At 49.2% G+C, this 68,791-nt stretch overlaps 4 protein-coding genes and 2 pseudogenes across 11 annotated transcripts; 4 read left to right on the plus strand and 2 right to left on the minus strand.

The window, feature by feature from the left end:
• Positions 1-24,532: 24,532 nt before the first annotated feature.
• On the minus strand, positions 24,533-25,619 carry LOC120647122 (annotated as a pseudogene).
• A 155-nt stretch (positions 25,620-25,774) lies between these two features.
• On the minus strand, positions 25,775-37,214 carry LOC120647120 (tubulin--tyrosine ligase-like protein 12). 6 transcript variants are annotated; one of them, XR_005664692.1, is made up of 17 exons: positions 36,807-37,214; positions 36,076-36,333; positions 35,615-35,739; positions 34,776-34,977; positions 34,540-34,665; positions 34,013-34,269; positions 33,670-33,777; positions 32,851-32,992; positions 32,574-32,745; positions 31,827-31,984; positions 31,353-31,676; positions 31,177-31,251; positions 30,910-30,979; positions 30,684-30,841; positions 30,414-30,491; positions 28,563-29,308; positions 27,921-28,361 (listed from the first exon to the last, which is right to left on the minus strand). XR_005664692.1 is itself a non-coding variant. In XM_039923751.1 (16 exons), exons 1-16 carry the CDS (start codon positions 37,098-37,100, stop codon positions 25,992-25,994), a joined length of 2,619 nt encoding a protein of 872 aa, XP_039779685.1. In that variant the 5' UTR covers positions 37,101-37,214; the 3' UTR covers positions 25,775-25,991. The 6 variants fall into 6 exon arrangements, 5 of the variants coding, with proteins under 5 accessions (XP_039779685.1, XP_039779688.1, XP_039779687.1 ...); XM_039923751.1 differs by lacking the exons at positions 27,921-28,361; positions 28,563-29,308 and adding an exon at positions 25,775-26,087 and having other exon boundaries at positions 30,438-30,491; XM_039923754.1 differs by lacking the exons at positions 27,921-28,361; positions 28,563-29,308 and adding an exon at positions 26,272-26,769.
• LOC120647121 (zinc finger BED domain-containing protein RICESLEEPER 2-like) lies at positions 26,652-29,989 on the plus strand. 2 transcript variants are annotated; one of them, XM_039923756.1, is made up of 4 exons: positions 26,652-26,782; positions 27,256-29,372; positions 29,446-29,535; positions 29,723-29,989. In XM_039923756.1, the coding sequence occupies exons 1-3, from the start codon at positions 26,745-26,747 to the stop codon at positions 29,532-29,534; spliced, it is 2,244 nt and encodes a 747-aa protein (XP_039779690.1). In that variant the 5' UTR covers positions 26,652-26,744; the 3' UTR covers position 29,535; positions 29,723-29,989. The 2 variants fall into 2 exon arrangements, with proteins under 2 accessions (XP_039779690.1, XP_039779691.1); XM_039923757.1 differs by having other exon boundaries at positions 29,729-29,989.
• A 927-nt stretch (positions 37,215-38,141) lies between the features above and the next one.
• On the plus strand, positions 38,142-41,924 carry LOC120647124 (4,5:9,10-diseco-3-hydroxy-5,9,17-trioxoandrosta-1(10),2-diene-4-oate hydrolase-like). Its single transcript, XM_039923758.1, has 4 exons — positions 38,142-39,008; positions 40,987-41,082; positions 41,202-41,269; positions 41,357-41,924. The coding sequence occupies exons 1-4, from the start codon at positions 38,292-38,294 to the stop codon at positions 41,505-41,507; spliced, it is 1,032 nt and encodes a 343-aa protein (XP_039779692.1). The 5' UTR covers positions 38,142-38,291; the 3' UTR covers positions 41,508-41,924.
• A 3,101-nt stretch (positions 41,925-45,025) lies between these two features.
• Positions 45,026-47,152, plus strand: LOC120647125 (2-hydroxymuconate semialdehyde hydrolase-like). Of its 2 annotated transcripts, XM_039923759.1 has the most exons (4): positions 45,038-45,833; positions 46,425-46,517; positions 46,619-46,686; positions 46,813-47,152. In XM_039923759.1, the coding sequence occupies exons 1-4, from the start codon at positions 45,162-45,164 to the stop codon at positions 46,946-46,948; spliced, it is 969 nt and encodes a 322-aa protein (XP_039779693.1). In that variant the 5' UTR covers positions 45,038-45,161; the 3' UTR covers positions 46,949-47,152. The 2 variants fall into 2 exon arrangements, with proteins under 2 accessions (XP_039779694.1, XP_039779693.1); XM_039923760.1 differs by lacking the exons at positions 46,425-46,517; positions 46,619-46,686; positions 46,813-47,152 and adding an exon at positions 46,270-46,418 and having other exon boundaries at positions 45,026-45,833.
• An 18,413-nt stretch (positions 47,153-65,565) lies between these two features.
• Positions 65,566-68,791, plus strand: part of LOC120647126 — a 4,402-nt pseudogene continuing 1,176 nt past the window's right edge.

A 68,791-nucleotide genomic window follows, 5' to 3' on the forward strand; every position in this document is an offset into this window, starting at 1 on the left:
ACCGCAACCACAACAACTGACAAACAGCTAAGTTGAAATTTTTACTTTATTAAAATTTCAACTGGTACAATGTTTGTTACATAACGCAAAAAAGGGGTAAGCTCGAGTAAGCTTTGGATATCCTTTCGACATTTACGTCTTGGGAAACCCGACGGGGTTCGTACCTAACAGTTCTGTCTTAAGGATTACTCCAGTCCTTGGTTAAAGGACACCCTACTCGCTGGCTCGAGTAGGTCTTGGATACTGTTTCGGCATCTTCGCCTTGACAACTCGACGGGGTTAGTACCTAACAGACTTGCCTAAGAGTTACTCCAGTCCTCAGGTAGGACACCTTACTCGCTCTGCTCGAGTAAGTTTGGGATGTTTCTAGAATATTCACGTCTTGGTTAACTCGACGGAGTTCAATCCTAACAGTCCTATTTCAAAAACCAATCCAGTCCATTAAAGGACATACTACTCGATACGATCGAGTAGTTTGGGCCATTTTCGTAAACAGCTGCATACTATTTGGGTAACCAAACAAGGTCTATCCTAAATGGTCAACTACAAAAATCCCTTAAGGAGCACGGGTAAGTTCATGATACTCGAAAATAAGGTGACACAAGTTTCCCGCTTGCTTAGTTTACTATGGAAATCTCCGCTACGAAGTCTTTTTGCCTCGAGTACTTGACGGGTACTACTCGCTTGCTTGAGATACAAAAAGAACTCATGTTTTCCCTTAGTACTCTAAGTAGTTGTCGAGAGCTGACTATCTTATCTATCAAGAAACCCCTTATACCTCCTAGATACTCTAAATGAGATCTCCCCCCCCCCGATTTGGACAACAAAGTCCACAATAGCTATGCGCTAATAAAACCCATACTAAGCTACGGCTTTGAACACCCCCATAGTGCTACTCCCACTTGGTTAATCCCGAGGGATTCAATCCTAACCGGTTAGCACCATGGTTTCAGAACCATACAGATTCGATTCTATTCGAGAATGCCTCACGTGGCACTTACGGATACAATGCATCGTATCTACTGTTATAACTGATTGGGCACGATGTCGCCTACACTCAGGACCCTCGAGTGCAGCTACTCAACACAACAAAGGACTCCATAATCCTACCTCCAAGTACTTAACATTACACAAATATCCAACATTTGTTTAAAGTACTTCTGGCTCACAAGTCAATTCAATTACAAGACAAGCTTAAGGAGACTCTGCCCTACTCAAGGCTTCTACAATCTGATCAGCCACCCCGGAGGTTTCCGCCAAATACTCACGGAACTGGTCTTCCGTACAGTCAGCCTTGGCACCTTGTCCAAGGGCGTCCAGACGAGTGGTTGGCCAATAAGACTTCACCAGTCCAAGCATGTGACCTACGTACTGACGGGTGATGTCGGAGACAAACCTCTCGAAGGTTCCAGGCACCCTGCGAAGCCTCCTAGCCAGTGTGAGCGATTCGTCCCCATCTTCTTATGGGATATCCATGGCCTCCGTCACCTCCAGGGTGGCATCTCTGACTTCTCTCAGCTCCACGAGTTCTCGCTACATCAAGTCTCGAGACTCTGACAAAGTCTTGAGTTGTTGCAGCACCATCGCCGCCTCACGGTCAGAGTCCTCCTTGATCTTTTTAAGCCTCTCTATTTCATCTGTGTTGCGGTACATAAGAATCTGTAAATCCAGTACCAAGCTTTCCTGAATCTCTAAAGATTTGGCATATGCTGTGTACTCGATGGAAAGAAAATCTTATAAACACTAAGCAGATCTACTAGTCGAGTGCATATTAAATGCTAACGACTAACCTTTTTTAGATTAGGAAAGCTTCTTCAGCTTCCCCTCAGGAGCAGTCTTCTCAGACGAGAGTGTTTTAACCCTCTCTTTGAGAGCATTTAGCTCTGTCTCATCTGGAGACTGGACACTCATTCGTCCCAGTGCTTCCTGCAAAACAAAAAGATTAGAATACTACTCGATCTACTCCAAAAGTACTCGAAGTATTCGACTACTTACTTCTAGTAGCTTGACAGCTAGCTCCACATTCTCTCTTGGCAAATTGCTTCCCGATGTGACCTGGGAAGCACTTGCCACCACCTCTGTAACAGCCCTCTTGGGCACTTCTTCAATTTTTCCTACAGTATTCCCTATGACTTGGGAATCTAAAGGAAGAACATGCTACTTAAATTACAATAAGGGCAAATAAAAGGATACTTTTCCTACAAGGCACTATAAGCTTACTTGCAGGAGTCTCCGCAGGCTGTTTATTATCCCCTCCCTCAGGAAGCTTCTCGCCTTCTCCTTCTTCTGGAAGCTTGCCGCTTCCACCACCTTCCGGGATCTCCTCGTTGGCCATCTCAGAATGGGTTAAAGGAGAATCTAGAAGCATGGAGTCGACCATAGCCTCCGCATCACGAGCACTCATATCGGGAGTACTCGGTGGCTTCCCCAGGTCTAGCTGAGAATCCGAGTAGCTCTCAGCCCCCACGTCCTCATCAAGGACCGCATCACTGCAAAGATAAAGTAGTTACAAACTACTAGATTCAAAACAGATTCTACATATACAAGTTCTAAAAAACTTACACAGGAGCTCTTATGAGGGCAAACCCCTTGACGCCAAATTTGCGAGCAGGCTTCGTGATCATGGCCAGCTTACCCGCATCGACGGTCTTATTTATATCAGAACTACTCGCTGAAGGAGTATCCCCGATCCCACTTGACGGGTCCACTGTGGTGGAGGGGACATTTTGTACCACCGCAGTATCATCCCCAGATGATGAGGTCCGTGACATCTTAGCCGCCGGACTTAGAAAAGCAAAAACACAAATCAAAACTTGCAAATCAACAACTAGAAAGTACTCAATTGCAAATATAACTAGCTATTCACCTGTCGCTAGTAGTTTTGGAGGAGCTGCTACGCTTCCTCGTCACTAACCGAGTACTCCTCAGACGCTCGGTCTGGGCATCAGCACTTGGAGTGGGGCTGTGCTCCCCATCACTCCTTTCTCCAGACGCTGCCTCATTTGCACAATCAAGTCTGGACATCAGTACTGTTCATTTGAAATCTTATATGAGCATACTAAGATTTGATTAACAGATCGAGGAAATTGGAAGAACAAAAGGATGAATAAATGCCTGGTAGCGAAGGACTACTCTTAAAGCGATCCACGTCCTCCTACAGAGAGCAAATCCTATCAGATTTACAATATGATAAAGTACTCAATTTCTACGTATCGACTACTCTTACCAAGTACTTGCTTCGGCGGATTTGCAGCAGAAAATATACCAGGAACAACTGGGATTTTCTGTACATCCTTCAGAAGTCGTTTTACTCGACTAAAAACTACATCATCCGAGATCTCTTCCTCCGAGAATCTTGACGGATCAGTCGTTCCCTGATACTGGAATCCGAATGATTCCCGAGCTTGCAATGGCTGGATTCTTCGCTTCATCCAGTCACACATGACTGCCTCCCCAGTCAACATATTTTGTCTCAAAATGGCAATCCGATCGAGTAGTTCAGAGATTTGACTCTCATCGACTAGTTTTTTATTCCATTCGGGCCATTGGATTGGAGGACCGGGAGTAATGGGTGGAAAACTTCTCGACTAGTTCTTGACATAGAACCACTTGGGTTTCCATTCGATTAATTTATTACTAAGGTCATAAGGGATATATACTCTATCTCTTCTTTGCCTAAGTTGGAGACCTGCGCCCCCTACTACATCTAAGACGAATCTGTTGGGCTGCGGTTTCAAATGGAAAAGGTAGCAGAAGAGTTCAAAATGGGGCTCAATGCCCAGAAAAGCTTCGCATAAATGCACGAAGATGGAAATGTGAACAAAGGAATTTGGGGTCAGATGATGCAACTGGATCCTGTAGTAGCGCAGGAGTCCAGAAAAGAAAGAAGAACAAGGAAACCCCAATCCTCGTTCCAAGTATGAGGTGAAAGCAACAACTTCCCCCTATATTCTCATACGGATGATCCGAACCCAATGCAGGACGCCATTGGATAACATATTTGGGAACTAAAAGACCTTGCGACACTAGAGATTCCAAATCAGATTGGGAACACTTACTGGTGTTCCACTCCTCATCGCGGGTTGGCTCTGCAGCCGCACCCTTCCCCTTGGTTGATTTCTTGGGCGCCATCCGAAAATCCATAGATCGCTTCACGCGCATAAACTGGTGGAAACCCTAAGAGGAGGATGGAGAATGACAAGGAACAAGAACTTTGTATCTGGGAGCTTGAGAGAGAAAGATAGATCTAAAGCAGTAAAAACTAGTGGCGGCCGGTGGGGTAAAACCTAAGTCACCGTTTCATTTTATAATGACGGTGGCAAACATGGTAAAAACACCCAACAAGCCAACAGTCCGTTGTCACGGAAAAAACGGGATTTAAAAGAGACATCCCTTTTTCTGATATTACATTCTGGAAAAGAAAACACTCACATCCCTAGTCGACTACTCGACACTCATTTCCTTAATTGGGATTACATTCCAAAACAAGGATAAATACTCGACACAGTACAACTACTCGATATTACAACTCGTGTACTTTTTCCTAACTAAACTTTACAATGACTCGGACCTGCATGCCCATCGCCTGGATCTCTTGGAGCTTCTAGTCGACGTTTGCTGCAGCTAGATTGGCCCGAGGCCATGACAGAGTAAAAACTTGTTATTCCCATCAAGGGATTAACGATATTGTATTCAGGGAGATAAGTTACAAGAGGTTTGGAGGCAGATTATAGTAACTACCTCGCAAGTCCTCTTATAGCATCGTACGGAGAAACTCCTCTTTCTCCATGAACACATTGTGACAAGATTAAGTCTCCTCACCAGAGATGCAGTTCTTGGGGGTTCACACCATGGGAATCCCTAGGATGTGACACAACAAGACTACCCTCATCCCCTGAAAACCTGCCTCATTGGAATATGCAAGGTCATGATGTCCAGCATGAATTCGATGAGAACATTGGGGATGCAGGAGGAGGCATCAGAGACTTCTCTTGTCACTCGCAAGTTCTCTTCTAGAATCTTTTGCTGGGAAGAACTATACAAATCTCAGGAGAGCAAGAGCAAGAACACCAAGGAAAAGCCATGGCTGCTACACTTTGGTGCTTCTGCTAAAGGCCTCTCCCCTGCTTTTAAAGCCACAAGGGGGCTTACTAAGGAGAACCCGTGAATCAATAGTGCATGTTTCACAGATGCATTCATGGCAGCATTCACGGACACAGTCAAAGTTGCAATAATGCAGATTCTCCAAACAGTAATGTCCAAATGTGAGCACTGAATGAAGAGCCGTACATCCCGGGTTTTATTCTTGAAGTTATTTCAGGTGCAATCAATGTGGCGGATCCAATTGTATCATTTTTCTGGGATTTTACCCGAAAAAATGTCTTTTCGGATTCCGAATCTGATGAATCCTGCAAATAATCTGAAGGATAAAATCTGATGCCACGACTTAAATCCTTAATTCCAAATCTACGCTTGGGGGCTACTCGCAGCAAAAGGGATTTTGATTTAAGGCTCGGGGGCTGCTGGATATAGGCATCAGAGATTTATTTTTCAATTTTTTTGGAAAATAGAGAAGAAAACAGACTGAAATGACCCTCAGCCTGATTCTGCGATTCAACCTAAGGCTCGGGGGCTACTCCACATGGAGCGCGAGTACTTCACGCACCATATATGATCAAGATTTTAGGGCTTGAGCACCTCACAGCCTCGAAGCAAATAGAAGTACTTGAAGGACTACTCGACGTATCTGAAGGAAGGACCAGAAGCAACCAGGAGGAGGTTCTGATTACTTGAAGAACTCAAAGACGCCCTGCCAAGTACTCGACGCCTGCAGAACTCAGCTACGAAGAGCTCGGGGGCTTGTCAGACCCGGGGCAGCGGGACTGCTTATAGACATAGAATGTTCTAGAGTAAGGGATAGCTCCTGGATATACCTTACCTCTTTTGTAACTACTCGAATAGGCGTAGAACTAGCTGCAGTACAAACAAAACTACCCGATTGTGCTGTGGTAGGACTCCAACTTTACTCGACTAGGACTTTCCATGTAACCCTGTCCCCCCGGATATATAAGGGCGGGCAGGGACCCCCTCCAAACAATCATCAACACCTAAGGCAATACAAACCACACAGGACGTAGGGTATTACGCAAACTCGCAGCCCGAACCTGTCTAAATCTTTGTGTTCCTTGTACCATCGAGTTCTAGAGCTGTCGATCCCTACCTACAAACCCTACTGCAAAGGGTATCCCTGAGCAGGCTTGGCGGTAAACACCGACAGAATTCTCTCTCCATTTCCACCTTTTTCAACATTTCTTCTTCCTTGTTCCTGTTCCAAATGCCACCAATCCCACCGTCGTCGGGGGATGTGACTTGGTACTCCGCCCTGAGAACCGAGGCGAGTACTTGGCTTATGATCCGGTGAGTAAAGGAGCCAAATTGAAGAAGTTCTGGTTCCATGTTGGGAACTTTGAGTTCCTACTTCCAGGAAGGACCACTGGTGCCCCCCTGTTGGCGCTTCTTAAGTACCCCTTTTATCCCTTGTTTATCCTTGATAATGGTATGAATTTAATATCAAAATCACTAACCGTCCTAACCCTAGCCTAATTATTGGTCATTTTCACACTTGCACATATATTTTGGAGGAACTTCGTTTCTGCAGGTTTTTGACCTATTTTGGAGCATGAAATGACGAGGCCCGTGATTGAGCGCTAACACGGAGAAAGACGAAGGCCAAAGCCCAAAGGAAGGGCCAAAGCCCATGTTGATTCGAAGCCCATTCATGCACATCCATCCTCCAAGAGAGCCCAAAGTACCAAGCCCACGAAGATGAGATCAAGATACTTCAGGATTAAGCAAAGCAAATGAAGATTTAAGGAAGGATTCCCTATCCTATCCTTTCCTCGAAGATATCTCCAAGATAGCGACGTCCAAAGGGGTGCAATCGTGAAGGACATAAACTCTAGAAGATGCGAGGAGTCTGCACGCGAAAGATGAGACCGAGGCGAGCCCGAAAGGGGGTAGACCGGCCGGCCTAGGCCCATGGGTCCGGCCGGCCTAGCCCATTTCTGAGGCGGTTCGGCCTCCCCTTCGACCGATGGCTTCCTCGGCTTATAAATAGCTCGCACCTTATTCAACTTGGAGCATCCATCCACCCAGAACTCGACGAAAACCTAGGGCCAAGACCGGAGGGAGACGACGGCCGCCGCAAGTCTTCGAAGTTGTCTAGAAGATGGCTTAGGCCACCCCTAGCTGCCATGGCCTCCCTGCGTGGTTGTGCCATGGTGGAGTTCATGAGCTAATTGGAGTCGTCAATGGTATGTACTCGGTGGTGACGATCCAAACGAATATATTATGTGAGTAATGATAATCATGTCTTCCGAATCTATTAGAGATCATGTTCTCTCTTTTGATTTCGTTCTTTTCTTTGGGTTTGCTTCATCTTAGATCTATTATCGATATAGATCGCTTAGCATGATCTTGTAGTCATGGTGGCTAGAGGTTCATGGCGGAACTACCAAAGGGGGTTCGACTTGCTTCAGGGTACTTTCGTCAAAAGGGGGTGTCGTGACAAGGCGCTTCCACTGAGTAGGTGGGGTATCGAAGGATCGGATTGGAGATTTTGATTTAAAGATGCTTTTGATTGAGATGCATGATTTTTTTACTCGTTAGCTTGAACTATAACTAGATGACGATAGGCCTAGTCATGTCTTTGGTTTTGCTATGATTAAGCCTATGTTCATGGATGAGATCAACCTTTACACATCACTCATATCTGTCAAAGGTTTACCCTTTATATGCAATCAATGCTTCATGTTAGGATAGATCCGTTAGATTAGATGGAAAACCTTAGGTAGTTTTTTGTCGATCCACGGATTGATAAACCTTGGGGGAATACTCTAAGGGAAAAGCTACACGAACCGTGCGCTTGTGGTATACAAATCGGGGTGCTAAGGAGCGTCAACACCCCCAAGTCTAGGAGAACTGGTCAAGTAGAGGACCTGGTGGCAAGCAAGTTGAAGCCATTCTTCGTGCAATTGTCGTTGTTAAGAAAAAGGGAGTCACTGGAGATCATGTGGTCTTCTCGTTTATCGGTCGCCGGACGCAACCTCTTCAGCTACGACAACATCCTGCCTTTAGATATGAAGGCACGAAGGATCCCACTAGAATGTCACCAGAGCCAATGGCTCAGTCTGAAGTAATCAAGAGATGCTATAAAGTACTCGATAACTTCGACAAGTCTTTGGCACTTCCAACACTCTTCTCGGCACAGAATCCTCTCGAGAATACCTGGGTACGTGTTTTGAAGGCCATGTCGAGTACTTGTGGTTAACCATTTGTGATCTTCTGACTAATTCTTGGCCTTTTTACTGCAGAAAAATTATAAATCCTGGTATTGCATGCCGCCAACTTTTGTAGATGCTGATTCTAATGACAACAAGAAATGGAAAGCGACTCCCGGATCAATATTGCAGAGAAAAGTTCCTCGTCTCGATGCCGGCCAGTAAGTATATAATATTTTGTTGGTTTTATCCTCGTTGCCTCAGCTGTCTTATACAGAATCTTGCTTGGCTAGGGTCCAACATCTTCCGGCGCATGAGAAAATTCAGGTCCAAGACTTCCGCAACTGGATGTCGAGTATTTCAGAGGGAACTAGTCGATCAGCCCCCGAATTTTCTATAATTGGGTTGATCAAAACCCCAGCTGCCAGTTTGCCCAGTGCAGACACAGCTGAAAAGCCAAGCGAGCTAACCCTTGAAGCACCTGAACATACTACAGCTGCTGCTGAAGGAGCCTCCAATGCTGGTGGGTCTAGAAGTAATGGGGCTGAAGGGTCGAAAGGTCCTTCCGTTCGACTGGTACCTTTCCGGTCTATGTCTCAGTCAACCCAGGAAGAATTGGGAAAGGAACTATTTGATGATCCTTTGTTGACTATAGACAACATGAAGAAGCTCGCAGATTATATGCAATGGAGCTTTAAATTTACCAAGGTGAGTCTTCTGCCGCTACTTGTCTTTGTCGAGTAGTTGTTGATGGCTAACCAGACTTGCTTTGGATGTAACAGGATGTAGCCAATCGATCTTTCTTGAAGTCTCATGCTTTATACAAGACTGTAGACAATCGGAAGATCTTGGAGGAACAGAAAACCATAATTACCAAACAACTGGATGAGGCCCTTGCTGCTCGGAACAAGCTTTATGAATCTGGAGGTTTGTGGCATGAAGCGCCAGATTAAGTATCTTGAAGAAGAAAGATCAAAGCTTCAAGAGGAAAACTCCAGGCTGCAAAAGCAATTGCAGACTGCCCAAGCCTGTAAGCACTCGATCTTTTGTCTTGTTTTCTACCTTGCCAACAATTATTGAAATATCTTTCTTTCAGGTTCTCCAGAAGACCATACTCGACTAGTTGCAGCAGCTCAAGCTCTTGTGGATGTGGTTGATTGTGAAGAAGAGTCGTCGAGTAGCAAGTCCTTGGTGGAGCATTTGCAAGAAGCTCCCCAGAAGATATTTGACGTTATGACGGCTACTTCCAAGAATTATCTAACTCACATGATAGGAGTTGTCAAGTCGTACTTGCCTCAATTTGATTTAGCTCTGATAGCTAAAGAAATAGCTCCCAGTTTCTCTGATGAGAAATTTCGAGAGTATTGTAAGGAATCAGAAGTGATTGCAGAGGAAATCCTAAAGAACATGGCGGAGTAGACTGCTTGTAACAACTCTTGTAGTCTTCATTGGGTTCTTGTCGTTGTCCATAATTAGTATCCTATTGGTGTGTCTTCAGAAGCATGAACTGATACCGTAGGATAAATATGAACTTAATCGAGTAGAATACTTGAGTGGAGTTATCCTTAAAGTTAATCATTTAGGATAGGTCCCGTCAGACTACCCGATTTGAGAAACTTGTGAATGTATCCATAAACTACTCGAGCAAGCGAGTAGTGTGTCCTTATCAAGGATTGGAGTAATCCATAAGACAAAACTATTAGGTATGAATCCCGTCGGGTTGCCCAAGACGTAAATGTCATAGGGATATCCAAGGCTTACTCGAGCAAAGCGAGTAAGGTGTCCTTTAGCCAAGGACTGGAGTAATCCTTAAGGCAAAACTGTTAGGTACGAACCCGTCGGGTTGTCCAAGATGTAAATGCCAAAAAGATATCCGAAACTTACTCGAGCGAGGCGAGTAAGGTGTCTAACTTGTAGACTGGAGTAACTACTATGATTGACCTATTAGGGCGAACCCCGTCGGGTTGCCCAAGATGGACAAAATGTAGTAGTATCCATAATGTACTCGAGCGAGAGTAGTTTTGCCTTTTCAACAAGGCTGGAGTTCCTCATAGTTGACATGTTAGGATGAACTCCGTCGAGTTACCCAAGATGGACAATTAGTAAAGGTATCCAGAATGTACTCGAGCGAGCGAGTAGTTTTGCCTTTTCAACAAGGCTAGAGTTCCTCATAGTTGACCTGTTAGGATAAACTCCGTCGAGTTACCCAAGATGGACAACTAGTAAAGGTATCCATTAACCTTCTCGAGCTAGGCGAGTAGGTTGTGCCCTTATATTAAGGGAAAGGATGCGGCTTGTATAGTTGTTCTGATGGAGAACTGTATAAGCTTATCCCGAACTGGTGATGCTGTCAGATTGCCTTTAATGTAGTCGATATGCCAACAAGGATCCTCGCTTTATTAAAGAAATCCACTAACACCATTAAACTGCTTGGATCAAGGATAAAACTTGGGCAAGTGCTCAATGTTCCAGGAATTCGGTACCTCATTGCCGTCTGCATCAGTGATTCTGTATGATCCTGGTCTTGTAACCTTGGTTACGATGAATGGGCCCTCCCATCTGGAATTTAACTTGTGTAGTCCTGTCTCATCCTAAATCCTGCGTAGTATTAGATCTCAAAACGACTGAGGCGTAATTGACCTCGATGCAAGAGTTGTCGCAGAAATCCCAAAACGACTGAGACGTAAAGTTAGAGCCAAGATCTGTGATGATGGTATGAGGGAAACCGAACCGGTGGATGATGTCATATATGAAATCCACTGCTCGATCTGATGAAATCTTGACAATAGGCATGTACTCGATCCACTTGGTGAATTTGTCGACTGCTACCAGCACATAATTGAATCCTCCTGGAGCTACGGTTAATGGTCCGATCATGTCCCAACTCCAACAGGCAAACGGCCATGATGGAGGGATTGTTATCAGGTTGTGTGCTGGAACGTGAGTCCTTTTGCCAAAGAATTGGCAGCCTGGGCATCGTCTGACAAGGTCTTCTGCATCTAAAACAGCTGTTGGCCAAAAGAATCATGACCTGTAAGCCTTACCGACTAGTGTCCTTGATGCGGCGTGATTGACGCAAACTCCTTCATATATCTCCCTAAGGATGTCTTTGCCTTCTTCAAGGATAACACATTTCATGAGGATGCCAGAAGTAGAGCGCTTGTATAGGTTGTCGCCGACGAGAACGAAACCCTTGCTACCCCTGATGATGCGGGCAGCTTCAGCGCTTTTGTGATCGACATGTGGTGGAACCTTGAATTCCTTGATGAAGTCGATAAACTGAGTCAGCCAATCTGCTTTAATCATCAGCACTTCTCTGACTGTGGCCGGGGCCTTCGTGTCAGTAGCTTGTTGGCTTTGTTCCTTGACTGATGGGTGGTGAAGTTCATGGACGAAGACTCCTGGTGGAACAGCTGCTCGAGTGGACCCAAGTTTGGAGAGGACATCGGCTCCCACATTGTTGTTGCGATCGACGTGGTGGATCTCCAATCCTGAGAACTTATTTTCGAGATTTCTGATTTCTGCAACGTATGCGTCCATTTTATCCTTGTTGATGTCCCATTCTTTATTGACTTGTTGAACGACGAGTAGTGAATCGCCATAAACAAGTAGCCGCTTGATGCCGAGAGATACTGCTAGTCGGAGGCCGTGTAGCAATGCCTCGTATTCAGCTTCATTGTTGGAGACCTTGAACAGAATTTGGAACACATACTTCAATTGTTCTCCCTTGGGGGAGATGAACAAAACTCCTGCACCGCCTCCGTCAATCTTGAGTGAGCCGTCGAAGTACATCACCCAATGCTCTGGAACGTTCTGGGGTGCTGGAATTTGATTTTCCCGCCATTCAGCCAAGAAGTCGACTAGTGCCTGTGTCTTGATTGTTGTTCTTGGCTTGAAGTGGATTTCCAAGGCTCCCAGTTCAACTGCCCACTTTGAAATTCGTCTAGTGGCATCCTGATTGTGGAGTATATCCCCCCAATGGGAAGTCAGTTATGACTGAGATCTTGTATTCATCGAAGTAATGCCGGAGTTTCCTGGAGGTGATTAGAATTCCATACAGAAGTTTTTGAATTGATGGGTATCTAACCTTTGATTCAGAGAGTACTTCGCTGATGAAGTAGACTGGTCTCTGAACACCGTAAGCGTGGCCTTCCTTCGGGCGTTCGACTACTATCGCCGTACTGACTATGTGGGTAGTCGCAGCGATGTAGAGGAGTAATTCCTCACCAGGTAGTGGAGCTGTTAGAATCGGCGGTGATTGGAGATGATGCTTAAGATTCTCGAGTGCTTCCGCGGCTTTTGTAGTCCACTCGAATTTATCTTGTCGCTTCATGAGTTTGAAGAAGGGTAATCCCCGTTCACTAAGCCTGGACAAGAATCGATTCAAGGCTGTCATGCAGCCTGTAAGCTTCTAGACGTCCTTGATAGTGGCTGGAGCGTCTATGGCCATGATGGCATTGATCTTCTCTGGGTTAGCCTCAATTCCTTGGTTGTTGACGATGAATCCGAGTAGTTTTCCAGAGGGACACCAAAGACGCACTTGGTTGGGTTGAGCTTCCAGCGGAATTTTCGGAGGCTGTTGAAGGTCTCTTCCAGGTCAGTAATGAATTGATCCTGGGTCTTCGTTTTAACAACGATGTCGTCAACATAGGCTTCAACATTGCGATGTAGCTGATCGGAGAAGCATAGCTGTATCGCACACTGGTAGGTAGCACCAGCGTTCTTCAACCCAAAGGACATGGTCTTGTAGGCGTATGCCCCGTAAGGGGTGATGAAGGCCGTCTTGATTTGGTCTTCTTCTTTTAGGGCAATCTGATGATACCCTGAGTAACAGTCGAGGAAAGATAACAGGACACATCCTGCTGTCGAGTCGATTACTTGATCGATGCGTGGTAGCCCGAAAGGATCCTTTGGGTAGTGCTTGTTTAGATCAGTGTAGTCGACGCATATCCTCCACTCGTTATTGTTTTTCTTCTGGACGAGCACAGGGTTGGCCAACCAATCAGGATGGTAGACTTCCTTGATGAACCCTGCTGTGAGTAGTTTTGCCAGCTCTTTCTTGATGGCTTCGCACTTGTCCGGTGAGAACCGCCGCAACCGTTGCTTCTTCGGTATGGCTTTAGAGACGACTTTTAAGGCATGCTCGATCAACTCCTTGGGCACCCCTGGCATATCCGCTGGTTTCCACGCGAATACGTCTCGGTTGGCCCTAAGGAAGTTGACGAGCTCGAGTTCCTATTTGTCACTCGGTCCTGTTCCGATGATAGCTGTTTCGGAGTCGTCTCCCTCTTGTAACTGAATAGTCTTGGTGCCTACATCACCGGTTGGTTTAACTGATGAATGACTTGGCTTCTTGGAAGGTATCGAGTCCTTGAGTGAGAGTTCCTTGGCAGCGGCAAGTATTTCACTGACAGAGCTAGGAACCCGGATAGTGGAGGCATAATCTATTGCTTCCTTGTCGCACTCAAAAGACTTGAGGAGGTCTCCACATAGTGAAAGGACTCCTGTGTTGCCTGGCATCTTGAGGAGCAGGTATACATAGTGTGGTACCACCATGAACTTGGCTAGTGCAGGTCTCCCCAAGATAGCGTGGTAGAAATATTCGAAGTCGGCTACTTCAAACTTGATGTACTCTGTCCGGAAGTTCTGTTCTGTACCAAATGTGACTGGGAGAGTAACCGAGTCGATTGGTGTAGCAGAGTTCCCAGGGACAATTCCGTAAAATGGAGCCTTGCTTGGAGTGAGCAGACTCATATAGTTGAGGCCCATCTTTACCAATGCGCTTGCAAAGATCAGGTTGAGCCCACTTCCGCCGTCGACGAGTACTCGAGTAAGCTTGGAGCCTTGAACAACTGGATCGAGTACTAGCGGGAATTTTCTAGGTTCAGAGAAGCTGGTCCACTGGTCCTCCCTGGAGAAGGTAATGGGGACCTTGCTATATTTGAGTGGCCTCTGAATTGTTGGCTCGACTGAGAGGATCTCTCTGAGTAGGAGCTTCTGAGCTCGCTTGGAGAAGCAAGGATCTCCTCCAAATATGACGTTGACGACGTTTTGATGTTGTTGGAAACCGTCACGGTCTTTCTTGTCGTCTTCATCATCTTTATCTTGTTCTTTCTTTGGAACAGCTGCAGGTGCCGACTGGAAGGATTTGTGCAGGATCGTGCACTCCCACATCGAGTGGTTGCTCTTGGGACGGATTGGACATCTTTTGGTGTGGAGGATCTTGTCGAACTGATCATGCGGTTTGTTGCCCTTCTTACCACGCAGGGTGCGATCCATAGTTCCGACTGTATCATCGGGCTTGCGCTTGCGCGCGGGATCCCGCTGGTTGCTGGGGCCTCTACGGTCCTTGAAGCGCTTCCCATTGTTGTCGTTGTTGCGGCGGGGAAGCGACTGTGTTCTTGCTCCTCTTCATCTGCCCAGCGCTGCATCATGTCACGTAGATCTACCACCGTTTTGGGCCGATTACGCCCAAAGTCGCGGTATAGTGACTGGACGGTGATGCCGCTCTGGAAGTAGTCAATGACATCGTTGTCGGCGACATTGTGGATGGTGGCTCTTGTGTCGAAGAAGCGCTTGACGTAGGATCTGATCGACTCGCCTTGCTCCTGCTTGCACATGGACAGGGCGTGTCGAGTAGCTACTCGGTGTAGCGACCCTTGGAAGTTGTCGATGAAGGCGAACTGATCCTGCGGTTTGTCGCCCTTCTTACCACGCAGGGTGCGATCCATAGTTCCGACTGTATCATCGGGCTTGCGCTTGCGCGCGGGATCCCGCTGGTTGCTGGGGCCTCTACGGTCCTTGAAGCGCTTCCCATTGTTGTCGTTGTTGCGGCGGGGAAGCGATTGTGTTCTTGCTCCTCTTCATCTGCCCAGCGCTGCATCATGTCACGTAGATCTACCACCGTTTTGGGCCGATTACGCCCAAAGTCGCGGTATAGTGACTGGACGGTGATGCCGCTCTGGAAGTAGTCAATGACATCGTTGTCGGCGACATTGTGGATGGTGGCTCTTGTGTCGAAGAAGCGCTTGACGTAGGATCTGATCGACTCGCCTTGCTCCTGCTTGCACATGGACAGGGCGTGTCGAGTAGCTACTCGGTGTAGCGACCCTTGGAAGTTGTCGATGAAGGCCTTCTTGAGCTCATCCCACGAGTGTATGGACTCGCGCGCCAGGCTTTCGAGCCACGTGAGGGGTGCGGGCTCCAGGGCCATCGGGAAGTAGAGGACCTTGGTGTTGGTGTCTCCCCCTGCAACACTAACAGCGGTCGAGTATAAACGTAACCATTGAGCAGGGTCTTGCTTACCATCGTACTTTTGGACGTTTGTTGGCTTGAAATCCTTTGGGTACTCAATGTTGTCGAAGACTCTGTGGAGGGCGGGGAAGCGATCGGAGTTGACCGCAAGCTGTGCTCTGCGTCTTGCGTTGATGATATCCCGTGCGTCCATGATGGAATCGGCTACCTCTTCCCTGTTGTGCCCACGGTTGTTGTTGCGGTGCGGCTGAGGCCCAGGGGCTTGGATTACTGGTGGTTGGCCACCCCTGGGGCGGTGGCTGCTCGCAACTTCTTGATCTTCTTGATTTCTTTGGTTCTGGTGCTCTTGTTGCTGTTGATGCTGGTGGCCTCCGGGGGTACGGCTTGCTTGAGGTATTGCTGTTGCAGTAGCTCTTGACCGCGTACAGTGAAGCGAGGACAGGGGGTTCTGTCTCTCGAGTTGTTCAACAACGTTTCTAGTGAGATTTATGACTCGTTCCAGCTCGGGATTCTAGGGCATCGTCATGAGTCATAGGGTTGCTTCTGTCATTGCGGCGAATGGTGTTCTGAAGATAGGATCCGCAGCATTGTTGAATTCATTGTTGAGGTTGCGTGGCGGAAGATTGGCACGTTCGGCCGCACGAGTCCTGCGCACTTCTTTGCGTTGATTCCTTTCCCTGTAGGCTGTACGAGTAACTTTGTCTTCATCAGCTGGGGCGTCTTGGGTCAGGTTGTCTGCTGAGATCTGATCCAAGGCTTCGTTTAGATCATGGTGGCTTGGAGCTTCCCTGTGCTGGATGATTACCGGAACCAAACGTTCGCGAGAGAAGCTTTCCAAGTCTGATCCGTAATCAGCTAGGACAGTTCCACCGGTGCCAGTTTCCCTCTCGGTTACGAGGGGAGCACCATGTTGGAACGGGAGATCGTCAATGCTGGCGACTTCTCACAGGTTGTCGAGTAGTTCTGCGAGAGTGTGGCCTCGGCAAGATTTGAGTTGCATCTTGGCCAGCGCATTGGTGATGAAATCCAGACTGTCTTGAGGCGACTCGACTGGATCTGGGTAAACGTCAAAAACGGGTGCCTCCAGCTAGCGGTGGCTAATTGGTTTTCGACGTGAAGTGGGCGATCCAAGCTACTTTCGTAGATTGATTTAATCATCTATTTGTAAGCAGATGATGAATTGCGCAGACCAAAGATAGGTTGCGCAAGAAGAGTCCCAATCCGAGTAGATTTCGGTTTGAGATCGATTTGAGTCCGAGTAGAACTCGAGTTGTCTTCGAGTTTCGACTCAATCTCCTTGGCGAGGTCGGGAAGCAACGTAACGCCACGATCATGAGATCTGGCGAACTTGTTGGAATCTTCCGACGTTGGATTCTTCAGCGTGGGAGAGTTGGTTAAGTGGCTATCGAAGCCGCCTGAACCATTGGCGACGCAGATCCACGAACCGAAGATGAAGGTGGCGCCTCTAGGAGGCGTCGTGGTGCTGAAAGCGAAAGTGGCCATCGAACTCGCTGAGTCCCCTATCTAGCGCACCAGCTGTCGGTGTTTACCGCCAAGCCTGCTCAGGGATGCCCTTAGTAGTAGGGTTTGTAGGTAGGGATCGATGGCTCTGGAACTCGATGGTGCAAGGAACACAAAGATTTAGACAGGTTCGGGCCGCGAGTTGCGTAATACCCTACGTCATGTGTGGTAGTTTGTATTTCCTTAGGTGTTGATGCGTTTCTAGGGGGTCCCTGCCCGCCCTTATATATCCGGGGAGACAGTGTTACATGGAAAGTCCTAGCTGAGTACAGTTGGAGTCCTTCTACAACACGATCGAGTAGTTTCCTTTGTACTGCAACTAGTTTTACGCATATTCGGGTAGTTTACAACAGAGTTAAGATACATCCATGAGCTATCTCTTACTCTAGAACATTCTACTCCTGTGAGCAGTCCCGCTGCCCCGGGTCTGACAGCTAGGCTTGTGGCATGTGGCTCAACAAGCCCATCATACCAGTCAGCGCTAAGTCTTCCTCACTTACTTCTCCTTTCTCCTACCCGAGCCCCACAGCTTGCAGCGCCTTTCGCTGGTGCCGTTCACGGATCCGCCCCAAATCGGCCAATTTGGGCCTGGTAAAGTAGGGAAATCGATTCCCTCCGTTCAAGAAAGGTATTCCTCTTAAAAAAATCATCCTTTTACTCGTTGGTTTGCTTGATTTGAGGACGTGTATGTGATCTAGCGTTGGCGCGACAAGCCCGGCCCCGGTCCGAGCCAAGCTGGCCAAACTTGCCAGGGTCACTCGGCGAGGTGTGCCCAAAAGGGTCACGCCATGCAAATAAAAGTTGGAAATTTTTATTTTAAAATAATACTAAAAATGGTTAAATTAAAAAATTCTTTCTTTGAAGTGTAGCCTCATTTTCTCTTATAAACTGCACAGTAAAGTTCAGCTATATGGTGGGAGGAACTATATATGGACTCTGTGATCTTAAGAGTCATCGTTTTTATGAATTTGACTCGCAGTCAAGGTTAATCTAGCAATGCAATAGAGATGAAATTAAAGAAATTCAAATACTACTCTAAGACAATTCAAATACGCTGTCCGTGCCATATAAAGATGCACACAAGTACGTAGGAGTACTTTTTAAAATATTCCGTCACATCAGAGCGAATAGATTATCTAAAAGAAAGATACTCTCTCTGTCTAGCTACATACAACCCCCCCCCCCCCCCAAATGAACCATGTGATGCTGGGTTCAGGATGCATGCTTGTCCAACTCAAGAACAGTACAGATAGCACACCAAATTTCAGAAAGTTTCATCCAAGCTGGCCTGGAAACACACAGATGGAAGATGGGAGATAGCCTCTGCTTAGGAAAGCAACCCTCACTCCCTCGTCAGATAACAATGATGATAAGAGTATTAAATTATTAATCAGATATGAAACACCTTCTGGTGTCTCTTTCTCAAAAGAAAATTATTAATCAGATGGTTTACGAGAGCCGGCGGTTAGGTGCGCTGCTATATACAAAAGCACGCACAGGGCAGAGGATATACTACTCAACTCGACGATGATGCGGATTAGTAATTAATTAATAAACAAGGTAGTAAAAAGCTATCGTATCAGCAGATTAATTATCTTGTGTGGTGTTACGTCGTCGTGGCGCTTGGCACGGGCGACGTGGCTGCAGGCTTCTAGAAACTCGGTGGCCCTGTGGCTGCCTGCAGGTGTGGCCGTAGCGAGAGCGAGCTGGAGGAGGGCGTGTGTGGGCCGTCTCGCACGGTCAACGCGTTGCAGGTAGGGAGGGTGAATGGTGATGGAGCTCCGCGCCTACGTACGCGTGAAGACGACGATGGGGGCATGAAGCAAGAAGGTTCGTTCCTCTGTCCTCTTTTCTTGCATGACGATGGATCGAGGCTGGCGCATTGTACGGGGAATTTCTTTACAGGGGTTAAGAGGACACAGGAGGCAGGAAACAGACCGGGCCAGATGGATCAGATTCGTGCCTTTCATGTTGTTTATTTTCAGTTTAATCTCGTGTTTCTTGTTTTTTGGAAAAAAAAAAAGGCCGGCCGCCATGGATCAGATTCATGCCTTGCTAATTCCTTTGTAGTATGCAGATGTGGGTGGCGGGGTCGAGACAGACAAGGTAGCCGAGCCTGGCCGGTGGAGTACGAGCAAGCCAAACCAAGCCACCGTCATCCCAGCTGCAGGACGATCGCCGGACGCCTACGTGCCTACCGTGCATGCGCGCGACAGCCTCCTCTGCAATTCTAAGCACGGACCGTGCCGTGGACCGGACGAGACGACTACTCTCCGATGTGATCCATCCATCCATAGTCGCGCGCTACACACACGGACACACGTGGTGACGCGGACACGCGCGCGGTTTCGCCGCTCGTCCCGTGCGTCGAGCTCGAGGACACGACGATCTCCCGGCCCGGGCGGACCCCCGGCCGCCGCAACCCAAGCCAAGTCATATGTGCTCTCACTGCCTGTGCGTGTGCTCTTACCTTGCCAAGCCGACCAATAACCAACCAATTCGATGAGTACTACGTACTGGAGCTGGAGTGCTAGACTCGACACTCGACAGGTACTGAATTACCATAACCCAAGGGTAGGTTCAAGATCTTAAACGGGGGTTGGTGAGCTGATCCATGTGAAAATCAACTGATGTTCCTTTTTTTTCCCTTTGGAAAAATATCCATCATGACGTGGATCCATGCAAACTCGATCTCCGTCGATCCATGCAAATGGACTCTTATCCGTTTATTATCCCTAGTTTCGCCTAACAGCTACTACTAGCAGTAAATCAGCTGTCTACAGTAGCTTCCACGTGCTTCACCTTCATTAACATTAACGATCGGATTAAACTGCCCAGTACATCCACGAAACTAGCGATTTTTACGTCTCCTCCTGCTTGTCGTCTGTCGTCATCCTCGTGTCGTGCGACCAGCTGCTTAACTTGTCGATACGGAGTCTATCGACCGTCCGATTCCTGATCAAAAGCAAGTCTTGCAGTGGCTTTTGACCTGAACACAACGGACAGATCGGTCCTGTTTCTCTAGTGGGGTATGCAAGCGCGTCTTAATCAAACTAGTCAGGTTGGCGCGCTACGCGCGCCTATAAAAAAAACGTGGACCTAAAATATTAATAGAAAGATATTATCCGTTATTATGTTCGAAGCAACATCGTATCGATGTATTGAGTTAGATCTAAAAATTACAGTAAAGCGGCATAGTAGTTTTGTGTCTGAGAGCGCGCCAATCTCAAGCATTGTAGTATAGAGGTACAGGTAATTTTTCCTTAGGAATTTTTTTGTGTCAGTAGGTATAGTTTAATTATTTTAGTAGGGAAAAAAGTAAGATTAGAAATGAATAAACTGTTTAATTATATTTTGTGGATTTACGGAGGGAAATCAAAATCCAAGAAGTAGTACAACTACCACATGTAAATGTAGTATATAAAGTTTAGTCATTATTTTTGTATATAGGAAGTAGTTAAATATATTTTGTATTGTCAAATAATGGAAGAAAAATATTTTTTAAAATAAAGAGACTAACTTAATAGAATCGTGGGCCTCATGTGGGTCCCGCCTGAATAGTATGTGGGCCCACGTGGGTCCCGCCTGAATAGTACGTGGGCCCACGTGGGTCCTGCCTAAATAGTATGTGAGACCCGCATGAACAGTGCACGGGCCCCACGTGGAGCCGTGACTCATGAGGAGGCCCCAAATCTTGGCCCTTTAGTATATGAGACTAACTTAATAGAATCGTTGGCCTCATGTGGGTCCCGCCTGAATAGTACGTGGGCCCCACGTGGGTCCCGCCTGAATAGTACGTGGGCCCACGTGGGTCCTGCCTAAATAGTATGTGAGACCCGCATGAACAGTGCACGGGCCCCACGTGGGGCCGTGACTCATGAGGAGGCCCCAAATCTTGGCCCCTTAGTATATGTACTTAATGTATCAACATCAGTGATCCCGACACACACTTGGACGCAGGTGTTGTCCTGATCTGATCCACACGGACACGATTTTATAAAAGAGCTAGGAACCATCTGAAAGCATCAGAGTATTTTACACGCATTGGAAGTGCGTACAGGATCAAGTTGAGATGAACAAATTGCATAGTGCAGCAAGTCAAGAAGCGACATGAACATCTTGATCGAGATGGACAAGACGTCAAGACCACCTAGGGTGTCTATGAGCGATTCCCCAATTAACTCAGAGTTGGGTGCAACCACAGCTAATACTTCAGGTTTACTTTACCTCTAAGAGATGACTAGCATGATTGATACTTCCTCCGTCCATAAAAGAATACAACTCTCCCTTACCGAGGAGTTAAACAATTTCAAGTTTGGTCAAATTTATATGCAATAAATTACGAGCATTTATGTTTTTAAATAGATTTAGTATAAAAACATATTACATAGTTTATCTAATGATAGTTATTTTGTATTATAAATGTTTGTGTAAATTTAGTCAAAATTGAAATTGTTTGACTCCTTGAGATGCGAGAGTTGCATTCTTTTGTAGACGAAGGGAGTATATGAGAAAAAAAGGATGCCGGCTGTCAGGGTGTTTCAAAGAGAGAAAAAAGGATGGGTAGGCTGCCGACTTATATAATCTTTCTATATAGAAATATATAGTTAATTTCGAGATGGAAATGCATGTATCATATATGCTGGCCTTAGATTTAGATTTGATCGTGTAAACCTTGTCCATCCATCTCAATCATGAACACGCCATTTTTTTTGCCACCGCGTAATTCAAAGAAATGCTGAATTTGCTATCAAGATTCCATCATTTAAACCCTGCCCATCCATTCAGTCATGGACGTCACCATTTTTTCCATGGCGCAATTATATTCAAAGAGATGCTGAATTTTGGTGATCTACTATAGCTGAATCTTTCGAATTTCAACGAGACATGATTTAGCCTGATTGAAATTCGAAACACACTGACTTTGAGCAAAATATTTGTCAACAACAATCGACAATGAAAACTAGCCACCAAGTTAACGATTCCAAGTTAACCTAGCGGCCCTTTAACCAGCTTACTGTCAACGCCGGAAGAAGCAAGCAAAGCTAAACCACGCCGCCTTTAGAAATTGTTCACGTACAGAATGGTAAAGTCTACTGTCTTTCCAATTTTCTTAAGGAAGAAAAACTTTCAATTCAGAAACAGCCACCCCTTTTTTAAACGACCCTTTTGATTCCATCTCTGTCAGACGACCTATCAGTGTATAGTATGCCATGTCCATGTCAGGGATTAGGTGCAGGATTGAACACTTCGTATCAGCAAACTAGATTGCGTCTGCACAATAGTTTTGAGAACACATATCTGAACTTCACCAGGAGAACACATCTCCAGTCCCACATGACTTGAGACGAAGACAGGCTCTGGGCTGGGAGGCAGACGAATCGGTCCTTACCTAGAACAACCGAAAACGATCGATGGGACCCTTGGAATGGCCTGTAATTGGAGCGTGCGCGGCACATGTTTGAAGCAGTGCCTGTACGCCTTGTCTGCTCTTACAAAATATGAAGCCATGACGGATACACATACAAGAATCAGGATTATTCTAGTTTGAAGTTGCAATCCGTTTCAGATCCAGATGAATTGTATGCTGTCAGTCTGATCTCCTTTCAAGATCAGTTGTACACGACTCGTGCCTTCTGAATTCTGATTTGAACCACTGTGATTCATGCAGCCATTCAGCATGTTCAGGTTTTGTTTCTCTACTAGCTGTCGCTGCAGAATAGAGAATATCATGCCGTGCCGTTTGAAGTTTGAACTCCGCAACTGCTGCGGCATGCTAGGCTAATAGGCAGCCTCCTGCCAAATTTCATGGATGTCTTGGATCATGTATTCTTCTCAAGTTTAGCACATAAGGGATGCAGAAACTAAATGAGAGAGAAAATCTTGCGTTCATGACCTCGCGCGTCTTGTAAGAAAATCACGTAAGCCGCTTGTCTATCTGACGGGTTTTCACCTGCCGCGAGCAAAGTGGATCGCGTTCGGAATTTCAGATTGTCCTGTTTGACGGTTCATTCATACTTTCTGAATTCAGGCAGCCGCGTCGAAAATCACACGAGCCCTAGTCGTGTTCCAGAAACGAGCAGAACATCTGGACAGGAAACGAGATGCTGGGCATGACGGCCTCATTCGCCATGTCCTTCGCCTTTACCGATCGATGTCGATGCTATCCAAAAGAGGGGATCTGAAAAGGCTCGACCGGGGGCGTAGAAAGCAGAGGCGCCTTGCCTCTGCTTTCAGATCGCGTCCCGGAGGTCGTCGGCGACGGAGGAAGAGGTCGCGCCAACCACCACGGATTCACGTCAGGAGTAGACCGTAGACGTACGAGACGCAGAAGAGTACAATGTTACTGCTCTACAAGGACAAACGATGGCCACACAAGAGAGAGAGAGAGAGAGAGAGAGAGAGAGAGAGAGAGAGAGAGAGAGAGAGAGAGAGAGAGAGAGAGAGAGAGAGAGAGAGGAGAGAGAGAGAGAGAGAGAGAGAGAGAGAGAGAGAGGAAAATTGGGTCATGCTTGCTTGCTTGTCAATGGAAGATTCACGTAGAAGAAGACGACGAACAAGATAAAGATTGATACCCATGGATCGGAGCTTGGCCATGGCCGTGGGAATTCAGCGGTGCCCCTAAAAGGAGAGTAAAAAGTGGTATCTGAGAGATCGATCTCTTCTTCCTTTACAAAGGAAGGAGAAAAAATAGAAAAGGAGGCCGATCTCAAACTATCATAAAATTTTGATTTTCAACCTTCAATTATAAAATCAGATAACAAATGCCATCCAGTTGAAACCGGACAAATTTGACCCCTTAGATGGTTTTTTATTTTGTGAGAATTAAAAATATTTAAATTTAAATTTAAAAAATCATAAGTAATTCGTTTTAAGTCAAAAAATATGAAATGGGTATCAAAAGTTTTTTTTAAAATATAACATGTCTATTGGCATGATACTTTTTAGTTATTTAGATCCAATTTTTTATTTTTATAATATTTAGTTGCATGTAATTATGTCTATTATTTTTTAATAACTAAGGTTCAAATAAAGCAATAGTAGATAGGTTACATTTTTAGAAAAAAGTTTGGTACTAGTTTCATATTTATAATTTAAAATGAATTAGTTTTGATTTTTTAGATCTAACTAGAATTTTTATCTTTTTACAAAACCATCTTGGAAACCACTCAGGGACCAAATTTGCTTGGTTTCGACAGTTGGATGGCCTATGATATCTGATTTCGTAGTTGATGGTTGAAAATCGAATTTCTACAATAGTTAGATAGTGTAATTCGGACTTTTTCTACTGAGATTGCCCGTGTTCTTTCTTCATGCCTGCTGCCCGGCTCCCCCCCCCCCCCCCCCCCCCCCCACCCACACGTGCAGCAGGTCTCGCCGGGTTTTTTTTTCCAACGCATCATACGCACGCAAATTAACTGATGAGCGAAAACTTGCGCCTGAATACCGTCCAGAAACCTTCACAAGTCAGATGCACAGATCATCAATCTTTAAGTACTTAGCCTTTGTGTGCATCAGCGTGACATAAACATGATTCCTGTGTCACTCTTCGTATTTCTCTCTGGGCCATGGTGAAAAGAAGCCCAAACTTTTAGTTTCGGCCCTTTTTATTTTTTTTCTAGATGTCCCATGTTTAAACTTGTTATAATCCAAAGATATTTATGCAAAATCTGAGAAAGCAGAGTAGAATTTCTTTTGTCTCTATGATGACTATCCGCCAAGGTTTTTTTGGATCCTGTGCACGTCCTGGCCGTTGATCTTGAAGGCCTTCTTGAGGATCTCCTCCGGCATCGGGGGCTCCGTCCGGAACGCCGAGAGCGGCACGAGCTGCGCGCCGGGGCTCTGGCTGTCGAGCCCCGACAGCACCACGGCCGGCGCCGCCACGTCCATGTTGTACAGGAAGTGCACCATCGCCCTCGGGAACACGAACGCCTCCCCGGCGCGCAGCAGCTGCGTGTACAGCCGGTACGACGTGTCCGCGAACCCGACGAGGACGCTGCCGGCGAGCACCAGCGCCACCTCCGACGCGCGCGGGTGGGAGTGCGGCGGCGCCACGCCGCCCGGGGCCAGGTCGATGCGCGCCATGGCGAGCCCCTGCGCGTTCGCGCCGGGGAGGGACGTGGCGGCGCTCGTCAGCGTCACGTTGAACCCGAACAGCGTGGCGGACGGGTTCGTCGCGCGGGAGAGCGCCGACGTGGCGAAGTGCTCCGCGCGCGCCGCCGCCGGGTCGATGCAGGGCAGGCCGTTGAGGTGGAAGGACGCGGCCGCCGCCGGGTCGGCGACGCAGTAGTCGAAGAGGAGGTCGGGGTCGGACTCGCAGAGGGCGGCGAGGAGGGAGAGAGGAGGATTCGATGGATGATGCTGGCAGCACGACCAGCTGCTGCTCTCATGGTAGCTCTTGGATTGGTTTTCTCCGACTTTTGGCCGGTATAGAGCTAGCTAGCATGTCTTTGTTCAGGTTCAGTGATCTCAGTGATCAGTGTAGCTGCGTATAAATAGCAGTATTGATGAATCGAGTTCCTGACACGCGAGCATGCAAAATCGTACGATGACGATGCTTTCAAGTTACTGTGAGTATGAGTATCAGAGGGGTAAGGGCTAGCTTGCCTTCAGGACGTGCTTTTCCTAAACCTGAGCTTGCGCTATGTGTCTTTTGATCGAAGTATGCAGCGTTTTTATCAAGCAAATAGAACCTGCCAGGAAGGCCTGAGAGCATAAGCAGCAGCAAAATCTCATCAGCAACGATGCTGAAGACCAAGTACTAGTACAGAAGCACAATTAGTCTCACGAAAACCAGCACAAGAGCGCAATTAGTTTCACGGAAAGTTTCGGCAAACAAAGATCAGAAACAGGGCAAAAAAAACTGACAGCTTATAAATGCCATGTGATAAATTCGATGTTGCGACTTACGAGTCACAACAGCCTTTCGGGTGATGGTTACAATGGCGATACATTTGTTTGCTCGTCGAGAAAGAGGCAGCCAAACACCGTGTTGAAAAAATCACTGCCTCTGATGGTATTCTTGATTCCTACCAGATCAAGTTGCCAATGGATATCTGAACCCGTTGCCCAAACCCACATCCATAACAAACGGGTAGGGTACGGATGTACCCGTCTCTAACGGGCAGGGGATGGATATATCCATATGTGAGACGGGTATGGGGAGGGTATTACTGTAGTTATCCGTCCTTCCCCGTTACCCAAATTCTAGGCTGAAGGGGATCTCGGCCGCGCCGCCGCCGCCGCGGGCAACCTCGCGGGGCTTCTCCCGTCGCCGCCAGGGGCGAGTCCGCGACGCCGTCGTCCGGTCGCTGCCAGGGCGAGTCCGCAACGCCATCGTCCGATCAGTACAGACTCTTCATCTTCTTCCTCGTGTTTTTGTTTGCATCCATCTTCTTTAGATCCTGATTTGCCACCCTCCCATCCCTGTAGGCGACTAGGATCGGAGTGACCGCGCGTGGGGCAGAGAGCTCCGCCGCCGCGGGCCCTCCCCCGCGCTGCAGATCCCACCCTCCAGCGCGTGTGAGGTCGACGACGACCGGAGTGAGGAGAGAGCTCCGCCGGCGCGCCGGCCGAGTCCGAGCTCTGCCGTCGCTGGGTGGATCTTTCGCAGCTGGCTGACGACCTCGACCTTCAATTGTGGGATTGAAGCCGTCTGCACCTACCTGCTCGTGACATCTCTCTTGACGCATGCTTACCTTCCAAGGCACTCGATCTGCATCAATCAGGTAGGAACTCACAAATTTGACTCTATTGTGACAGCTGATAGTGTAGTGCAGTAGTGCTATGCACTGTGTTAAAGCAGCTGTTACCTTACTCTATGCACTATGGTAGTGCAGTAGTGCACTAGTGCTATGCACTGTGCAGTAGTGCTATGCACTGTGGTAGTGCAGTAGTGCTATGCAGGAGTGCAAGATGCATGCAAGAGAGTCCAAGAGATCGCAGAAACTAGGAAACCACACCCACTGTTGAACTAATGTGCATGAAAGCTACACATGATCGATCCCTCACTGAGAGAAGCCATCAAACAACTCAATTCAGTGATGCCTCTAGCAATCACTCAATTCAGACTAATATATTGCTTTATTCACTGATGTGAAATTTGCCATTCCATATCACAATCATGCCCCTAGCAACTCCCTCCTTGAATATGTTAGCTTATGAACTAGATATGCAATGGCTAATTAAATTTTGTATGCAGTACCAAAATGGAAGCTCATGCGATGGGCTCTCATGGGATTGTTGGAAGCTCAGATGGCACAGAAGAGAGGGAAAACAGCTCAATTAACATGTTCTCTGAAGGTGTCAACCTCAAGGATTCCTTTTCACACAGCTGCTTTTCTTATATTTTAAATGCAATCACTTCAATTTCAGTTACTTGTGTATTATTATTTTCTTGTCCACTGCTGAATATGTCTTTCTTTTACTTCTCTAGTTTGATACAACCAAGTTTAGAGGAAGATGTTAGTACAGAAATTTTGCTTGCTAATAAAAAACTGAGGTCAACTGTTTGGAAAGAATTTGAGTTGACTATGCTAGATGATGGCACTTATAAAGCAATATGCAAGCATTGTAAAAAAGATTTTGTGGCTGGTAATAGAGCTGGAACAAGTCATTTGAAGTACCACATTGGAGTCTGTTCTAAGCTTCAGTCAAAGAGAAGAAAATTCGGTAGTCCAAAGTTAGATATTCCTATCTTTGATCAGCAACGCAGCCGCGGTGATTTTTCTAGAATGGTTCTTGCTCATGGTTACTCTTTCAACATGTCTGAACACTACTATACTAGAATATTCCTCTACAATCTGCAACCTTCATTCAAACTGGTACATAGAACTACTCTAAAGGATGACTGTATGAGGATTTATGAGGAGGAGAAGTTGAAAGTGTACCAACTCTTTGAGAAACAATCATGTCGCTTCAGTTTAACATCTGACATGTGGACTCACACTGAAATGAGTGGCTATATGAGTCTAACAGCACACTACATTGATGATGAGTGGAATTTGCACAATAAGCTCGTCGGATTTGCACATGTAGAGGTACCCCACACGGGTGAGCATATTGCCAAAGAAATCATCAGTAGGCTATATCCTTGGAATTTAGATAGAAAAATATTTTGCTTTACACTAGACAATTGCACTATGAACAATGTTGTGGTCCGAGAGTTGAAGAAATTTCTCTTGTCAAAGAAAGCCTTGCACTTGGATGGAAATCTCTTTCATATTCGGTGTGCTGCTCATGTGCTGAATTTAATTGTCCAAGATGGTTTGAGTGTCATTTCTTCAGCAATAGGGAATATCCGAGAAACTGTCAAGTATGTGAATGGATCCACATCAAGAAAGGAAAAATTCAAGCTTATTGCACAGCAAGTCAACGCTCCTAATTTATCTCTCAAAGCTGATGTCCCAACTAGATGGAATTCTACTTTTCTTATGCTTGAAAGAGCAATGAAATTCCGTGATGCTTTTGATAGATTGCATGAATGTGATAGCTCATACAAGTTCTTACCTTCCAAGGAGGACTGGCAGAATATTAAATGTGTAGCAGATTGCCTGAAGGTCTTTTATGAGGTTACAAAAAGAGTTTCAGGTACAAAATATCCCACTTTAAGTTTGTACTTCAATGATTTCTGTGGAATTTATCTTCTTCTCCGTGAGTGGCAGTTCGGTGTTGATGCATTTGTTGCATCTATGGCTGTACCGATGGTGGATAAGTTTGAAAAATATTGGGACATTGCAAATAAATTATTAGAGATTGCAACAATTCTTGACCCTCGCTACAAAATGAAATCCATCGAGTACTACTATAAATTGCTTTATGATCCATTTGTGGCTGAACTAAGAATTGAATCCGCAAGAAAATCATTTCTTGAGTTGTTTAGTGAATATGCAAGTCAACCCTCCCAAACATCATCAGATGCTAACTCATCAAGGAATTTTGAGGCAGCAGTACCTAGTTCATCAACACAATCATCTAGTCTGTTTGCAACTAGACTGGGGCTAGAGAAGTTTATATATGAGAGCAATTCAAGTCTTCATAGTAAATCAGAGTTGGAGATCTATCTTGAAGACCCATCTTCTCCTGGAATTGGCAACATTTCTTTTGATATTCTGGCCTGGTGGAGGGTTAATGGCCCAAAATATCCAATCATTTCTCGGATGGCTCGTGATATATTGAGTGTTCCACTTTCAACCGTGGCCTCTGAGTCAATTTTCAGTTCCGCTAAGAGGATCCTTGATGATTATCGCTGTAACCTGCTCCCAGAAACAATTGAGGCTATAATGTGCTCACATGATTGGCTCAAGGGTCGCATACCAGGTGCATATTTCTACTCTAAAAATATTTTTGATACTTATATATAGGCTTTCTAACATTATTTTCTTTGAAATAGTTGAGCCTAGGGGTGTTGAAGGTAATGTACCTACTTCTGAACCATCTCTACCAACTAAAAGTCAAGAAGATCAAACTGACGATGATTAAGGTAGGCTTTCCTGTTTTACCCTACTTCTTGCAGAATTGCATGACATCACTTAGCTTTTGTTATTTGCTTGATATGATTGCTGCTATACTGTTAAGTAGCTATACATGTTATTGTATAGCTATAGGCTCGGCTAGAAAGGCAATTTTGTTGGAGCTATATCATTTTAACTCCATCTATTTTGTTGCAGGAGCAGGATCAGACCAGGTTTCCATACAGATTAGCAGTCCCTGGGTGCTTTTGTTTCGATATATGAGATGTGAAGGCCTTTTCTTTCGCACTTTTACAATATTTCTGGTTATCTTGTACTCTACAGATAGGGATGAGAGGATTTGTTAGTGCTCATGCTACGATTATTGTACATCTCCAGTTATCTGGACATGTGACTTAGGTTCTAAAATTCACATGTGGCCTTCGTAGTACTCATTGAACAATTCACCCTCTTCAGCTTCTTGCAGAAGTTATCTTTGCCTCTTAGCCTCTGAAAGAATAGACATTATATACGAGGCACTCATCTTGTTCCTACTACAAGGCCTAGCATCTGAATCCCTGCAAACTCTTGTACAATCATATTTTTATTGTTTGGTTTGTCTAGCATATCCATACCGATACTGCTATCCGTCGTTGGTGCATATCCTGCTTGCTACTACAGATTTATTGTATTATAAGATCAAGCAACAATCTCTCACTGTTGGAATGCTGTGACCGGGCTTTGTTTGGTTATTCATATCCTGTATTATATGCATTTACCCATATCCATCCTATATTTCCCCGTTACCCAATGGGTATGGACAAATTAAAGCGGGCAAGTTACGGGGAGGGCATTGATTGGATAATTAACTCATGGGTATGGGTAGGGGAAGGTGCGGATATATCCAAACCTTGGCCAACGGCAACGTGACTACCAGAGCTTGTGTGTCATACTTGCACGCTCTCCCGCAGTCTGGACAGTAAGTCACCTGCATATATGTATTTTCGTACTGAGCCGGGCATAAAATGGTGAAACAAAAAGCTTTTTCTAGCTCTTGTGTGGAGCAAGCACTTATCACTATAGTTGGTGTTCATGAAGACAAGCTCAAAGCAGGTTTTCCAACATCTCAAAGAGAAATCCAGGGTACCAATTGTCAGACAGGAAAGGATTTGAGACGTACCTCTAAAATCTTTGGCTTGAATCTGCTATCAAGCATAACGTCTACCCCATAGATGGCCCTGGAGAAAGGGTTCTGCATCTCAGGATGAACAGCAGCAGCCGACTCAAAAACACACCGTATCATAGAACGTATGCTTTCATGGATCTCCAGCCATTTAACTGAAAGTTTAATTGCGTGTCAACAATGTCAGAAGTTACATAAGAGGATAGAATTCAGGATGTTTTACCTTGGTGCTCCCTCTCAAACTCCTTGACAAACTCTGGCGTGTTCATATGGTTCATCCTTCCAATATAATTCTGGATTGAGGACAGTTAGGTAACTGGTTACTTATCATGACAACTGATTACAGTATAAGCATAAAGCTAGAAGATATAACCTGACTTGGTACTTGATATAATAGAACAGTGCATACAACATTAATAAATCTTCAACAGCAAGTCAGCAACTAGTTCATGATGCAACCCCATAGAAGTGGCGATGAGTTGGATCTTACCATCACAGTGAAATGGGTCTCATACTCGAAAAAGCTAGTCTTTTCCAAAGTGTACTGATTGTTTGCTAACCTAACCTGCGATAAAATAAACATAAACAGTACAGGCATCTACATCAGACAGGGAACCATATTGGACACATGGATTTATCAAGTATCAAAAGACTTTCAGGCCATACCCAGAAAACATCAGAAAGAAATATCTCCAAAGGGCGTATACTGCGGACCAAAATAATGTACCGAAGATCGAACTTCCTTCCTTGGAAAAGGGCAGGGCGTTCTATATATTTTTGGCATATCTTGGGACCTGTCTCCATAAGTCTGATGATAGCAGATAAATCACCAGTAACTGTGGTGTCAATAGTTCTTGCCATGTTCCAAGGCTTCATGATCCATAAGTTGTCCAGGCCATCTTGTTTCCTCATGCAATAGTCACCAATCAGTTGAGACAGATGGGTCTCCAGGTTATATGTAGGTTGAAGCCATTCAGGTGAGCCCCATGCCTGCATGAGTTGATCTTAGTTTCAGATCCCACTAATGGAGTAATGGCTATGCTGCTGAACTCAAACCAGTTCTATATTTATATTGTAAGCTGTAAAAGGTCCCCTGCCCACGAGAAGGAGAGGCACACACTGAACATGCTGGTAGCTCACCTTGTGGATGGTCTCCGCTAGGTGGTGCTTCATGACCAGCCAAGCTTCAAAAGGAAATTGATTTGTGTATTGTTTGTCCGTAAGCCCTATTGCCTTCTTTACTTCCGAATCCACTTGCATACTTACCCAGATGATGTCCGCCTCCTTTGGATCAGTTGCTGCAGTTAAACAGAATATATGTCAAAAGCTGCCTTTGAAGCATACATTTGCAGAAATACAGGGAGACGCCCAAGTTTCATTAATCGTCATGACTCTAAAAGTGTATTAAAGGAAACGTTATGAATATGACCAAATTAGCTCACATTAATTTTGGTTTGGTTCCTCAAAATTTTAAATGATAGGTTGACAACACATGTTACAAACTATCACAAATTATATGGTGCGTGAAATATATCATGGAGTATTATAACCGGGTACAAGAAAAATAACATAATATTTATTAGAGTTATTGGATAAAACAATTGAAAAAATGCGAAGAATTTTGAGTGAAATGAATAGCTACAGAAAGGCTAAAATTCTCCATATAAAAGAATACTCCTGTAGTTGACAAGCTAATCATTCCTTTTCAAGTTAACATAAGTTCTGATGGGGAGGAGAAAAGGCGCTGAAAGAAGAGGGAAAATGACCACAAGGATTGGTTAACAACTTCCGCGAATGATAGCTAGAACACATTTCCATCTTGAAAAGCAGCCAATCCGTGAAAGAAAAGGAGAGACAAATGATAAGACAGGAATGAATGTTGCTTACTGAAAACAAACTCTGGACGTGTTAAAAACTCCTCTACATGAGGTATGTCAGTATATACTCGTAGTGCATGGCCATCATTTGGACGTACACTTTTGGTTGAGGGTGCCTCTTTAATTTTTGTCGAAGAACAAATGCTATTTGATTGTAGTTGTTCCTGGTACCTCCTGAATTCCTATAAAGTTTTTTAATATATATATATATATATATGGAGTTAGCATAAGGCGCCAGCCTCCACTCCCCAAAAGAAGTATCTTCGTGTAAAAAAGAATAAAATTGCCTGAATAAAGTAGTTCTCTGGTGTGTGAAACCAAGCTGTAAGCCTAGCTGAACGTTGTTTCTCCTCGCCAATACCGAACAAGAAATCCCGGGTACACTCTTCTCCAGTATGAACATCATGGGTGGGCCACAGAACTGTGTAACTGAAAATATTGAATATTAGCTAACTATATAGTGTTAGTTAGGTTACAGAAACAGGGCGTGTTTTGACAAAAAAAATGATAAAAAAAAAACCTGCTGAAATCATATTACATGCTTGCGCGTTTATGAATTATTGGGCAGGACTCTACAATGCGGAGCTCCAAGGGATGCTGGAAGACGGTGTGAAGGTTCTGCTCTCCTACGCGTACAGAGCTCTGTCGCAGCAAGGACAGGCGAGGCCGCTGCCCCAACTGACTGCTCCACCGGACGTCCGCGACGACAGTGACAATGACGAGGAATGATTGAAGATGGAGAACATCGGCTGGAAGAAGTCTGAAGAGTTTCAGTTATCTTTTGTTAGCATGTCCCGAAAAGTTTGCATGCACTTCTGTGTTGCCTTCCCTAGTTTCTAGAAGTCTGTAATACTCTAAACCGTGGTAACTCTGTCTGCAGTATGGGGGCCTGGGAATCCTGGGTTCTATATCTGCCGCCCCCTTCCTGTGCTTGAATCAAGTCAGGACAGTGGGAGCGTTCCGTGGACTTTTCCCCTCACCCCTTCTTCATCCCCCGCTGAGGGGTTCGAACGCTTGTATTTCCGTTCTTGTTAATGGAAATGGGGTAAAGGCCTCGGTTCGAAAAAAGTTCAGTTACAGAAAAACTGATTTTCAAAGTGCAGTACCTTATAGCAGAGGCTAGTTTCCCTTCTGGCATGAACAAGAATGGAGCTATTCTGAAGTTTGGAATATCACTGTGGCGCATGGCTGAGCCCAACTCGTCCATGACGTACCTGCATAAATAACCAACCATCAAATGATAATATGGTTGATCAACAAAATATCCTCTGCTGGCAGTCCACATTTTCTGTTTACAATCATGCAGAGGTAGATCTCTGAGATAAGCCTCTAGTCTAATTCTAGGCACGATTATCTTCTGGCCAAACTTTTGAGAGACCACCATTAAGTTACTAAAAGTGAGGCAGTAATGCTTCAGAAAAGATGATGAAGAAAGATGGGAAATCATACCAGACAGGTGTTTCATCAATCTTTTCTTCATCAGCAAGCCGGTATGTCATAAGATACAACCACATTGCACCAATAACTCTTTCAGTGAGGGATTCTTCTGGTGACCATTCTGGAAGCCGCGGTTGAAGTGCAGAGTCAACTATATGCTTCCCACTCTCTATTATACTTGAAGAATTCACACCATTTAGAAACGATAAATTAGGAAGAGACTCAATAATGGAAATTGCACTGTTTCCCAGAGGACCAGGAATGTCAACCTGTGAAATGAGTTTGTCATGTAAAACTTTATTTTAGTGACCCAATTCAAGAATATAGGGGGCAAAAGAAAACAAGAGAATCCACCATATGCTACTGAATAAGTGAATGTTCCGCAATATGCCACTCATTCAGAAGCTGACATCGTCTTGGGCATGTCAGTGGAACAGTGGTGACATAATGTAGGCAAAGGAACCTATTCAGTGCAATATAGAGAATTACTCGAAAAAGGACACATCACACAGGAAGATATGTAGGCTGGTGCATAATACCTCCAACTCTTGTAACTGAGTAAATCCACTAAGTAGCTTAAGGAGATCGTCAGCAGAAATTTGATCCAGAGGATTACCACGAATGTTCAATTTTGACAGAGATGGCAATTTACTAGGAGAGAAAGCCTGGGAAGTTAAACGCCGCAGAGAGGGAAATTGTCAGCAAAAGGGGTCCAAGAGTTGTGTTAGTTATTTATAAAAGATCAGTCGAGGACACTGATACCAATATACCATACCTCTGGTAGCTTGTGAATGCACCTATCGGAAAGATCGATAGTGGCAATACTATCCAACAATGTGCTTTCCACAAAGGAACAGGGATTATCTGCTCCAACAATGTCAGCACAGAAACTTAATGCCCACTCTCCAGCTTTACTCGTAAAACGTGAATTGTATATTTCCAATCCAGAGAGACTATCTAGAACCGATTTGTCAATACTAGCAACACCAAAAGGACAACACAATGTCAGAACATGATAGCATAGGCTATTACAAGACTACTGCATGAAATTGTAGAAGAAACCAATAATCCAGGAAGTAATGATTCCTTAATTCTTAGCAGTCAGGGAGATACACACTTCCCTTCCATGGCGTTGCTGTTTATTACCAAAAACATGTACTGTGACCAAATGTAAAGCAGTAGACCATCTGAGATATTTAGGTTACGTGCCCCAAACACTGTGCATATATTTGTTAGCCCTTGTGAGAAGAGAAGAGCCAAAACCACTCTTATGATATATTGAGGACCACATGATAATATAATAGCTCAGAATGCATGGATGACAAACGGGTTTACTTCCCAAACCCACTTTTGGCATTTGAAATCCATCCATATTTAAATCAATCATTTGAACAACCACAAAACACAAATGTTGGGCCTAGGATTTGCAGGAATGCTATGATTAGTGCACGTTAAAGTATTTTGCAAAGACAAATCGCTTCCAACTTCCGTCAGTGTAATTATTAGCAATTTTCCTCAAATTGTTTTCTGTTTGACCCTTGAATTGCCATGAACGTATGCACAGAAGAACTAGATAAGAAGGCAACAGAAGGAGAAGACAAGTTCAGTTCTGACCCTTTGCCAAGAACAGGAGTTTCATTCAACCAAAGTGCCTTTAGCTTTGGACACTTCCTGATTTCTTGCATGACTTTCTCTGTATCCTGCAGCCTGTTTCCCCAAAGGTTGAGAGCTACCAGATTCTAGTGACATACAAAAGGAAATAGTTCAGACAAACTGAATATCAAGTGATAAAAACAGTTCTTGAAGTCACCAGTTGAATACAGACAGTTCTTCAGACAACTAACATAGAAAGTGTTAAAAAAGATTCTTGAAGTCACCACTATAAATATTCAAGTATTAGACAAACACCAAAAGTCACAGATAAATCTATCATAAAAACATTTCCATTTCATTTTTATGGGGAATTTGACATCAAGCACATAACCATTTTTTTCCAAAGAGTATTAAAAATGAGCAAATGAGAACATGTACATGAAAAAGAATTAGATCGGTTTTCTTAGAAAATAGAATCAGACCGGAAATTTCGCAGATAGATCCAAGGTTACTAGCATGTCATCGTCAATTCCAAGTTCCTCAAGTTCCAGCCATGCTGCAGAATCAGTTCCCCTTTCCTGTACTCTAGCCATTTCTGTCTCCACTACTTGTAAGACATGTTCCAAGCTCCCACTCTTCTCACCGTCCTGCTCATCTGACTCTTCAGTTTCGATGTTCCGGTCCAAATCCACACACATCAATGCCGCCATCCTTTCAGCCAATCCTGGTACTTCCCGCAACTGCAAAATCATCAAAACCCAAGCATGATATCACCTATATTAACATGAAAAAACCTGCAAGTGGACACTACGTTGAACCCTTGAAAACTCGACGCTGAGATCACTTCACTAGTTGCTTTTAAGGTATCTGAAATTCCAGCTGCCACTTCAGGAATCACATTATAGCATGAGTGAATGATCAATTGTCCAACTGTGCACACTTTCAGCACATACGTTTTCTAATCATTCCAATTAGCCAAAAAAATGAAATGGGACTTACGAAATGACTCATACTCCGCTGGAAGCAGATAATTTAACTGAACGGATTCATGGCAATCTTCCAATTCGTTATTCGTAGGAGCAGTGATTATTGAGGAGCGCGTCGCAACTCACAAAAACGCTAAGCTACGCTGAACCCTTCAAAAACCCAAACACTTCGCTCCTCAACAAGCTAACTGAACTCACTCCGCGCATCACTAGCGCACGCCACTTGCCTGCTTGAGCGCATCGGCGAGGCGGAAGGACCACGCGTGGTCGACGAGGAAGACATCGGACTCCTTCCCAAGCGGTTCCTCGGAGGCGAGCACGAGGCGCCTCTGCCTCCCTCCCTCGCAGGGATCGACGGCGAAGACCTCCCCGCCGTCGAAGACCTCGTCCGCGAGCTTGCGGTACAGCCGCTCGTGCAGCGACGGCGGGATGCCGGCCGCGGCCAGCAGGTACGCGTGCACCCGCGCAAAGTCCTCGTATCTCCGGATGCGGCCGTCGGTTGCAGCGGCCGCCCGCGACATGGCGATGGCCTCCGGCAAGCGGAAGCGGCGGCGGCGGCGGCGTGGAGGGGTCGGGGGAGAAGAAGGGTTTAGAAGCCTCCGGAAACGGCGCCTGCCCGAGCGGAGTGGAGAGGGCGAGTAACTGCGACTGCGAGTTTTGCTTTAACGCTTTAAGATTCGCGATGGATATGCCCCCAAAGGTTCGCCGTGGATGCCTGCTGGTGCTGGCTGTCTGGTCGCTGTCAGTTTTGCCCCCGATGGAAATTGGAAATCGACTCTAACTAATAAAAAAACAACTCATTAGTGGCTCACAACACTAATAATCTGATGTCACCTCACAACACTAATTATAAACCAATTTATTTAATTTACCAACCCTTGTCACTTCACTAGTGGTTTTTTTAGTTTCTTGTGAACATTTTTTTTCTAAAGGAAATCACGCGTCTTGGTTGTTTCTGGTTCTGGACTTGACGGCAGAAATTGAGAACCAAGACCGAGTGGTTCGCAATACGCGACAACCAATGCGTCGTGTGTAGGGAGTGACGAGAGCTAGTGGTTCAGTTCAGACTTGAGAGGCAAGAGCATGCTCCCCCAAGCATCAGGCGCCACATGGTGCCGGGCATCCGTCGCAAATGGCCGTGACGCCGATGCTCGCGGCTCGCCGGCCAACCGGCACATCGGACTTCCCAAGTTTATCTGGCTGCCGAGATTTGCAGGCCACACGCGACTCGAGCGGCTGCATCTTGCTCAAGCGACACTGTAGCCACGCCAGTTCGCCATGGTCCCCGACACAGATGCCGGGATGAGGCAAGAACGTGCAGCCAGGGCCAGGAATGGCGGCGTGCGTGGTTGCTCGGACGGAGCATGGCATGGGCGATCAATTGATTCCCTGCGAATCCATCCGTGTACTGTAGCGTACACTGACACTATACCTTACACGCGCAGTGAGCCAGTGACTCATCAGTTTGTCTCGGCCACACTCTCGGCATAGCACCGGTCCATGGCCATGCATTTGCCCGTGCCGGCAAATTGAAGCGGTGAGCTAGCATTGCTCAAGCCTCTAGGTAATTTGACTCGGTAATTACGACTGGGGCAGGGGCAGCCTCCTATTTATACACACGCTGCGCCTCTGCTGATCTGCTCCGGTCGGTCCCCCGATCTGGGAAGGAAGGCATCTCGTCGCCCTTGTTGTCGCGCCGCGCGGCGGCCCCGATGAACATGAAGCCGCCGCCGCCGCACGGGCACGGCACGTCGACCCTGCTCGCGCTGCTCTCCCTCTCGCTGCTCCTGCTGCGCCTGCTCCTCCGCCTCCGCTTCGCCGCCTTCCGCGACGCCGCGCTCTCGCTCCACCTCGTGGCCCGGCTCCGCCTCCGCCCCGTCGTGCTCCGCCTCCCCGCGGGCGCCGGCGCCACCACGCTCCGCGTCTGGTGCCCGTCCTCGCCGTCCCGCAAGCCGCCGCTGCTCCTGCTGCACGGCTTCGGCGGGGATGCCAAGTGGACGTGGGCGCGCAACCTCCCGCGCCTGTGCCGCCACTTCCACGTGTACGCCCCGGACCTCGTCTTCTTCGGCGCGCACTCCCGCTCCGCCTCGCCGCTCCGCTCCGTGGCGTTCCAGGCGCGCTGCGCCGCCAACGCCATGCGCCTCCTCGGCGTGCCCCGCTACGACGTCGCCGGGATCAGCTACGGCGGCTTCGTCGCGTACCGGATGGCCGCCGCCGAGGCCAGGGGCGCCGTCGGCAGGGTCGTGGTCATGACCAGCGGCGTCGCGGCCACGCCCGGGGAGATGCGGGAGATGGCCGCGCGGGAGGAGCGGACCGTCGAGGAGGCGCTGCTCCCGGAGACCGCCGAGGGGCTGCGCTTCCTCGTGCGCCGCTCCATGCACCGCCCGCCGCCGTGGATGCCGGACTTCGTCCTTGACGACTTCATCAAGGTTAGCCCAGCAGTTTATCTGTCTTCTTCTTAATATTTTTCCCGAACTTTTATTGTTTTTGCAGGTGTATACTATATTAATTAGTAGTAGCTTTCTATGCCTGTGTGGTGTAGTTTTTGATGTGCATGCGTGCTGCAGCATGCTTGTCTGCTTCATGTTATGTTTTGTCCATCTCGATCTAGTCCGCTAGTGGGCGCATTGCCCAACATTATTGGTATTATTAGCATATCTATCGAGACGCGATCGCTGGCCAGAACTGAGATTATGGTTAGCTAGGCTAGATAAGGGTTAGCGATCGATACACGTCTATACTACGAAACTAGGTGGCGTACCAGCACGTGCATGCAATAATTAACTAACCCTTTAGCCACGTCTTGCCAACAACAGCAACACCGTCTCGAAAATGAACAAGTTGAAGACAAATTTTGGCCGAACTAACCACAAAAGTTTCATACTGGCACAGGCGCACGCACATCAGCACTTGCTACCTGCGAATCAATTGTGTGCGCTATGTTGGTGCTTTTACCAGTTTGCCGTGTTTGTTATAATTAATAACTAGTGCAGCGTGTACGTCAATTATGCATTCGCTCAAACTCGCCTAATAAATTAGGATGGCGAGGTCAATATTTCCAGAATTGTAGCTGTTACGAATGCTATTGTTTTTTTTTTTTTCCTTTGGAAATCTCCACGTAATAATATGTCCAGTCCAGTGGGGGTCAAAAGAGCATCCGGCATCTCCCCATTTTGAGAGCGATTTCTCTACCGTTCTCGTACGGGCATACTAACCTCGTTTGTGATTAATTAGGACCTGGAGTTACTTACTTATGATCGAGTGGGGGTCAAAAGGTATAGCTGCCGCTTTGGTTTTATGATGAACTTCTTGCGGTTAACCGTTGTACGCGCACAACTGAATCAGACAACTCGTGTGCAATTCAATTCGATTCAACGTCCTAGGACCCTGCTAGTATAGTAGGCGCTCGAGCAACGTGGCAGTGGTGTCTTCCAGGTCCGGGCGGACGTGTGTCGTGGGTGCGGTCGGATCTCGTCGGTTCCTTTGGCCGCTGGCTCCCTACGTGGCCCACCCGGCCCTAGTAATTAGGAGTAGTTTATATATTTAAAAAAGAGAAACACCGCAAAGATTCCCCGATCCAAAAACACTGTCAGGACTGCACTGCCACGCCCGCCCCCCGTGCCCCACGATAATCCTACTGAATGCTGGCAGCCGCCGCCACTCGACACGTTCCTGGTGGAGCCCTCCGCCGATCCAGCAGCACGTACACTCACTCCAACTTTGTTGGCTCCATCGGAGGCGCTAGAGTGAACAACATCCAGTTGTGCTGTACTGGTACGATTACCAAACTCTCAGAGAAGCTATCTCTGCAGTCGAGAGACGACCACCAACGGTGCGTCACACATGTACGCGCGCGCGCGCGAGTGGCTTGTGGCTGCCACAGTAACGGTAGGTGCTGGTTTCTTTTTTTTCTTTTCTTCTTCTTTTTCTTGCTTCTTGGATTCGTCTTTGTTTCTCTCTTTTTTTTTGTTATAGTTTGGTTTTCCGCTATCTAGGTGCGATGAACCAACCCTACGATGTGGCGCGGAAGGATTTCCGACCACGTAATCTCGGCGAGGATTAGGATGCCGCACGCGGAACGTGCTACTGCTACCTAGCCGTAGCGAGACCCCAAAAAATTTTCTTGATGATGGATGGGATCAACTCTCGCCTGTCCCCGGCCATTTCAGGCTGTGCCGCGAAACAAGCTAGTAGTCCGGTGCGGCGGTGCCCATCTCCATCAAGCGGGATCCGTGTGTTAACAGAGGCCGCTCGGTTTCGTGCAGACTTTGCTTGTCAGTTTATGCCGTCCTGTCCCTGCCCGATCGCTATGCTTACATCCAAGTGTCGAGCACGTTTTGCACGCGGCTGACAGTGATAGTGAAGCCTTTCTCTTTTGTTGTTTTGTTTTGTCTCTCTCGGCCGCAGCTCATGTGCGTGGATCAGAGGAAGGAGCGGGCGGAGTTGCTGCAGGAACTGCTCAAGAACGGAGCTGGCTTCGATCCCCTCCCGGTTCTTACCCAGGTAAGTACTAGTAACTAGTATGTACTACCACTCTACCACATCACAGTTACACCTGCATGCACATGTGTTCTTGCGTTGGCTTCCTCATTCACTAACAAGCTTCAGCTTCCACTCCCCAGGAAACACTGATCATCTGGGGAGACAAAGACCAGGTGTTCCCCGTCGACCTCGGCCACCGGCTACAAAGGTGCAAAACGCCCAGCACTGTGCGGAATTCTTTCTTTGCTTCTGATCTCTGAACATTTTGCCAACTCGTGACTGAAAAACGACGCAGGCATCTGGGAGGCAATTCCAGGCTAGAGATCGTCAAGGACGCAGGGCACGCGCTGCAGCTGGAGGGGCCCGACCACGTCAACAACTTCATCAAGTCGTTCCTCCTGGACGAACGGCAAATTGGGCCGGGCGTCGCCGTGGCCCAGAAGTAAGGCCTTTCCCTTCTTCAATTCGGAGAGGCCCAGCAGAAGCAAGGCCTGCTGCTTCACAAGCTCTTCCAACGCACACCACACCAATGGTGGATTGGTGTCTCCCGTCTCCAGTCTCCACCCCACGCCGGAAAATAAGGCTCGCATCGTATGATCCGGAGCCCCGGACAGGATGTAACTGTAATTAAAAAAAAATGTAGCAGAGCACCTATGATCTGCTTCGACAAACCCGCAATCATGCAATGTGGGAGCTCGAAGGAACTGTTGCTCTCAAGTCTGGACTAGTACTTGCATTAGTATAGTGTCTGAAATTCAGAGGGCTCTGTCTGCCGGGTGCTGTGATGCTCACAGTCTGTCCCTGTATTTTCCTTAGGCTCAAGTGCGAGCCGTACAACTGAACCGACCGCCCTTTTCACTTTATTGTATTCTTGCGATGCTGATGGACAATTTGTTGCCGACAGCCCACTTGTGAAGCGTATACTCCCTTCATCTAAAAAAGAATGCAAATCTCATTTTTCGTTTTCCGAGAGCAAACAATTTTGAATTTGCTCAAATTTATACAAAATAGAATTAACCTTTATATTATGTATTATACTTTCATACCAAATCTATTTGGAGATATAAATGTTAGTAAATTATTGTATAAAATTTGATTAAATTTGATTTTTTTTTTATTCCTTGGAAGCGATAGTTACATTCTTTTAGGGATGAAGGGAGTAGAAACCTAATAATAATTGTAATCGAATTCTGCTTGCGACATATTGCTGTCCTGCCGTTACATATCAATCACCCTTTTGGTGAGCCGTCCTCTTTCTTGTTTCTTCCAGAGAAGAAAACAAAGGGAAGTGGAGGAATATGACTATATGAGCCAGCGAGTTCTGACCAGGCGAACAAATTTATCAATTCTTTTCCTCCTGCATGAACGAGACGGGCCGGGCCTCGGCGTAGCACGGAAGCAAGCCGCAGAAAGGCCCTGCATTCAGTGCTTCCAACGGAAGATGCATACGACGCGAGTGTATGTATCCAAACGAAGGAAGACAGAAAGCCTTCTATGATCCGATCCGGTCATCTGGAAAAGATATAACTGTATCTAAAAACATACAGGGCAAGAGCAAGAACGAATGATCTGCAATCATTCTTATGGACCATTGGCCCAAGTTTTTCCAAGGTCTGTGTCCGTTTGAGCCAAATCCATCTTAGCCGCAGGGCGTAGGCAGCAAACCAGAGGTTAACAACTCCCAAACCTCCGAGTTCTGTCGGCAAACAGACAATCGGCCAAGCAACCAGGCACTGACCTCCAGTTGCTTTTTCCTTGCCAGCCCAGAGAAAACCGTGCCTCCTCTTGTCGATTTCCTGGAAAACCCAATCTGGGACCTTGAGTGAGATCAGAGTGTGCACACAAGCAGCGGACATCGTGACCTTCACCAAAGTTAGCCGCCCTGCTTTGTTCATCAGTGATGCCTTCCAAGTCGGAATGTATGCAGCAACGCGATCCACCAAGGGCTGCAGGTGTGATTTGCGCAGCCGTCCAATGGTGAGAGGGAGACCGAGATACCTTATAGGAAAAAACTTGAGCCTTGACTTCGGTAATGATCCTGAGGTAAAAGCAATGTTCAATGCCTCTATTGACATCGAAATTGGAGATGGCTGCCTCACTTTGTTCTGGTCAGATCATTGGCTCGGCCAGAACTCACCCTGTCTGATCGCGCCTGAACTTTGCAACCTTGTCAGACCGAGGTTCAGGAACTCAAGGACAGTGGCGGAGGCGCTGAGCGACAAGTGCTGTATTCAGGACATTACAGGGACCCTCACAGCTCAATCACTTTCTGAGTACCTTATCCTCTGGCAAATCGTTGAAGCAGTTGAGTTGAGGGTGGGGGTCGAGAACATCATCAGGTGGAAATGGACTATAGATGCTTCTTATTCTGCCCGATCAGCTTACCTAGCGTTTTTCCAAGGCACCATCCACTTTGAGGGAGCAAAGCCGATTTGGAAAACTTGGGCGCCACAGAAGGTGAAATTCTTTATGTGGTTGGCAGTCAGACAGCGCATCTGGACCTCGGACAGTTGACGCCATCGTGGGCTGACGAGCGATGCAACGTGCCGGCTGTGCGACCAAGAAGAGGAGACGGCTGACCATCTGCTCTGCACCTACAGCTTTACCCGGCAGGTTTGGCATACCCTGCTCTCTGTTCTTGGGATCCAAAACTCGCCGTCTCCTGCCGGCCTCAACTTTTTGGAGTGGTGGCTCCTCCTGCGGCAAGGGCTGTCGAAAGAACATAAGAAGAGGCTAGACACTGTTGTAATGCTAGTGTCTTGGATGATTTGGAAAGAGCGCAACGCCAGGGTCTTCAATGGCACCCAACAGAGCTTGAGTCAGCTTGTTCAAGGAATTCTCGAAGAGGGAAGCAATTGGATTCGAGCTGGTGCAAGCGCTTGCGGGGTAGGTTGGCCTCACTAGTTGAGAACGAGTAGTTTTGTTCTGGCTAGGCTGTTTTTTTATGAGCCTCTCGGTTATATTGTAGTGCCGTATAGTCTTATTTTTGTTTGTTGAGGTGTGCGTGGGCCCCTTATGGCCTGCGTTGTAAAAAACTCATTTCTTTTCTTCTTAATGCAATGATACGCAGCTCTCCTGCGTATTCTCGAAAAAAAATGGACCATTGGCCCAGAATCCATCCTCTTTTCAAAGCCATCTCACTATTTCATCCTATGATTGTGGACGATTGATCTGCGCGCAGAACTTCCGCCATCTGATTTCGTCTTGCATGGGTTACAGGGGTTTCATCAACCCTCAAAAGTTTATCGCTCTAGAGTTTATGCCGTCAGAATAAGTACTTTATTCTTCCTGTTCCTTCTGCTAAACAATCCCCCCTTTCAGCGGCAGAAAAAGAAACAGAAAGCGCTTGAGCCTTCCCTTGATCGCTACTCTCTTGTGACACACCTATAAAAGCAGGGTTACATCTTTAACAGATGCCTCTCGTTGAAGCTGTCAACACCACCACCGTCCCCATTCAAAACAAAGGCCTCTCCTCTGTTGTGTTCATCCTTTACGATTTCATTTTTCAACTTGGCAAAATGTTTGGTCCACTCAACCACCCTTCCCTTGCAAACCCGCAGTGGCAGGGGGATCCGAGCGCTAGCTCGGGCGGCTTGTGCCTCCGCATGCGGAGCAGCCGGTCACGGTTCGAGCGCTGCTCGGCCGTGATTTCCACCGGGAACAGTAGCTTCCCTAAATATCGTCTGCAGCCTCTCACGCGCGTGGAGCCACAGAGGGAGAACGACGTGCCCGTCGTCTACGGCACCATGGATGGTTCCGGTGATCTCTTCAAGGACGCGGTCCAGTCTGAGTATAGTTGTAGGTTTGTTTGAGTACTCGTAGTGTGTGGGGTGTGTGCGTGCGTGAGGTGTGTGTAGTAGTACTTGAACAGATACTACAGCTGTACCCAGTTGAGAGGCAGTCAAAAAAAAAAAAACCCGCAGTGGCAGGGAACCACCAACCTGGCTCTATTTAAGCTAAGGCCAATGGCCAACGCACCGCCTCCACTCCCTCCATCCCTTGGCATGCAAACTTCCACAGCCACAGTGTCGGCTGGTGCTGCTTGCTAGCTGCTGGCACCTTTCGCTTGGTCGGTGCCACCAAACAGAAAAGGCCAAGCCATGGGGGGCAGCCTGAGCCTCGTGCCGGTGCTCGACTACTTCGCCCGGCGCGAGTTGCTCGCCGCCGGCCTCCGCCCGAGCGCCGTCACGCTGCCGTACCCGGACGGCGGCGCCGGGGCGACGTGCACCGTCCACTACTGGGCCCCGCCGGGGGAGCCGCGCCTCCCGCCGCTCCTGCTCGTCCACGGCTTCGGGCCCCGGGCCACCTGGCAGTGGCGCTGCCAGGTGGGCCCGCTCTCACGCCACTTCCACGTCGTCGTGCCCGACCTCCTGGGCTTCGGCGGCAGCACGTACCCGTTCGACACGGCGCCGCCGCCGTCGGAGGCCACGCAGGCCGCGACGCTGGCCGCGCTGCTGGACGCGCTTCCCGGGATGGAGGGGAGGCGCGTGGCCGCCGCGGGCACGAGCTACGGCGGCTTCGTCACCTACTGGCTGGCGCGCGCCGCGGGGGCCGCCCGGGTGGGCCCCGTGGTGATCGCGAGCTCCGACCTGCTCAAGACGGCGGCCGACGACAGGGGGTTCCTGAAGCGCGCCGGCGAAGGGTGGAGCGGAGTGGACCAGATCCTCCTCCCCGCCGAGCCCGCCGCGATGCGGAAGCTCCTGGAGCTGGCCTCCTACCGCCCGCCGCCGCGAGCGATGACGCCGGACTTCCTGCTCCGGGACTTCATCCAGGTGCAATTGCTTGCTATACCGGAATCTTTCGATTTGGGCCAGAAGTCAACGCCACATGGCTCCATCCTAGATTACACTTGCTCGTCTTTTCAATCGCAATTCGCAATATGAAACAAAAGTCAAAATAACGTGGGCATCTCGTTCCATCGCTCGAGATACAGTACTTTTTTTAGACTAAGGAAAGTTCCTCGCGCGAGATACCTAACCCACCACCATTAACCAAGTGTTCGATCGAGTTCTTAAACAAACAAATTAGGGTCAGGAACGATGCATTCCGCACATAGTAACAGCTTGGTTGGTAACTTCGCAACAGCAGCAGTTTCTTCAGTCAGATTCAGACTGACGTGAACCCCAGAGCACTGCTGCTGCTGTAGTCCGCACTTGCCAGCAACAACTTGCCAATCGCGCATTTACTTTGGGCAATAATGCTTAACAGGAAATCAGGAATTGTCCTTTTCTTGATACGGCTGGAGTCCTGTCCCTGTCCGTGCAGCCGTGCTCCTCCAGAGATTGGTCCGGATTTAACCTGTTCTTTAGGCCAGTCAGTTCTGATTACTGAATGGTTTCTTACCGTCATCTTTCATCTGTCAGAAACTCTTCACGGAGAACAGGGAGCGCCTTGTTCATCTCCTCAAGGGGATTACAGTCGGCACGGAGAAATTCCAAGTGACACCAATACCTCAGGTACTGTTTGTTCTTAATTCCATGCGTTATTAGATGGCGCCATGCTGTGATCAGTTAAATGAGCTCCCGCAATGGTCCAACGCTCTGCTGTGCTTGTGCAGGACGTGTTGATTGTATGGGGAGACCACGACCAGCTGTTCCCGTTGGAGAAGGCGTTTGCGGTTCAGAGGTACTCTGACGACGATTTCCGCGCGCACGCTGTGCAATTCCTTTTTTTTTCTCTCTTTCCCAAACCGATGGGTGCCGGGCGTTACTGATTGGCTTTGCCTTGTGCAAACATTGCGGTGTTCTTCAGGTCTCTGAACGGGAGCGCTAGGCTGGAGGTCGTCAAGAAGACCGGCCACGCTCCGCAGCTGGAGGACCCGGCCCGGTTCAACAAGCTCATGCTGGACTTCTTGCTGGCTGCTCACAAGCCTGACCCCTCGGTTTAGTGGCGGCTCGCAGTAAGATGCATTGTTGATTGGTAGCCTTGGTTTGTTTGTAATAAGACTTGGCTCGGCGCCTCTCAGTCCATTCACTGGTACAGATTTGCTCTATATGACAACATCTCAAGAAATAATTCATCTGTATATTCTCGATTTCTTCAGCCATATGGCTACTTGTAACTGCAAAAGTGAACCGAATTTCTTCGTGAAGATCTGCGTAGTGACGCTAGTCAGTACCGATACCGAGTGACGCTGCACTTTTGTTTTTGTTTTTTGTTTTTGCGGGCAGCATCCGAAAAGGTTGTGCTTGCTTCGACGTCATGCCGCACTGTCGATGTCGAATTGTCGATGAGACGATGACTTCTGCGCCGCTGTGTGCCTGTGTCTGCTACAGCCACCAGTGACCAGCCATCATCCACACGCCGCTTTTCTCCGCTTCCACTTCCACCGGGCCCCGGTTGAGGAAGCCGCGACGCGACGTGACCGTCTCCAATCGAGCCATCACCATGGGCATCCTCCCGCTGATGGACTTCGTCGCGCGCCGCGCGTTCCACGCAGGGGCGGATCTACAGGTATGCCGGGTGGGCCACGGTCATAGTTTTTCGAACCGGATCGGGCGAGGCCATCGGTTCAATGGTTCATTGGTCTAACCGTTTAGAACCGGTTGAACCGCCGGTTCGTTAAGATTGAACCGTTTTATCAAACCGGCCACAAATACTTTGTACCGGTATATATATATAATATATGATATTAAAGCAGAATTATAAAAATATATAATGAAAATAAGGCTCACAGATCATGAAAATATAGGATAACATGGTCTTTAAATTCAAAATACATGAAGCATAAGGTTCGCACACACATGACATGGTCTTTAAATTCAAAATACATGAAGCATATAAGGTTCGCACACACAGCCACAAGATTCACAGGAACATAGTCTCACAATCACAGCCTTACAAGTTCACAAAATCAAATATCAGGTGTGTGATAATAAGATGCTACAGCCACGGAACATTGAATCCTCTACTCAAAGCCTCGAAGGATGCTACAGCCTACAAAACATTGAATCTACGAGAAAGAAATCGTAGGACTACATGAGTTGTTAATGCTCAGAAATCGAAAACCAGATGCTCACCGTTCACATTAATTAGCAGCCATGTTCTCCAGCAGCCACCTCCCGCCTTGCACCACAGCACTGCAGCAGTCGTACTTGTTGCTCGTAGGTTGTCTCCCTTCCGCTGGTGTCGCAGCGCCCGCAGCAGCTCTGCAGCTGCCGCCCCTCCGACGGCCTGGCGCGCAGCAGGTCCGCAGCACGACAGCAGCAGTGCAGCACCCGCCCGCCGATGCACGGCCACGGCCACGGCTCACGCTCACCCGCTCGCGGCTCGCCCGTAGCTAGATGTGCCGCCGGGCGCCGCAACTCGACCAAGAGCGTAGCCGTCGCCAAGAATGAAAACGGCGGCCAGGGAATGAAAATGGGGAAAATTTTCCCTCCTGCATGCGCCAGCAACCCTAAAAGGTGACTTGGAGACATTTTTCCAATAATGCCCTTGAACAGATGACCTAGTCCTGAGACCACAGAGGGTATTTTTGGATAAATTAAAAAACCGCCCCGGTCCACAGAAAACTGCCCGGTTCACCAGTTTTACAAAAAACGGCCGGTTTAACTGGTTTTTACCGGTTCGATTGCACGGACTATCTTTTAAGTGAATCAAGCCGGTGGAAGTCCTGATTCGGTCTTTTAGCAGTCCAACCGCCGGTCCGGTCCAGTTCGAAAAACAGGGGCCACGGCATACCCTGCGATCCAGCGACGCCAAGTAGCCCAAATGTGTTGTGTAAAAAAAGAATGCTAACTTCCTCCTAATTTCTTGTACGCCCGCGTGTTCGTTATTTTCTCCTTCAGGTGCCTCTAGAAGTCTCGCGTGTCTTGCCCTTCCGCAAGGCCGGGGCAGCGCCCATCCTCGGCCTCTTATCCTGCCTGGTACGCCACCCGCCGGCATCCCAGATCATCCTCGGCCTCTTGGCCCTGCACACATTTACAATTCATTGTCTTACATTTACGTAGTGGATTAACCGGCAGCTCATCTCTTGAGCCAACTGCATCGCCGTTTCTCTCGAGTGGTCTTACGAATGTTCTTGTTGGTGTAGGCAGCATGCAAGCATCTTGTCGGTGTCCATAATTGTGGTACCCGACAGTAGTCCCCGAGGTTTTGGTCGAGTCAATGGATTCGGCCAAAGGGTGATTCGGCGATTTCCCCTTTGACGTGATCAGTCGATGCCGCGCACCCGCCTGACGCGCCTGAGCGCCAGCCCGGCGGATGTGACAATACGTCGGTCGGGGTAGTACGCCCGTGGGGGGAGTACTTCGAGGCACGCGCCTCTTTGTTTTTTTGTTTAAAGGACAAGACGTGTCCACGCGCTGAGGGGAGCCAGGGCGACGGTGGCGCCTGCTGCTTGGCAGCTGGTGCTCTCATCGCGCTGTCCCGTACGTAGGGCCTTGGCCCCGGCGTTCCTGGTTGCTTTGCGGCGCGCCGTTCGCGGGCTGCCGGGCAGAGCTGATGCTGCACCGCTTAGCGTCCAGGGGCTCAGCTCCGCTTCATTTCGTTCGGTCGTGTCTCGGCGCGGTGACCGAGGACATCCTTTGCTCGTGGAGTGCCGCGTCGTCACGGGTGATACAAGCCTCCGCTCTTCAACAAGCTTTGAAGCTTTGTGCCCGGCGCAGCTATAAATAGGGGTCGTGGGGTTCCCTTTGTTCTCCACCCTCCCAGCTCCTTCTTCCAGCATTGCCCAACTCCTGGAATGTTTTCTTTGCCTTTTTGTGACCGGCCCCCAGATGGGGTGGCCTGACTTTTTTAGGCTTTTGGCGCTAGAAGAATGCTTGCGAGCGGTAGGGGAAAACCAGAGTGGGCATGCGCTCCATCCCTCAGGTTAAGTGGGATCAGCAGAAGGGCATTGGGCCCGTGGGGTCCTGCTCCTGTGATGTCCCCTAGCCTGAAGGGGGATGGAGACGCCTGGCCGTGGCGCTGGCGCCAGGTCTGGCGGCCGTTTTTCACATCCCCCCCCCCCCCGGCGACAAGGTTGCTCTCGGGGAGACGATGCGGAGGGCGCTGTCCACCAGCTCGACCCCCCGCGTGGTCTTCGGTGGAGAAGACGCTAGAAGAAGGCTTGCGAGGAAAGCATCCTGCTGGACCCGTGCGGTCTGTGGGTTGTTCCTCGCATCCCTTGCAGCCTGGCCGTTGCATCAGCCAGGGGCTCGGTGCCTTTCTTCGTCACCCATTCCTCCCCAAGACAGGAAAAATTGCCACATAGGTGGCAATGTGTTTGTATCTTTCGATGGCTTCGCGCCGGTAACCCTTTGTAATCTTTATTTGCATTGAGCAATAAAGTCTCATTTCTCCTCTATGGGGAGGATGATCGAGGGTATAGGGGAGAACAGAGAGTTACGACCCTCGAATATGCGTGAAGTCTCCTCCGCGGGGGCGCGTCAGCGCACCCGCGGGTGTAGCCCCCGAGGCCTTGGAGGGGAGTTTGCGCTCGTCCAAGGGCTATAAACGTTGTCCCACTGGGTAGCTTTACTGAGGTGGCTGTTCAGCGTCTTTTTCAACCGGCATCGGCACTCTTTCAGCCGGCCTCGGCGTTCTTAGTGCTGGTACGGCGGCCCGGTGTTTAGCCTAACCATCAGGAGAGCGCACGCCATCAGCGGAGGGTTTGTCTTAGACACGTGGAGCTTCACAATTGAAGGTCGTTGACTTATTCGAGGGTGCAGTTTGAACCATGGTGTGCGAGGAGCCCCCGAGCCTAGGCCCGTGTGAAGGCGTTCAGGGGAACCCTCGACTTTGATCACGACCCTCGTCGCCCTTCCGTAGGGAGGAGGGGTGAAGCGCACCATGCTACCCATGCCCGGGTCGCGAGCCGTGGCTGCTTTAGTGAGCTATTAGCGGGTTGTTCAAGCGGACGTCCGTGCCCCGTTCGATAGGGGTCGGCTCGTGGTCCATAGACACGTCACATAAAGCGCTTGCGAAGGTTCGCTAGGCGGGGCTCGGGCCCATTCGATAGGGTCCGAGGGCTCGATGCTCTCCCTCGATGGGATCCCCCTTCTAGGCACCCTCGACTGGCCTTAAACACTGCATAGGATGTCTCGAACTCCGCGTTCGAGGGTAGCTTGTATGGCACATCCCTGCAGTCCCTGACTCTTGCGATCTGGGGCACCTGTCGAACCCCCTGAAGGGCCAAGCTTCGAACCCCTGATCAGTAAGGCCTCGGAATGCGATTCTTTCGACGGTAAAGAGACCCCCGAAGGAATATCCCGTCTTGATTCGAAAATGTCGCAAGGTCGCGAGTCACACGCGCGAGTCTCCCGCTGGTGGTGGGCGACGTGGCCCGATTCGTGCGGTGCGGTGTGGGCGCGCCTTTTCAGGCGACAGCCTCGGGTAGATGAAGCGGCGTGGGCGGCGGCTGACGGCTGGGATAGCGCAATAGTCGTGCCGTGCCCGCCGGTTACCGTGCCGCAGTTATTGCTGCGTGCGCGCGTGGGAGACTCCGCGGTCGTGGGGCCCATTTATCAGCGATAGCAAAATCTACCGCATTCAATGCGGTAGATTTGGGCCGTGGCAGCGGCTACACCCGTCATGGTGAATAAAAATGAAGAGAAAGGGGGTGTTTTGGGTTCACCTGGCCATTCGCCTCCTTCCTGCTTCGCCTTCTCCGCGCTCCCCTGCATCCTGAGCCCGCAGCCAAGAGCGAAAGGAGGAAGAGAAAAGAGAGAGAGAGAGGAGGGAGAAAAAGCACCTTAGCCATCCCAGAGCCTTCGCTCCCACATTCTCCCTCGGATCGAAGACATGTCTGACATCCAGGAGCCTTTGCCGTGGGGGAAGTCCTCCGCCACCGTGGCGATCCTGGAGCAGTTGGTCGCTGACCGGCTGCTGCCACGGATCACTGACTCAGGGGCGCCGGCGTGGATTTCCCCGCATCCGGATGAGACCGAGCCGAAGCCCCCGCAAGGCTACTTCGTGAGCTTCGTGCGCCTTCACGAACGAGGCTTCGGCATCCCCGTCAGTCGGTTCATGCGGGCGCTGTGCGACTATTACGGAGCGGAGCTGCACAACTTCAGCCCCAACGCCATCTCGCAGGTGGCGGTCTTCGTTGCCGTCTGCGAGGGGTACCTTGGGATAGAGGTGCACTGGGATCTCTGGATCCACCTGTTCCGCGGCGAACTCTTCATCGAGAGCGGGCGGGGCCAGCCGAGGCGGTTCGCACGCGCCGGCGGCCTGACATTCCACGTGCGTCACTCCCGGAGGAACCTCTACATCCACAGCATGATGATGACAAACAATGCTGGGTGGAGCCGAGGGTGGTTCTACCTTCGGAACTACCGTGGCGCGCTCCTGTCGTTCACCAACAGGGTGCTTCGGGAGCGTCCGGCAAAGTGGGATTAGGGGGTGTCGCCCCCCGCGCAACAGGACAAGCTCGAGGGCCTCACCGACGTGCTGGCGTGCCTGGCGAAGAAGGGGTTGATGGCGGCGGCTGTCATTGCGAACTTCCATCAGCAGAGGGTGATCCCCCTCGTGGACAGGGCCCTGCCGATCTTCCAGCTCACCCCCGGGAGCCGGGTGGAGGGCTCGAGGATGTCGAACAAGCTGCTCTCCCGCACCACCGCCGTCCGGAGGGCGAAGTACGCAGTGGCGGACTTCCCCAAAGACCCCGAGGATCTCTGGAGGATCAAGATGCACCCTGAAGCGGGGTACATCTCTTTGGTAAGTTTGATTCCGAATCTGCCGTGTCTTGTATAGCCCTCCTTTCCTGACTCCATCTCGGACGTACTTTACAGGGCTTGAGGAGCGGCATCTCGAAGCCTCCGGTCCCGGAACAACGCCTGATCAATCGCCTCCACGCGGAGAAGATGAAAAGGCGGAAGAACGCGGCGGAGGCGAAGGTCGAGAGGAAGAGGAAGAGGAAGGCGAGGCACGACAAGGCATGCAAGCTCGCTCGCGCGGAGGGGAAGCCGCAGCCCCCCATGCCCGAGTCCTCGGAGGAGGATGAGGAGGAGGCCTCGGATGCCGAGGACCACGCCCTGAGGGGCGACGGGGAAGGTGCGGGCGCGAGCCCCCCACCGTTCTATCTGTCGGACAAAGACGAGGGAGAGCCGGCGGCATTGGAAGAGACAAGGGCCGTTGCCTCGGCGCACCTATCCCTCGAGGGGGCTGAGCGGGGGTCGTCGCCTCCGGCAACCGGTGAGGAGACGCCCGCGCCCGAGGTGACGATCCGCGGCGATGAGGCTGCGGTGGGCGAGGAGTCGTCCGTGCTGGCAGCCCCGAGTCACCAAGTCGACATGAGGGGGGTGCCCTCGGGGCAGTCTTCGAGGGGCGGCACAGTGACTCGAGCCCGAAGAAGCGCCATGAGGAAGCGGAGCATGAGTGCTCGATCCGGGTAAGTAAACTTGTGTTTCGTTTTTGTTACGTGTTTGGTGGGTTTCTCGATCCTGTTGTCCTCAACTTGTGTTCCTTGGTTTCCAGCTCAGGGGCCGTCCCCAAGGATGCAGTGCAGCTTGCCCCCGCCAAGGCTCTCAAGACCAGGGCACGCAGCACACCGCACACGGCGCCGCAGCCCCAGCCTACTGTGGATCTCGAGGCGGCAGCCGCGAGGCTACGGGAGGCCATGGCTCGAGGGGCCCAGGCGGCGCAGCAAGCTCGGGCACAGGAGGAGGAGGGTGACGCCGGCCAAAGCGGTGCCGAAGCGGCCGCTCAAGCTGACGACGCCAAGGAGACTGACCGGGGCGGTGCTGGTGGCGCTGCCCAGGCGACCGTTGAAGTTGAGGCCGGTCAGGGCGACGCGGCCAGCGCCGCCTGACCGGATACGGAAGGAGAAACTGGCGGGGGCGCGCGGGAGTGCCCTGCCGGCCAAGCAGAGGAGGACACCCTCGTCCCCGAGCCGCCGAGGGCCGAGGGCGAGGGCGTTGCAGAGGAAGAGGCGACGCAAGAGGCGCCAGTGATGGAAGGAGCCCCCATCTCGGAGCCCACCGAGGCCCGGGACGAGGGTATTGTCACAGTAGTGCCCGTGCCGACAGCGCAGGGGGGCGTGACGGCAGTGGTGGAGCTGCCGGCATATCTCCGAGTTTGCGTCGGCCAGTGCGGGCATGCTCGAGGTGGGGACGTCCGAGGGGGGCCATCTCGGGATGATCGTCCCGTCCGGGGTCCCCTCAAAGTTCCTCCGCAAGGAGCAAGAGGAGGAGGAAGCCTGGAACAAATAGATGGGTGTCGGTTGCGAGATCTTGCAAGCCCTCGACCGCGCCTCCCAGCTCCACCAGAATGCGGATTACCAGGTCAGCTAGGTAAATATTTCCCCCCGAAATTTGCTCGGATTTGGCTTAGTTTTAACGTGACTTGACCCATGCCCTCCCCTTTGCAGCAGCTGAGGGAAATCTCGCGCGAAAAGAGCGCCGAGATGACCCGGCTGTACTCCCAGATGAGCCAGCTCGGGCAACACAACGCCGAGCTGGTGCTCAAGAACATCGATGCCAATACGAAAATGGCGGATCTGGGAGCGCGTCAGCAGGCGCTGGAGGAGGAGCTGGCGCGGGTCACCGATGAGCGGAACACCCAGAGGGCGGCAGCGGAGCAGAAGGCCCGGGATGCCGAGGCGCAAGCTGCCGAGCTGCAGCGCCTTCGGATGGCGCTCGAGGATAGAGCTCGGGAGGCTGAGGCGCAGAGCGCCGAGCTGCAGCGCCTCAGCACCACGCTCGAGCAGCCGAAGGCCGAGCTCCTCCACAAAGAGGTGGCCGTGGTTGCGCTCACCGGGACCCTCCGGGAACAGGGCGAGGCCCTCGAAGAGAAGGAGGTGGCCCTCCAGAACATGGGGGCTACCCTTAAGGAAAAGGAAGCCTCCTTGTCCTTGCTCGAAGAGGCCGCTCGAGCCCAGAGGGAGGAGGCGCAATGGAACATCACGGGTGAGTACCTTCGAGTTTTCGTTGATTTGTTTCTTTTCGTAGCTGACGTTGATTTCCTTTGCCCAGAGTTGAGGCAGAAGGTGGCGGACGAGACCGCGGCAAAGGAAGCGGTCCACACCACGCTCACGGCGGCACATATGGAGTTTGCTGAGCTGGAGCAGGCCGCCGTGAGCGTGTGCCAAGAGCTCGAGGGGGAGGGTGCTGTCTCGGGCAGTTCGGTGATCAGCCGCCTGCGCGCGCTAGGCGGCCGGATTGCCGAACACGCCAAGAGCACCTTCCGTCTCGGTGTCCTGCGGGCTCTCGCCGTGGCCTCGACGCATTACCTCATGGATCTCCAGAGGGTGTCGTTGGGGTACGTCGTTCCCGATGATGCTAATGCGGATGCCGCGTCGGCCATCATTGACGAAGCTGATGCAGCCGCGGAGGAGTTCGCCACCGTCCTCGCCGAGAAGCTCGAAGCAGACAACCCTCCCATCACCGAATTCGACGCCCCTGAGGGCCCGCAAGGGGGGATGGTAGCCTGTAGGAAAGTTGGGCCTCGAAGCCCATGTAATAGATTAGTGTATATCGTGATCACACTTTGTAACCGTATCTTATGAATATAAGAGGTTTATTTTTATTAAATCGACTGTGTGGCCCGTCGAGGCCTTGTGCGTTCGAGCCTATATTTCTTTACTTTATTTCCGTGTTCTTCGTATGCGACTTAGATAAATATCTGCGAGGAAGTTCGCGTTCATAAGCAACGTAGGCGTAGGGTGGTGAGGGGGGTGCCGTATCCCGGAGGCGTAGGCGGCCCCACGACTCGGCCAGCCCCGTACCGTAGTTGCTTACGCCTCGCGTCCGATTTTTCCAAGGATACGAGAAGCTTAGGGTCGAATCGGAACGGAAATATTTCGAAAAAACATTGGCAACTTTTTGGGGACGTTCGGGGGTTCCCCCCGTAGTAGCCCCCGAGGGAGGCTTGGCTTTGCCGAGGGCAAAGCCAAGCGTACCTCAGTGTTCGTGCGCATCCGAGCCTTCGAGGGTCCGGAAGGTTCCCAAAAATCAATAAGTAAAGCGTACTTCCTTGTTATTTCGGGAAACTGAAAATGCGAGTACGAACAATACACAAATAGCTTGAAATGGTAAGGATAGAAGCGACGTAGCTGTTGTATGTTCCAAGCGTTGGTGAGGACTTCGCCGTTCTCATTCGCCAGCTTGTGCATGCTGGGTTTGAGCACCTCGGCGATTATGTACGGCCCTTCCCATGGAGGTGAGAGCTTGTGGCGGCCCCTGTTGTCCTATCGAAGCCTCAGCACCAAGTCCCCTTCGCTGAGGTCTCGGCGCCGGACCCTCTGCGCGTGATACCTTCGGACTGCTGGTAGCGCACAGAGTGGAGGAGCGCCACGTCTCGAGCCTCGTCCGCTTGGTCCAGCGAGTCTTCGCGAGCTCGCTGGTTTTGCTGCTCTTGGTATGCCTTGAGCCTCGGCGACCCGTACTCCAAGTCAGTGGGGAGAATGGCCTCGGCGCCATAGACAAGGAAGAACGGGGGAAAACCCGTGGCTCTGCTTGGGGTCGTTCTCAGGCTCCAAATGACCGAGGGTAGCCCCGTGAGCCACCTCCGGCCGAATTTGTTCAGCTTGTTGAAGATTCTCGGCTTCAGTCCTTGGAGGATCATGCCGTTGGCACGCTCCACTTGCCCGTTCGTCTGTGAGTGTGCCACAGCCGACCAGTCCACACGTATGTGGAAGCTGTCGCAGAACGCCAAGAACTTCTTGCCTGTGAACTGGGTGCCGTTGTCGGTGATGATCGAGTTCGGGACCCCGAACCTGAAGACGATGTCGGTGAAGAATAGAACTGCTTGCTCGGATTTGATCGTGCCGATGGGTCGAGCCTCGATCCACTTGGAGAATTTGTCGACCGCCACCAGCAAGTGGGTGAAGCCCCCGGGCGCCTTCTTCAGCGGACCGACGAGGTCTAGTCCCCACACGGCAAACAGCCATGTGATGGGGATGGTCTGCAGAGCATGGGCCGGGAGGTGTGTTTTTTGAGCGTAGAACTGGCAACCCTCGCCAGTCCGCACGACGTCAGTGGCGTCGGCGACCGCGGTGGGCCAGTAAAAACCTTGCCAAAACGCGTTACCCACGAGGGTGCGTGGCGCGGCGTGATGGCCGCAGATGCCGGCATGGATGTCGCGGATCAGCTCCTTGCCCTCGGGAACGGGGATGCATCGCTGCATAATGCCCGAGGGACTGTGCTTGTATAGCGCGTCGTCGATTAGAACGAAGGACTTGGCCCACCTAGCGAGGCGCCGCGCCTGAGCGCGGTTCGAGGGTAGGACCCCTCGAATTATACAGTCAAGGTACTGGACGCGCCAATCTCGCGAAGTGGGGGCCTCGTCGACTTCCATTGCTTTGGCCTCGTCCGCGGAGGTTGTCCCGAAGTCAGTGTCCATGGCCTCGGCCTCGGCCGCCGGTGGGTTCCCGCTGGGGGACCCGGTGGACGAGGGGCCTGGCTCCGCCGGATCCTTGAATTCGGCAGAGGGTTTGATGATGTCGCGAGCAAAGATGTTCGGGGGGACGGTGGCCCGCCCCGACGCGATCTTGGCTAATTCGTCGGCGTCCTCGTTGTACTTGCGCGGGACGTGATTGAGCTCAAGGCCGTCGAATTTGTCTTTGAGGCGGCGCACTGCATTGCAGTACGCCTCCATCTTCGGGTCATGGCAGCTAGACTCCTTCATGACTTGATCGACGACGAGTTGAGAGTCCCCGCGTACGTCGAGGCGCTTGACGCCGAGTTCGATGGCGATGCGGAGGCCACCGAGGAGGGCCTCGTACTCCGCCATGTTGTTCGAAGCAGGGAAATGCAAGCGTACCACCTACCTCATGTGTTCCCCGAGGGGTGAGATGAAGAGGAGGCCGGCACCGGCGCCGGTTTTCATCACCGACCCGTCGAAGTACATAGTCCAGCATTCTCCCTGGATTTGCGATGGGGGTAGCTGAGTGTCCGTCCACTCAGCCAAGACTTGGGACTTGATCGCCTTGCGGGGGGCGTAGGTGAGTGTCTCTCCCATCAGCTCCACAGACCATTTGGCAATTCTGCCCTCGGCTTCCCGGTTGCGGGCTATCTCTCCCAAAGGGAAAGACGAGACCACGGTGACGGGGTGAGCCTCGAAGTAGTGGCGCGGCTTGTGCCGAGCCAGAACTATTGCTTAGAGCAGCTTCTGAATCTGTGGATAGCGTGTCTTAGTTTCAGACAACACCTCGCTGATGTAGTACACCGGCCGTTGGACGGGCAGGGCATGGCCTTCCTCTTGTCTTTCGACCATGATCACCGCGCTGACCACTTGGGTCGTTGCAGCTACGTACAGATAGAGGGGCTCGCCGTCCGTGGGTGGTGTAAGAATGGGAGCGCGAGTGAGCGACGCCTTTAGCCTTTTGAGGGCTTCTTGGGCTTCGGGGGTCCACGTGAAGCGTTCGATTTTCCTCAAGAGTCGATACAGGGGTAGGCCTTTCTCGCCGAGACGCGAGATGAACCGACTAAGGGACGCTAGGCATCCCATGACCCTCTATACCCCCTTTAGGTCTCGGATGCGTTCCATCCGAGTGATGGCCGAGACTTTTTTAGGGTTGGGCTCGATGCCTCGCTGGGAGACAATGAAGTCCAAGAGCATGCCTCGAGGCACCCCGAACACGCACTTCTCGGGGTTGAGTTTCACCCCTTTGGCCCGTAGGCAATCGAATGCGATCCTGAGATCGGCAACCAGGTCGTCCGCCTTCCTGGATTTTACAACGATGTCATCGCCATATGCCTCTACGCTGCGCCCGAGATGGTCTCCGAAGACGTGGAGCATGCACCGTTGATAGGTGGCTCCAGCGTTTCTGAGGCCAAAGGGCATCGTAACGTAGCAGTACATGCCGAAAGGTGTGATAAAAGAAGTCGCGAGCTGGTCGGACTCTTTCATCTTGATTTGGTGGTAACCGGAGCAAGCATCAAGAAAGGATAAGAGCTCACACCCCGCAGTAGAATCTACAATCTGATTAATTCGTGGCAAAGGAAAGAGAACCTTCGGACATGTCTTATTTAAACTAGTATAATCTACACACATCCTCCAGTTTCCACTCTTTTTCTTCACTAATACTGGATTAGCTAGCCACTCAGGATGGAATACCTCTTTGATGAACCCGGCCACCAGAAGTTTCTGCAACTCCTCGCCGATCGCCCGGCGCTTGAGCTCGTCGAAGCGTCGCAGGCGTTGCTTCACCGGCTTGGAGTTGGGTCGGACATCAAGGGAGTGCTCGGCGACTTCCCTCGGTATGCCAGGCATGTCTGAGGGGCTCCACGCAAAGATATCAGCGTTGGCGCGGAGAAAATCGACGAGCACCACTTCCTATTTGCCGTCGAGGGCGGCGCTGATCTGCAACGCCTTGTCGTCGGAGTGGCTTGGGTCGAGGGGCACCTTCTTGATACTCTCGGCGGGTTTGAAGCTCCTGGCGTGTCGGTGCATGGAGTCCAAGACCTCGCTTGCCATTTTATCGAGGGTAGCTGCGAGGGCCTCGTCCTCCGCTTGAGCTTTCGCGCGCTCTACGCACTCGACGTCGCACTCGTAGGCATGCTCGAACGAAGAGCCGATGGTGATGACGCCCTTTGGACCCGGCATCTTGAGTTTGAGGTAGGTGTAGTTGGGGATGGCCATGAACTTGGCATAACAAGGACGACCAAGGATGGCATGGTAGGACCCTCGAAACCCTACCACCTCAAAAGTGAGTACCTCCTTGCGGAAGTTGGCTGCCGTGCCGAAGCAGACAGGCAGATCGATCTGGCCGAGGGGTTGGACCCGCTTTCCCGGCGTGACGCCGTGGAATGGCGACTTGCTGGGGCGAAGCTTGTCCAGCCCGATCCCCATGAGCTCCAGGGTGTGGGCGTACATGATGTTGAGACTGCTGCCTCCGTCCATGAGCACCTTGGAGAAGCGGGTGTTGCCGATGATGCGGTCGACAACAAGCGGATACCGTCCCGGATGTGGGACGTAGTTGGGGTGGTCCTCGCGGCCAAAGGTGATGGTATCCTTTGACCAGTCGAGGTAGGATGGCGTGGCTTTGGTGACGGAAAAGACCTCGCGGCGCTCACGCTTTCGTTGCCGAGAAGTCATATTCGTCGTTGCTCCTCCAAAGATGAAGAAGGCGTTCTCCACTGGGGGGAACTCGTCATCTGCACCTTTGTCGCCAGCGTCCTTCTTCTTGTCTTCGTTGCGATGCGCAACGCGGTTGTAGTATTTCTTGAGCATCTCGCACTGCTCGAGGGTATGATTGACCGGGCCCTTGTGGTAAGGGCACGGGTTCTTAAGCATGTCGTCGAACTGGCCACCACCGCCTCGAGGGGGGCCTCGAGGTCCTCTGCGGTCTGGGGCGGCTGCGAAGGCCTCCTCGGAGTCCTCTGCCTGCCCCGACCTGCGTTGATTCGGTGGGACCGGCTTCTTTCCCTTCCTCCCTCGCTTTTGTTTCTTGGCGGGGGCGTTGGGCTTGGCGTTGCTGCCCTCTGCGGGCGCAACGTCCTTGCGCTTGCTCGATTTGTCGTCGAAGATGGCACCAATAGCCTCCTCGCCGGCGGCGTAGTTGGTGGCAGCGTCGAACAGCTCATTGGTGTTGACGGGTCGGCTTCTCGCAAGCTCATGCACCAGGTTACGGCACGTCGTACCCTCGAGGAAAGCGTTGATGACCTCGACGTGGGTGACGCTGGGGAGCTCGATGCACTGCTTGGAGAAGCGTCGCACGTAGTCACGCAGGGACTCACGGGGCTTCTGGCGACACCCCTTGAGGTCCCAGGAGTTCCCAGGGCGCACGTACATGCCCTGGAAGTTGCCCACGAAGATATGGACCAAGTCGGCCCAGTTTCGGATCTGATCCGCAGGCAGATGCTCGAGCCACGTTCGTGTGGCGTCAGCAAAATGAAGAGGAAGGTTGCGGATGATGACCGCGTCCTCCGTCGCGCCGCCTAGCTGGCACGCTAGGCGGTAGTCATTGAGCCAGACTGCAGGATCGGTCTCGCCCGAGTACTTGACGAGGGTGTTGGGTTGTCGAAAGCGCGGGGGAAAAGATGCAGTTCGAATCTCCCGGCTGAACACCCGGGTGCCCGGAGGCTCCGGCGACTCACCCCTGTCGTGCTCGGGGTCGAAGCGTCCACCCCGCCGAGGGATGTACCTCCTACCGTCGATGACGTTGCGGGCATCGCCGTCGCCAGCGTGCCCGCGAGTGTCACAAATTCGCTCCCTTACGGGAACTCTCCCGATGCGCTCGTGCACCGAGGGTGCCTTCGCACCGGGCGCTATGGCTGCCTTGCCCTTCCCTACTGGGGGTGTGTGCACAGAAACCTCGCAGTCCTGGTGTGCAGTCCCATCAGGCTGCTCCGGGGCTTTCGAGCGCATGCGAGACACAGAACTCTCGGCCTGCTGCACGACAGCTTGCTCGATGAGCTCCTGTGCCTCGCGGCGCAAGTTGCGGCCCGAAGGCATCGATGGCTCGGGCATGGCTTGAAGTAGGTAGGCCGCAGCGACGAGCTTTTCGCCAGCCGTCTTCAGTTCCGGAGATTTGTCGACGTTGTCGTCGGCCAGGATGCGCTCCCGGGCAACACGTCCCGCCGCCTGGGCGTCTGCACCACGCGCGGTCCGCTGCTGCTCGAGTGCGGCGCGCAGCTCCTGGGTTTGTTGACGCTGCTCGTCGAGCTTGCCTTGAAGCTTGTTGAGCTGCGCCAGCTGAGCTTGTCGCACCGTCGAGCTTGACGTGGAAGGGGCTGCAGGCGGGACCACCGGTTGGTTTGCCTGTGCGTCCGCCCCGCCGTCCCCGCCGTTGCTCGGGGCGTTGTCGTTTTGCTCATCCGCAAGGTCCGCCATGAAGCACTCCCGGGAAGGATCGAAATCCCCCTCGCTGGAGTCTTCGGAGCAGGTGAGGCAGTAAGTCGTCGCCAGCTGGAACGAGCGAAGAGCATCGGGTCGCGAACCCCGGAGTAGTCCTCAGCTTTCTCGGCTGTGAAGTTATTCATGAAGAAATCGACGTCGTCGGCGATCGAGCTCGCCGTCTCGGGGTAGGATTCGTCAGGAGACGACGCGATGAGGCTGCGGATCGATAAAAGATGATGACCCGGCAGATCCTCATGCTTGATGAAGTTAGCGCCGGTTGACGAGGCGTGGGCGGCAGCTTTGCGCATCCCGAAGGGGAAGAGCGACGCCGAAGTCGAACCCCCCCTGGGAGGCACTAGTGCCGCAGCAGGTGACGATGCCGGCGTAGATGACGCCGAGGCACGTGATGACGAAGCGGTGGCCCCATTGGCCGTGATGCTGAGTTGCGACATGCCAGCCTCGACCCACGTGGGGGAGTTGTGGCGTGCCGCGCGACGCCGCTCCGCCCGTGCCTGTCGCGAACGTTGGTCCGAGCGCCCGTTGCGCCGGGCTGGTGAAGTCGGGGTGGCGGGGTTGTGTCCGGGCGAGAGGAGCTGCATGAGGTAATCGTTGCCGGTTGCTCTGAACTCGAGACTCCCGAACGAGATCGCGCGTCCTGCTGGAAGCGGATCCGAAACACCCATGGGGTATGGGTTGGATCTGCCCGCCATCCCTGGAGATCAAATGGGAAAAAAAGAGAAAATATCACGCCGCTGCCTCTACCTGGCGCGCCAAGTGTCCCTAATTGTGGTACCCGACACATCTTATTGGATTCATGTCGTTCTATGGCCTCACACCCTGGTGCATAGTCAGCATTGGTACCAAAGTGTGATGTTTTAGGCTTTCAGCCATTCAGTGAGAATGGAGAGTAACATGAGCTATCCACTTGAATTAAATCATGCTTAGCTTTTTCATACATATTCCAGACTCAATATATTTCAACTATTACATTGCAATTTATAAATGTTCGAACTTAATTGAGTTATTTTAAGATATTGTAAGATCTGTTCCCGATACAACGTTCTAAGATCTTTTTAATATATTATCATGCTTTTTGTCATTTTATCCTTATACACCGAATTGCTTAGAATATTTTATAGCTGTGTACTAAATTTTTTATTAGATATTTTAAATTATATACTGAAGTATTGGCTTGGCATATCCTAATTTAAAATTCTAGATCCACCACTGGTTCCACGGCGCTGGCCCCCAGCCCCACACCATCGCTCTCCTGTCCGACGATGGCAGCGATGGCGGGCAGGGGCAGCGCGTCATCCACTACTGGGCGCCAGCGGCATGTGTTCAAACTGACACCCTTGTCACATCCTCACAGGTATATCTTGCATTTCTCTTTGCTGGCTGCGTTCTGAATGCGAAAGCAGATTCGCCATGCGTGCTTTGCTTGAGCAATATGAGCAGAGAATTCGTGTCAGCTACACTTTCATTTTGCTTGTGAACAAGTGTGTTTGAGCTCTAATTCTGCAATTATTTGATGTCTTTGATGATGGCAGGACGTCTTGCTCGTATGGGGAGACCATGATCAGATATTTCCCTTGGACAAGGCGTTTGCCGTCAAGAGGTACTACCTCACTAGACCACACTTCTTTCTTCTTTAAGCTATACTACACGAATCTCATAGCCATCCATCCTGATAAGATTGGAGAGAGAGACCTGAATGGCCGATCCTTCACTCAGTCGGCATTTCAAGCACAACTTGCTTGCGTTGGGGATAAAAACTCCATTCTCTTGAGCGCATGGCTGTCACAACTACCTATCGTATGATAATAAATTAATAACGCGCTGCTAAATTATGGTCGAACCCAACTGCAAACTGCCATGTCAATCTTTTTATTCATTCATTCATCCATTCATACATTTTTGCATTATTGCACGTGTGGCAGGTGCTTAGGCGAGAATGTCAGAATGGAAATCTTTGAGAAAACAGGCCATGTGCCTCAGATGGAGGACCCGGCCCGGTTCAACAAGTTTGTCACCACAAAAGCCTCCTTCGATTCAACAGCAAGATTCGTAGAGGTTCAACTGGCCAAATTGGTTCAGTTGACTGCTAAGTCGAATCAGTAGCACGGAGCAAGTGGAGAAAGTTCAGGGCTGCACGCATATGAAGCGCTTCAAGTTATTGTTCGGTCCTCTGAAGTATAAACTTCCTTTTCTATTTTTAAATCCGCTTGAACTGCTGTGTTGCTTACAATCAATCCAAACAAATAAGATCCAATATGAATATTTTTAGCATTATTTTTTAAACACAATAATTCAAGCATTCTAATTCAACAACACGAGCATTCCATTGCAACATTTTCACATAAAATTTTGAGTTTGATTTTTCAAAATGTTGGATTGCATTTTTATGAACCTTGAATGTAGTAATTATATATACAATTCTGATTCAACATTTTTTCCTAATGCTGAACAAATTTTTTCAAAGATTGCTGAAATAGATTTTTAAAGGCACCGAATCTAATATTTTAAAATATTGAATGCTAAAAGTCATAACTACAACAAATTGACCTCAAGGGTTATAAAAAAGTTTCTATAGGGGGACTAAGCTAACCTCCGTGTCCTTCGAATCGCACAGCCCACGACAGCAGACTAGTCTTAGAAAGTACTGGGCTGTGCGATTCGACGGCTACGTTTCTTCTGGTACTACAGATAAGAGCACCCCTCTTCAGTGAAAACTGTCTGCTCTTTCTCTGTCCAACACGCCGCTTCCTCCCTCCCTCCCGGCCCCTCTCTCTCTCTGGGTCCGGCCCCTTTCCTTCCGGCGATGACAGGTCGAGTGGCGCCGCGCCGCCCTTGGCTAGTTTTTCGTTGGGCGCTTCGACGGCCACCAGCATCCGACAGGTGTTCACCCATTCCCTTCCCTATATGCTGTGCGAAATCGAACACCCAAAGTTCTAAACTAGTAATGTAAGATATTTGCATTCGGATTTGACCGTGTATTTTACGAAAATGGTGAACTTAGTAATGAAGAGTGTTATAGAGATGATCCTATCACACTTTTCTTCTCTCTTCTCATAATAATTCTGCCATGTCATCAAATTTGTTGATGTGGTATAATATTTAATATCCATAAAACTTCTAATGATACCGGTCTTATACGTATGTCTTCTTATCTATCATCAATACTGTTGCCATGAAGTCGCTCTGTCATGATCTCCGATAAAAGTTGAAAAATATCTCGAGCACGGATTGACCTCGGCTCGGGATCCTCCAGCTTTTAGGCAACTGAACGGCAAAGAGATATGGAAACTAATGGTCGAAGTTGATGGATGGAATTTACTTAGGAGTTTGATTTATTAGTCATAGTCACTTGCTTCGTTTGTGAAGGGAATTAAGATAGGGAGTTGGAGAGGGAATACATATCCTAGTTTGGTATGTGGGTTTTAACGTGTGAAATCATATTATAATTCATGGTGGATGGTTAAGATCATTCATTTTTTTTGTATCATAAAGTACAATTCCCTCCCATTACCACCCCTCCCATAAAGCACACTTCCCTCACAATTACCACCCATCCCCATAGGAAAAGATTAGTGGGAATTGGCCTCTAAACTCCCTTTCCACATGCAATGTGAACTCCCCCTACCACGAAACAAACAAGAAAATTTTAATCTCAAATCTCTAAACTCTCATTCTCTTATTACACCAAACTCCACCAATTTACTTCCAAGTTCCAACCAAACGAGAGCCGTAGCCCGTAGGGCAGGCTTTGCTTGGTCGAGCTCGGCTCATAGAGAAGAGCCCTCCCTGCTCAGGGCTCAGCCGATCAGGAACAGCTCTATTTCTTAAACCTTTCCCTTCTCTGTCTCTGTTCTCTCGCCTCTCGGACTCTCTCCTCCCTTTGCTCTTCCTTCACTGGCGGCGACGACTGGGCGAGCGGCGGCGCCATTTGTCCTGTCTTCGCCCAGCCCCTTGCCGGCGACGAGCGCATCCTCAGGTATGCTCGCCGCTTCTCTTTTCCTCTGCTGTGCGAGACGGAGCACCCCAAACCCTAACAAAACTACTTCTCTTCGGATCTGAATCCAGTTGCAATATATTACCTACTAACTTCGATTTCGTTTGCAAGAATTATCGGGTGTACATGTGTGCACCCATGTCCTATGCTGGGTCCGCCCCTCATGAGAGTGCGCATCTAGAATAATGTCTGTGCTTACCTGCGTGATTGAAAGCATGGGCTCATCCTGTAGCAGACATCATTCCTTAAACGAGGCTGAAGCAACTGAAAATGCAAAGGTAAACTTGTCGTTTAGACCAAGTAAATGCTATTAGTAGGTTTCGATTTTGAGTTGGTTAGCACTTACTAGCAGCTGCATTTGATGCCTTCGGATGCTCATGGTATGTGTGTACAGTCTGCTGACATCGACCGGCGGATTTTGCATGAGACAAAGGCAGAGCAACACATCCACAAGCTCTTACTTCTTGGTAGCACCTACTTACTTGAACTCAAGAGGTGTTTTGTCATGTGATGTATCTGTTGGTGTGTAGACTTTTGTCTTGATAGTTTGCTGGGTCAGCCAAAAGAAATATCTCTATATTTTCTCCCTAGTCAATTCTATTTGTCTATCTTTTAGTCTTGAACATGCTCTCTTTGCATGCTGGTCATCAATAAATTAGTTTGCCTGTCTATCTTTCTTTGCAAGGTGCTGGAGAATCGGGAAAGTCTACAATATTTAAACAGGTAAGGCTCATGCCATTCCTCTGTGGATCCATAATTCCTATGCCATCAGCAGGTTACACATATTTCTGATTGCTCATTTGCAGATAAAGCTCCTTTTCCAAACTGGTTTCGATGAGACAGAACTTAGGAGCTATACTTCAGTCATCCATGCAAATGTGTATCAGACAATTAAAGTATGCTATACTAGAAAGGGTGTGTCATTTTTTTTCCTTACAGCATAGTGGGGATTATGCAGAACAATTTCGATTTTAGATTTGTATGCTGCTCCTATGGGGGTGTGTTTACACATATTTTGCCTCAGTAATGAGTTACATGTGCACAGATTCTATATGACGGAGCTAAAGAGCTAGCCCAAGTGGAACCAGATTCCTCAAAATATGTTCTATCCCCAGATAATCAGGTTTGTCCCCTTGTTTTCTTAAGTGATTAGAGTTAAATTTGTGAATATAGAAACTTGGTTATTCTGAAGCATAATGATTCTAATGTGGTACTGCTGATATGATTGCAATAGTTGAACCAGCTTGTAACTGTGCTGATCTCAAATGCTTTATTATGCTTTTTGTTTCACTTGCTAACAAAATGATATCCATTGAACATTAACCCAACCAAATGGAAAAGGGGGAAAACGATGTGTAGCCATTCATTTTATGTGTTTCTCCTTAGATTTTCTAGAAAATCATTTATTTCTTTTGATAAATGGAAACCTTGCTGATATATTCGATTGGTTGGGAGAAGAATGCTAAGCTTGATATGCTTGACTAATTGTTGTTTGAAATGTTGAGTATTGAAAATTCAACGGTGACATTTGTTTTTGGTTCATAATTCTGAGGCTAAACAGTTATCAAATGTCACCTTTGCAGGCATTGTGATGCCTTGCTAGCTCATAGAAGCTTATCATCATCCACCTTATTGAACCAGTGACACCTTTTGTTTATTTGTACTGTAACTTTGTCCTAACTTCAGGAGATTGGAGAGAAGCTATCAGAAATTGGTGCAAGACTGGATTACCCATTGCTGAACAAAGAACTTGTACAGGATGTAAGAAAATTATGGCAAGATCCAGCCATTCAGGTGAAAAACTTTATTTAAAGAAATTGTTTAGACAGTTGAACAGATAACTTGATTATGGAGAAATGCATTTGTAGGAAACTTATTCACGCGGAAGTATTCTGCAAGTCCCTGACTGTGCACAGTACTTCATGAACAATTTGGACCGATTAGCTGAAGTAAATTATTTACCAACAAAGGTATGCAGTTATGCCCATCTAATTTTTTTTTAAAGAGACAGCCTTAGTTACAGGTTTTCTGATATTACCGTACTATTTTGTGTTGACTGTGTTTTAGGTTGCTGAAGTGCATTAGAAGCTGGGTCAAATGTGAGATATATATAGGTCTCCTTTTTTCCCCCAAGACCTTAGGAGGCTATTAGTATAAGTATTCAGTATTATATGTTGTATATAACAAGCTTGAATAGAATCCCGATGCACAGTTGTAGTGAAGTGAGGGAAAATTCTACCAGACTGCTACAGATGTCCCCAACCTTTTGTGTTTCCATGTGTTGCTCAACCAGAACCCTCTTCAATTTTATTTGCTGAAAAGACTTTTGGTTCCTTTCACAACTTTGAAAACATAAGCATGGCTACATTATCAAGACCATGTTTCAGTTTTTGCAATGATTTCTCCTCCTAAGCAAAGAAATTTGTGAAATTGCATTTATTTGTTTCAAACATTATAGTGGTGCATATAGAAGTAGCCTTAGATACCATGGAATCATCTAGTTCTGGTTAAATCATTCTCAAGGTGCATAGAAACAGAAACTAAAACTTATCTTTTGTTCTAGTGTCCTTTTTTTGTGAATGTTCCATCTATTGTTTTTTACTGTACATGAATATTCGACAATAGGTCAAGGGTTTGCATTTTATCTCTGGAGTACTTATGTGCAGTACTTGACATGGACTGATTTTGCAGGAGGATGTGCTTCATGCAAGAGTACGGACAAATGGTGTGGTAGAAATTCAGTTTAGGTAATCTGCTGACATGATATTTGCATATTTCTGTTGCTATACTCTGTCTGAGTGACAAAATAAATTGTTATTATTGAGTTAACATAAATCTTCTAGTCAGCAAGTTTTTATTTTTCCTGCAGCCCGCTAGGAGAGAGCAAAAGAGGTGGAGAGGTCTATAGGTTATATGATGTTGGCGGCCAAAGAAATGAGAGAAGGAAGTGGATTCATCTTTTTGAAGGTGTTAATGCTGTAATCTTTTGTGTTGCCATTAGTGAGTAAGTACATTTTC

The sequence above is a fragment of the Panicum virgatum genome, chromosome 9K, assembly GCF_016808335.1.
Source record: "Panicum virgatum strain AP13 chromosome 9K, P.virgatum_v5, whole genome shotgun sequence".
NCBI classification, from domain to species: Eukaryota; Viridiplantae; Streptophyta; class Magnoliopsida; order Poales; family Poaceae; genus Panicum; species Panicum virgatum.

Excerpts from the sequence above, each read along its gene's own strand:
- LOC120647124 (XM_039923758.1), top strand. The coding sequence starts at position 38,292 with ATGAACATGAAGCCGCCGCCGCCGCACGGGCACGGCACGTCGACCCTG. Across the intron at positions 39,009-40,986 it reads TCCTTGACGACTTCATCAAG|CTCATGTGCGTGGATCAGAG; the intron begins GTTAGCCCAGCA and ends TCTCGGCCGCAG. Across the intron at positions 41,270-41,356 it reads CTCGGCCACCGGCTACAAAG|GCATCTGGGAGGCAATTCCA; the intron begins GTGCAAAACGCC and ends AAAACGACGCAG.
- LOC120647121 (XM_039923756.1), top strand. The coding sequence starts at position 26,745 with ATGCTTACCTTCCAAGGCACTCGATCTGCATCAATCAG. Across the intron at positions 26,783-27,255 it reads ACTCGATCTGCATCAATCAG|TACCAAAATGGAAGCTCATG; the intron begins GTAGGAACTCAC and ends TTTTGTATGCAG. Across the intron at positions 29,373-29,445 it reads GCTCAAGGGTCGCATACCAG|TTGAGCCTAGGGGTGTTGAA; the intron begins GTGCATATTTCT and ends TCTTTGAAATAG.
- LOC120647125 (XM_039923759.1), top strand. The coding sequence starts at position 45,162 with ATGGGGGGCAGCCTGAGCCTCGTGCCGGTGCTCGACTACTTCGCCCGG. Across the intron at positions 45,834-46,424 it reads TGCTCCGGGACTTCATCCAG|AAACTCTTCACGGAGAACAG; the intron begins GTGCAATTGCTT and ends TTCATCTGTCAG. Across the intron at positions 46,687-46,812 it reads AAGGCGTTTGCGGTTCAGAG|GTCTCTGAACGGGAGCGCTA; the intron begins GTACTCTGACGA and ends GGTGTTCTTCAG.
- LOC120647120 (XM_039923751.1), bottom strand. The coding sequence starts at position 37,100 with ATGTCGCGGGCGGCCGCTGCAACCGACGGCCGCATCCGGAGATACGAG. Across the intron at positions 31,985-32,573 it reads ACGTCCAGAGTTTGTTTTCA|CAACTGATCCAAAGGAGGCG; the intron begins GTAAGCAACATT and ends GTTTAACTGCAG. Across the intron at positions 30,980-31,176 it reads AGACCCATTTCACTGTGATG|AATTATATTGGAAGGATGAA; the intron begins GTAAGATCCAAC and ends TCCTCAATCCAG.